This window comes from Aotus nancymaae, unplaced genomic scaffold (assembly GCF_030222135.1).
Source record: "Aotus nancymaae isolate 86718 unplaced genomic scaffold, 86718_ANA_hifiasm-v0.15.2.pri h1tg000044l, whole genome shotgun sequence".
NCBI lineage: Eukaryota > Metazoa > Chordata > Mammalia > Primates > Aotidae > Aotus > Aotus nancymaae.
The window spans coordinates 7,355,274-7,425,543 of NW_026988458.1; the positions used below are offsets into that span (position 1 = coordinate 7,355,274).

Here is a 70,270-nt window from a genome sequence, read left to right on the forward strand (position 1 = left end):
AGATTTTCTAAAAAGAATTTATATCTGCTTTTAAATCAAATATTATTTTTAAAATTCAAACTAATTCCATTTTTCCAAATCAAAACATTAGGCCATTATGATATTCCTTTTAGAAACGATCTATTTTATTAATGTCAAACTTTTCATTCTCTATTTTCAGATGAATATTAGATTAATGTACATAATTACTGTTATGTATTAATAAGCAGCAGCTTTATTGATAACAGCAATTGTTTAATTGATTTATTAAATTAATGAAATTATTTCCTAAATGAAGGATTATGTTAATATTTCTGTGACTCAACTTGCAACTCACTGAAGGTTAACAGAGGATTAGAAGGAATCAAAAATTTAAAAGGTACCTCATGAACAATGTTCGAGCAGTTTCGTTTCCATGCTGAAGTGAATACTCCAACGTACACACGTTCACAGACACATCCAGAGTTCCAAAACTTTCAGTCATCTCTGAAAATTATATGTATTCAAAGTTATGGGTCTTAAAACCATCATAGAAGCAACATGCATAGGAAATAAGTATGAATTTTCTGTTGTTATTAACATTGATTCATGCTGCAAAGCTAAAGGATTTTTTAAATGTAATTTAATCATACATAGCACCTTATTACCTTACCTTGACAAATAATAAATACAAAAATATAAACCCAAGGGGCATGTTTATGAACTGCAGAACCACAAATCACTCACCAGGCCGGTGTGGAGAAACTAGATTTTCAAAATGCGTTCCATTTAAACAATTGTAGAGTAAGTCACAGCATCAAGGGCAACTGGAAAAACAAAAGAAAACCAGCCTGTCTCTCCTGCACACACACGGCCTTACGTTTATTTTCAAATATTTACCTGTTTCCCTTCGCCAAGATATTGCTTTGGAAAAAGAGTGCTTTGAAAAGGGCAGCCACAGAAAGTAAGATGAAATCCTTTATTTGGCCTATCTGTTAATATCCTAATATCCTAAGTTCTTTATCGATTTTGTTTTAATTACATATGCAATACTGATTTCGAATGACAATTCCACTTCAACACAGAAATACTCTTATTTCCAATACTCCAAATAATAACCAAGCTGGTTTCTTCCCTCCATTACTCCACCTGATTCCTTCCTATTTTTCATCATGACACACAAAAGACCGTTAATATCCTTTCTACAAATTGACTCCTAGTTACATTTCTCTTCAGTTAATAGCTTGGAGTAGGCAGGCATGAGACCATAAAAATATAATCTTTAATCTTAAGGACTTCCTGTCCAGGAAGGCTCAGGGCAGACCAAATGGCACCAAGTGAGCAGCGTGACCTGCAGTGCTCCCGGCATGAATAAACAACCCTGATTAAGAGTTACATTCTGCTAGGGATATTCTCAATGTTTCTGCCACAGAAACAGTCATCTTGCCTACACTGAAATTTCAGTTTGTTTCCCCTGGAATAAAATAAAGCTTGTTCACAGGGTGAATGCACCAGCGTGTTGAATTTCCTTTCCTAGGTTAGAGAAACACAGTAATTTTGTTATAGTCCTTCCCACTTGCACCTAGAAACCACCAAAAGAAAAAAAAAGGGGGGGAAGTGCGAAGCAGTTTGACTTAGACTTAGCTGTTAGTTTTTTTTGTTGTTGTTGTTGTTTTTTTTTTGCGGCTCCAGTGTCCTGAACATTCACCTGGTTGCGTCCCCCTTCGCTTTTTAAAGCTCTTACAGTGTCCCTCTGTGTCACAATGGAAACCACTCAGCCTCAGCCACAGCTGATGAGTTCCTGCATCTTATCATATGTTTTGAAACCACGCCAATCCAGGACTTTCCACTTTCTTCAGCTTCTCACTCTGGATTCTCTCCTTTGCCCATGAGAAACACATACTCTTCTGAAAACAATGGGCTGTAAAATGAGAAAAGTTAAGAATCAGCATCAATTTCTCATAAATCTAATTTCCAATTTCCCACCAGTCTGAGTTCTGGGTACAAACTCTCACAAACACATCCTGTGGGAAATGCTTGTTCATGTCCGTAGAACTAACTTCACTTACTCAGTTGGTTTTTCTCCTTGGTGGAAAGAAAAACTATAATCAGCAGAAGAACTGTATAAGGAGGTTGTTAGAAATGGGTAGATTTATTATAATTTCTTTTTTTATCCTGAGTGGGTGCAGGAAGGCAGATACACTTATCTATAGAAAATGCTTATGAATATTTTTTTCGTGCTAACTTCCAGTAGCCTGGGAAGAACATAGCAAACCTACATTTTTACCATTCTGCAGAAAGATATAGTAAAGACATTCAAAAGAAAGCATGGTAATATGAAATAGTTATTCATGAGAGATAACCTGAAAGTGTTTTACTCATTTTGATACAACAGAGAAATATAAAATAAGATTTTATGGATACTGATGAAAGCATCATACAAACATTGAAGTGACGGTATTCTAACCTGTTAACTAAAACCAGCCTAGAAAGAAGTCACTGGAGGGTCAGAGTCAGTATGAACCCCTTATTTTAAACCTCCTATTCTCAAACTCGTTAAAGAGACATATTACTTATCATAGTAGAATATGCTATTTCTATTAGTTTGAACATTTTTGTATAATGCTGAACTCTAAAGAACAAAATTATCTTCTTTTAGAATGTGATTCCTTTAAAATTTCTGCCTTCCCATCTTTTCAAATCATATGGTATGAGTAACATTTCTTAATCAGATGCCATTGTTTAGATCTACGAGCATAAGAAAGCTTTCTGCTATGATATCTCTACTAGGACAGCTCAGGTATACCATGTATAATGTTTCTTGTATCATATAGCGTTCGATAAACACAGATTCTACATCTGATCATAAAAAATTGATAGCAACTTTGATGACACAACATAAACCTGTAGTTTAAAAATAAAAGATACAAAGTGACTTATTTTTTTAAATAAATGCAATCTTGCTAATATATATATTTCCTAAAACAACAAAAAATCCCCATTAAAAATCAGTTTCTGTTCTTTGTATTAATAATAATGTAAGTTTAAAACTTAAAAACAAGTAGCAAGAGTAGAGAGAACGTAGAACAGTAACTGGAAGCCCTGGGTTTCTGTCTTCATGAGGCCAGCATGACTGAAACAAATCATGCCGTTTCTCTGGGTCCTAACTTCCTCCTCTGTGAATCTTTTCTAGGGTGTGCAAGACCCATGCCAGCCCCCAAGGGCAACACTCCTATGGTATACCTGGCGCTGTTTCAACTATTTTTCTTGTACTCCCTCAGTTAATCCTCCCAAAGACCCACAAGACAGGCACAGTTGGATGAGGAAGCTGTGGCAGAGAGGGGCTAAGGCAGCTCTGATGTAGCAGAGCTTTGATTCAGACCCACGCCAGCTGCAGGGTCTGAGCTGCTGACTGCTGCACTGCATTGCCTTTTATTCTATGGCTCCAGCTCGCATTCGAAAGAGATCAAGAGAAGGCATCATTGGCCAGAAGAGACCATGAGGCTCTTTTACAAATCAGGGAGACTCACTCTGCAAGCTATACACACATTTGGCCGTAGTGAGTGTGGTCACATGTCTACTTTGATTCTGTTATTGTGTCTGCAGGCTGCCTGGGTGCAGGTAGAGTCTCTCAGGGGCAACAAGAAGGTTGAGTGGACAGGTTCCACCATCTCATTCTCAGTCTTTTCGGAAACCGATTAACCCTCGAACTCGGGAGGTAGAGGTTGCAGTGAACCAAGATCAAGCCATTGCATTCCAGCCTGGCAACGAGCAAGACTCCGTCTTAAAAAAAAAAAAAAAAAAGAAACTGATTAAACAATAAAAATGTATAGGATTCCCAGAAGTGATTATACTTATAATAGCAGATTCACACTTGGAAGATTGATAGTGAATTGTTCCACAAAACCTAGAAACAGTGATCATCTATAAGCGAGCCATGTCTTCCTAGTACCCACAAGATCCTATCCCCTTATTTAAGACATCGCTGTCCCACTTTTAATGGCACTTAAGAAGTCAAATTATTTCTCAATAGCTTATTTAATACATTTTATCCAAACAGGAGTATATAAATGTTTGGAAGATGGTGTTTGATTTAAGCTTTGGCAGGGCCCAGTGAATGTCACAACTCTCTAGAGATTGGAGGGTCACGAAACTGCCTTTCAAAAATCATGATGGTGAAATAAATCAGACCTGGCTGACTCCGTCTTACTTCTAACCTTCAAACTGCCTTTGTTCTTTCATGGGTGTAGGCCCTGAAAGTTATAGTTTAACTTTGAAACAAAGATGGTAACAGTTCCTTCCCAAAATAAACCTCCTCTTTCCTTGGGAATTAGACTTTTGCAGAACTAAATTAAATTAATTATAATTAGATTATGAAATTAATCATAAAATTAGAAATTATGGCTCAGAAGTCAAGTCATGCAGCCAGAGGCCATAATATTTTTAACCTCCCCAATTGCTCCTGTGGATAAAATTACTACTGTAAAACCTAAGATTAGTGTTCAAGGTATTTTTTAGACCCTGCCTTCTGATGGACCGACTGATGCCACTCAGATGGATAAACTGGCTTATCTGGTTTGTGGCTCCCACCCAAGGACTGACAGTGCAAGAAGACAGCTTTGATTCCTTATGCTTTTATCTCTGTCCCAGCCAATCAGCACTCCCCATTTCCTACCTCCCTGCCCACCAAACTATCCTTAAAAAACTCTAGCTTCTGAATTTTCAGACTTATCTGAGTAATAATAAAACTTTGATCTTCCATTTAAATGGCTCTGTGTTTATTAAATTTTTTTCTGTTGCAATAACACCGTCTCAGTAAATTGGCTTTTCTGGACAGTGAGCAAGATGAACCCACTGGGTGATAATAATAATCTTGTTCCTCCAAGGCTGAGGTTATGCTTTAACCTTGAGCAGGTGGGACATGAATGATCTTTGCTCCCCTGGCCCTCTCCTTCTATGTTGATCATCCTCTTTTTACCCATGGATTCCTTCTGGGTTTGTTTACAGATCTTCAGTGACCATATTAAGCTAGTACAAAGTTGCTAAGTGTGGAGACCACCTTTCCCTGTGAGGTGTTTTTTTTTTGGTGGATTCAGCTCTAGGCCTAGGACCACCCAAGGTCACAGCCCCCAGTAACCTGTAACACAGTGGAGGTACAATAAATACACAGGATATCCCTCTGCTCTTTTTTCTTGCCATTCGAATTTTCTGTTTCTGCGTTTGAATTCACCATTTTCTAGAAGATTTAAACAAAAGATATGTTTTAAAAAACATTAGTCACTTAATGCATCTCATATTTTATCAGAATTAGTAAGCAAACGGTAACACACAGCTGTGAAGCACAGCAGGATCCCCAGGCGAATCTCAAAACACTTGATGTTTCCCAGCACTGACTCCTGCCTGTTCTTCTTAAAGGTACAAAGTCACAGACTTTAAGAGAAGCCTACTTGTGGTCTATCATTTGTTTGTGGGGGGGTGGGGGGGGTGGGGGGTTGTAGAGTCAGTGTCTAGAACCTAAACTTCTTATTTTCATCAATCCATGTTTATTTTCAAACATTTTGAAATAGACAAATGCCCGTTTTGCTTTCAGATACCTTTTATACAAAATATTGTCTATCTTAAGCTTGGATATTTCATTTGTTTGTGCTCCTTTTAGACATTTAGGATAACTGCTTAACGATTTAGGAATTGATATGCCAGTGTAATTGAATTATTTTATATGTTTAGCCATATCACTAAAATAGTCACACTGCTTCTGAGATCTATTGGGAGTGCATGCCCCTTCTTCCTGTATCACATGGTAGCTCTCCAGACTAATAAAACGACCTGCTCTCAGTGACAAAGGACCCAATGACTTTTTCAGAAGAGAGTGGACTCTAGATATGTTGTTCCTGCCCAATGATTCTGACCTGGCAACATCCTGTCATGATGATAAATTGTATGTACAATTTATAGTTGGAGCAGATGGGAGAGTGTAGATTATTAAAATCTAAATCTGTCTCCTGAACAAAAAGAGAATTGTTTATCTTTCAATGAAACATAGATTTCTTACAGAGGAAATTGTGAATATTCCAGTTTTCGTAAATAAAGAAATTATGCAAGTTAGAGACACCTAGGCTATAATAAAATAAAGATTGTTTCTAAATGATGTTGTTTAATAAGTTCATTGAATGCCTGTTAGCATCCAGTAATGCAAAAATTTACCAGAAAATATGCTGTAATAATAATCAATATTTCCCTTTCCAGTAAATACTTAAGCCTTATTTCATGTTACCTGAGTCCAAGCATATAGAGAACCTGCTTTTAAATGTGCTGCACAATGTCAAGAAAGAGATGGAACACATTTTGGCTTGAAAAAAAAAAACTAATTATAATTAGAAATTAACTAATATTCAAGAATAGTCAAAAACTCAGATTTCAGAAGGTAAGCCCATAGGTGGGGAAAAACAATGTAAAAGCTCAAATAAACTCCAATGTCAATCGGCCTTAGGGTTTTATTTCATCTACAGCTTAATCAAAATCAAGCTTTTTCAGATCCAAATTTATTGACTTATTTACTTACTCTTAATTCAGTGACTAGTGATTGAGATCTAGGCATATTATGGAAACTTCTGGAAAACTATCACTAACATGTTATTGACCCCAAAAGTCATCTTGGTTACAGAATTCTTCCAGGGAATTAGGTGTACTTTTGGTGAAGCTAAATGGCACTATTCGCTTCCATTGAGCAGATGGCCTGAAAAAGACATCCATTAAAAATATATATCTATGTATTACCCTACTACGTGTTGGACATTTTTCATTCATTGTTACTTTACCTCCACAATTCTGAGAAGTAGCAGGTGTCATTGCCACACTTCACAATGCATGAACTTGCAGCTTAAGCAAAGAATACTTGCCCAGTGTCACAGTGATATCAAGTGGCAGAACTGGGACTTCAACTCAAGCTTGGCTGGCCCCCAGGTCCCCTTCTCATCTCTTTACACCACTGTCTTTGAGGGAAAGGGAAGCAGCTCTCCACCTAGGCCATAACGCAATCCAAACCTCCGAATTTTTACAGAAGAATGTACACTGTTTCACTTAATGTCAGTGTACAGTTTTCTTTAATGAGTAAGCAGTGGATGTATTTTGTTTTTAGAAAATTTAACCGCAAATTCTTGTGGGCCAGCTCTTGCCAGAACTTAACATCCAATATTTGAAGGGACAATCTAAGGGGAATTTGGCTCACATATTCCTCTAGATTTTCCAAGCCATATTACTTAATAATCATGTCATCAAAAAACCTAGAAATTAGATTACATTATTTTTACTTTTTTTTCATAAAATTTATTACACAGGTTGAAATTTAATGTAAAGTCCTGGGATTTGAGGGGATGGCATGAAAGGTATTTATTAGAAAAATTAACTAATTCAACAAATTTTTACCAAGTCCTTCCCTATGCCAGCCCTGCACCTGAAATATAACATTGAGCAAAAGTAGATTTGGTCTCTACTCTCATAGAACTTACATTTCCTTAGTTCAAAATACAGGTAATAATCACACACAAATTACTATTATGATAACCACTTAGAAGGAGAGAAACATGATGCTCTGATGATGAATAATAATAGCATTTGATTTAAGCCAGAAATTATGCAAAACCATAGTTGAAACGACCCAGCAAAATTTATTTTTGTTAGATATATGAAACGTACTTTGTAGAATTAAGTCAATTAAAAATAGTTTCACTACCTGCTTTGTCCTTTTTTCTTTTCATCTGACACCAAGGACCAAATCTAATCTAATCCAATCTAATCCTTTTTTTAAAACATATTTCCAGAGGCTTAAAGCTAAATTTGTGCCTAAGCATTATTAAGACACAACTCATTCTTTCTTTTTAATGTAACTTTGCTCTCTTTGTATTTTAATTACTCCACTTTAGGTATATTTTAACATTTTTATGCCTCAAACTTGTATTTGGTGAATTAATAAGTAAAAAATAATAATTAGTAAATTATTTGTTTTTAATTGTCACTATATATATATATATATAGATATATTTACTGTAACCCTGGTTACCCTCAATTAAAAGCTGCAAATTCCTTTAGGTTTTTGAAAAGATTTCAAAGAGGCATGAATGAGTGACTTCCCAGTAAACTCCAGGGCTGTAGACATTTTGGAATTTCCAAGACCAAAGGGCTTAAATATTCTTCAGGAGTAGAAAAAAAGCAAAAACTTACAAAACCAATCTTTCACTTTTCAACTCTTACTCTTTATACTACAAGGGATAGAATTTGGAATAAAAAAGCCTATCATTTTCATTACCCTTGTACTTTACACTAGAACAGTGCAATCTCATCAGAGTAAACGGCTTAATTCTACACTGTACATCCAGACTTAGGTAAGCAGGGAGGGAAACCAAGTCCCCAGACATCCATGAACCCCAGGGCGGCCTCTACTGGTGGATGAGGAGGGCACCGAGAAAGGGGCGTCAACATCAACATCTCCCAAACAGAGACAACCAGACGGACAGCCAGCGCCAAGAGGCACAGGCACACACCTTCAGTTGCTCCTACTTAGAAAAGTGTCCTCTTAGGAGGTGCTGAATACATGTTCTTTGAGAGTTACATTAATCACACTTGGGGGAAGTATGAGATTTGTTGTCTGCCTGTTCACTAGCTACCTTTACCAGGGAAATGTTTTATTTACCGTATTAATTACCTTTTTGATTTTTTTCCCTCACCAGTTTATTTTTAATTTTTTTACACCTCAGCCTTAAATAATCTAATGTCCTTATGCAGTGACTTTTTGTTGACTTTATGAGGTATGCTGAATGAAGAAAAATTTGTTTTCCTTACATGATGAAACTACTTAAGAAACATTTTCTGTCCTTGGGAGAGACTCTATTTTAAAATTCAACATTTAAATAGATCTCATTTTTCAATTTTTGCTTTGGTTGCGAATGCTTTTGACAATTTTTGATGCTGGGCTTAATACCTAGGTGATGGGTTGATAGGTGCAGCAAACCACCATGGCACACATTTACCTATGTAACAAGCCTGTACATCCTGCTCATGTACCCCAGAACTAAAAATAAAAAGTAAAAAAAAAATTCAAATACCCAAAACGAAAAAAAGAACTTCTTCAACCTTTCTTAAAATTAAAGATTTGCCTATAGATGTTCAAGGTCCCTTGAATAAGGCAAGGAATATTTTGACAGCTGCAAATTGTCTAATTTCTACATTGTCCTACCTTGTTAAAATTATGTTTTGGTCATTGAGCCGGAGCATTGAGAATGTGCTCCTGTTAATCTGGGGGAGCATGAATGATGCTCTACCAATGAATAATTTAGACACAGGTATGACTTGAATGTTTACATGGAACTGTCATGGAAACATTTTGTATAAGTAAACTACTTCCATTACAACCAGATTTTACTGTGTTGCAAAACAGATGACTATCCCTCTAATTTCATTTCTGTATTGGATGTATGTGGGGGCTATTGTGAAAAATGAATTGGTCATAATGTGAACCTGGTCACAATAATGTGAATTTGGTCACATTGATAACTTTCTCAAGTATTCTTTTTTATATAATTATTTTATATTGTACATATATTACATATATTTTTCTTGATTGTGAAAGTTTGAAAATTGCAAAGTGAAATTCTTATTGTTCATTTACCTGTTAAACACTAGAATAAGGAATTAAAACTAAAGTATATTCAGATTGGGAGCAATTAATAAGTAGAAACGCTTTCATTAGTCCAATTTTAGTACAACTTTTCTAAATAAAATTAAACAAAGAAACCAATTACACCAGCTCTAGCCTGGGAGCTTAGTTTCAGCAGTACTGGGCAGCCCTCCACCTTTCTAATATTAGTTGGCCACAGCTACTTACAGGTAGGTTATCATATCAGTGAATTCACTAGAGAAATGAGACACAGTCCCTTATATATCACCTATCTTTACTTTCTTTCCTCTAGGTTATGTGAGTTTCCCACCACCAAATGTCACTTTTGCTAGCCATAGTTTTTTTTTTTTGAGACGGAGTTTCACTCTTGTTACCCAGGCTGGAGTGCAATGGCGCGATCTCAGCTCACCGCAACCTCCGCCTCCTGGGTTCAAGCAATTCTCCTGCCTCAGCCTCCTGAGTAGCTGGGATTACAGGCACGTGCCACTATGCCCAGCTAATTTTTTGTATTTTTAGTAGAGACAGGGTTTCACCAGCCATATTTTATAATCATTTATATACTTTAATAGATACAAATAAGTAGTCATGTGATTTTCAGGGGTTAAAATTGCCCTTCCACCCCAAAACACCAGGACACCAATAATAAACCAAATTAGTCTTCTGCATCTATGTTCATGGTGACATAAAATCAAGTGAAAGGTTTCAGAGACCTATTGACCAACACCCAGGACCCGTGTTAGCAAAAATGCCCCCAGATAAACATCTCTTCAGGTTTTCATTTCACTGTAAGAAAGGCATATGGTGCCTGAAATTTTTCTACTCATGAGTTTCTGTCTGGTGCGTCTGAGCTGCTTGTTGTGTTCCAGGAAAGTCAAGCTAATTTGATGAACAATTTTCTTTCTCAATTCTTCAGTCTTTCTTAATGAGATTCTAGCATCATACACATTGGTAGGTGACATAAGAGAAATTAAATAAAATTCTAGGCAAAGCTTGCACCAGAAGAGTCATGGAGCTGCTTACCCATGGATCAACTTTTAAAAAATGGATCCCAGGGTGCGATGGCTCACGCCTGTAATCCCAGCATTTTGGGAGGCCGAGGCGGGCAGATCAAGAGGTCAGGAGATTGAGACCAACCTGGCTAACATAGTGAAACCCCGTCTCTACTAAAAGTTGTTTTTTGTAAAAGTACAAAAAAATAGCTGGGTGTGGTGGCACGTGTCTGTAGTCCCAACTACTTGGGAAGCTAAGGCAGGAAAATGGCTTGAATCCGGGAGGCGGAGGTTGCAGTAAGCCAAGATCGTGCCATTGCACTCCAGCCTGGGCAACAAGAGCGAAACACCAACCCCAAAACAAAAACAAACAAGATGGATCCTAGAGAAAATAATTAGACAGAAATAATAATGGTAGGAAAAGCTAGAGAATAGGTGCATTCGAGAATAATGTGAGAAACTCATCTATGATAACACAAAGTTTCCTTGTGTTTATCTTCAGTATGAAGTGTCTTACCAAGCCAATCTAAGAAAATGAAAATCATTTTAGATGAATGAAAGATAATACATTTGGAAAAATAATACCAAAAGGTCAATGAGAAAAATAAAATCAAACAGCTGTAAAGACAAAATAAAAGGAGTTAGGATGAATAATAAATAGTTTAGAAAGCATCATGTGGACAAAATGCTAATAGCAGAGGACCGCACAGGAAACCATTCTGCCACACGCCCCCGCTTTGCCAGGTAAGAGTTCCTCTTTTTCTAAAGGATAGAAACAGAGTTTCAAAGAAGCGTCAGTAGCAGTTCACTGGTGGTCTGTTTTGGAATAGTCTTTCCAATATGTGACTGTTTGTGTCTACTTGTAGGACGGTCTCACTTTTCATAGTTTCTACCCTCTTTTGTTTAAATGCATACTTTGGCATCAACTTTTTTAAATTGTGAGAACATAAATATTTTTTAAACATCAAACCTTTCCAAAATGAGATTTCCAAGGGGAGGCACTGATTTCTCTGGTTTGGCAAATCCTCCTTTTAAAAAATACCTGTTGTCAAAAAAGGTATGACCTGATTGAAAAGTACCATTATCAGAACTGAAATGGTCATATGTCTGTAAAAACCCAAAGAGCAAATGAAGATATATTTGTGGGAAAGAAAGTCTTTTTCTCAAAGAATATTTCCTAGTTTATTGTAAGTGGTTATAAATACTTGCTCAAAATACACTTAGAGCTACCTAAGAACAACTATAAGCTTTGATTAAGCACAGTGAGTATTGTTCACTAACAACAGTAAAATAATTTATATTCTGGCTGTGCCTAGTATTTGCTACTTGTTAAAGTTAAACAAGAAGGCATCAGCCCTTAGGGACCATAGAATGGACGGAGAGAAATGCTCTATTTTTATTAAAACACTGGAGAGGTTGGAAATTCATATAAAGATCAGAGGCTCCTTTTTCTTTCTTTAGTGAGTTAATAAGCATTTATTAAACACAACACTAAGGAAAGCTACAAGTACATTGCATTCCATGTGTTTAGGAAGTGGATGGTGGTCATACCTTAGGAATGGATGTGAAGTTATGTAGAGTTGTTTTCACAAGAAAATTAAAAAGAGAGACTAAAGGATAAGCAATAAAACCAGTGTGAGATGAAACATCACATTTTCTGATGTGAAGGCTCTATTTGAAGAAAGCAAACTGAAGACCGAGGTAATTCTTCATGCGTGACGACTATGCCTTTGTATGACATATTCCAGTCACTGGGTTGGGTGTGTGTGGGTGGTGCAATACCAACACGTCTCTTAAATTTTTACTCCCACAGGCCATCCTATTTCTTTGGCCACTTTTTTGGGGGGCGACAGAGTTTTGCTCTTGCTGTCCGGGCTGGAGTGCAATGGCGCAATCTCGGCTCACTGTAACCTCCGCCTCCCAGGTTCAAGCAATTCTCCTGCCTCAGGCTCCCGAGTAGCTGAGATTACAGGCACTCACCACCACACCTGGCTAATTTTTGTATTTTTAGTAGGAACAGGGTTTCACCATGATGGCCAGGCTGGTCTTGAACTCCTGACCTCAGGTGATCCGCCAGCCTCGGTCTCCCAAAGTGCTGGGATTACAGGCTTGAGCCACTGCACCTGGCCTCTTTGGCCACTTTTACAGTGCTTCTCTGAAATGGCATTTAAAAGAAGGAAAACAAATTGGCACATGCAATTGTTGGTGAAGACATGTAATCATCTTACAAATGTGAAGTTTTAATTCTAGCTGATAAATTGGAAGATCCAGTGCTATAAGAAGTTGAGAATCATTGAGGCTTTTGAGAGTTGGGAGAAACAATATAGATATAAACTTGTGGCTTTATTTAAACAACAAGTACTATTGAGCAGAGCCTTGACCTTTGCAAAAGTCCTAGAGCAAGAGAATTGAGTCTAATAGAAATGGATGGCTTAGTTACATTAAGAAACAGCTGACAGAAATGGCTTTAATTATTCTTCCTAGGTATTATTCTGCAGGCATTTTGCCAAGCATATTTTCAGAAAGAAAATGCAAACACAAAAATAAGATGCAAATGGTTCCCAAGTGTACTAGCATGTCTTTAAAAAATGTTAGGGGGCTTTATTCTTCTGCTTTTAAATTTGCTACTTGTCCTTAAAGCCATCATGTTTTTTAAAGCTGTCTTAAGGTTGAACAGTTAAAACTCCTTCAGCTTTATACCAGGTTGTCTGCATTTGGCTAAGTAATTTTTTCCCCTTGTTTTGTGATTTTACCATCAACTTAAACTCTAAAGTTCAATGTCAAATGGAATAATGGGACTCTCACAGTAGGGTTTGTGAAAATTGAAGTGCAAACATAAACTACATATATGATTTCGAATTGGATTCTAAAGAAAAGATAGGTAATGTAACATACTTCAATGTCAAGAGTACCTATTTTAAAAAGGCAGCACTTTTTATTTTTTCATCTTTTTTAAATGTCACAAATGCTGTGGATTTGTAGAGTGTGATTATTGCCAGCTGTTTTTGTTTTTGATAATGTGTCAGGATTTGGTTCCTGTTTACCTAAATCAAAGAAGATAAGGTTTCTTGTGAAGGCTGCCATGGATGTTTACATAACATACCTCATGATTCTAGAAATAAGTACTGCTTCCTGCTCAAGACTGAAAAGAAGAAACGGGATATGCAGTGTTCATACACACCAAAATAACTACAACAGGTACGACTGACAAGGCCTTAAGTTAAACAGCAAATATCATCTCTGCCTTCCCACCTGCCTTCCAGCAGTTATTTACTGTTTTGTTAACTCGTGTGTTTTTGCTTCTTCCTCTTGTCTAGAATACCATTCTCTTTTTCTCTTTTCTCTCCAAATGATGAGCATCCATTCATCTTCAAAGTCCCCACTTCAATGCCACTTCTGAAAGATTTTCCCTAACTGTGCCAACCTCAAAAACGATGTCCTCCTCTGCATTTCTATAGCATTTTATAAACACTCACTTTTTAACAAGCGTTATGTGTAGCAGAATTAAACGTTTATGTTTGTGATTCCAGTTCTAGCCCCTGCATTCTTCAAGGGTGCAGCCTTTGACTTCTTCCTCGTTACCTCCCTGGAAACCAGTGGTACAGAAACTGACACACAAGAGTCATTCAACACTTCCTCGTTGGATGAATGATGGATGAATGAATGAATGAATGAGTCCATCGGTCTGAACCAATGCCATTTAGTTTACCTTGTATCAGAATTACGTCACAACCCAAGGATCTTATGGGATTCTTATGCAGAAGGCAAGATTTGATAATCCCCCTGAAGAATAACCTGACCTAAAGAATTTCTAAAATCTTTTCCACCTCTTGATATTCTATGAGTTTATGAATTTTAGGGATCTAACTGGTAAACCAACTCCATCATTCTTTTGTCCATGCATGATATAGGATATATGAAGGATAATGGAATTGTGGAATATCTGGGCATATTTCTTTCTTTACCACATTTTCCAAATGTATCCTAGATGTTAGTGAAACAAAATTGAACTCTCTGTGCTGCAAAACTATATTGTACCGCCAGACATGGAGTCCTTTCCTCTCTACTTCATACACCAAGCATCATAATGCAGCCATTCTTCTCTGCTTATCTCTCCCTCTCTACCCCACACAGTGAATGCCAGATGATTCATAACAGCTTTTACCTCCACTCTGGGAGATTCAGCTTTATGTTGACTTTGGTTGTATGATTAACTACGTTCTTCAAGATCATCTGTAGTTTTCAAGTGAAGCACTTCATTGATGTTTCCTTGCTAAGCAGATTTTGACATTTGTACAGGAAAAGAGGATAGCTACCAAAATAGCATCTCCATGGAGAAAGGAAATTCACTTGGAAGTAAACATAGTAACTGTTCAAAGATAAGGAAGATGATCATCAACACATTCTTGAGAATAATAGAAATCTTAGCAGAGCGCTGCCATTCCACCAGTTCCCCCAAGTTGTATTTTCTCTGCAGTGGAGATTAGTATTGCTATTAAAGCATATTTAGCCAGAAATTTCTCTACAAGGGGTAGAAACTGCACTCTCATAGATGCAACTTGACTGGCCAAAGACAGAAAACATTTTTCTCTGTTGTAAGAAAGTATAGTCTCTCCACGTAAGGATTATCTTTGCATTCAATCATTTATTTACTTAATAAACTCTTTTCTGGCTGGGCGCGGTGGCTCACGCCTATAATCCCAGCACTTTGGGAGGCCGAGGCAGGTGGATCACAAGGTCAAGAGATCGAGACCATCCTGATCGACAAGGTGAAACCCCGTCTCTACTAAAAATACAAAAAATTAGCTGGGCACGGTGGTGCGCGCCTGTAATCCCAGCTACTCAGGAGGCTGAGGCAGGAGAATTGCTTGAATCCAGGAGGCGGAGATTGCGGTGAGCCGAGATCCGCCATTGCACTCCAGTCTGGGTAACAACAGCGAAACTCCGCCTCAAAAAAAGAAAAAAGAAAAAAAAAAAAACAAACAAAACTCTTTTCTGTGCTAGTCTCTCCATACAGAGTATTGCACCTTCTCAAGAATTATTCTCAGATCTGGAGTGGAGCTCTTACGAAAACCACACTGGGAATGTTCAGAACAGGACCGAGCATAAAAACATTTCCTACCACACGTGGGCCATATCAATTTTGGTAAGAATAAGTGTTGGTCCCAGCACATAAGACCCCTTTCTACTTCTTAAAAAAATATAGTGAAGTCATCTTTTGTACATTGTGCCAGCTACTGGGAGGTTTTCATTAGAAATATCTTCAGTTTCTGCTTTCACAGAACTGCAACATTAACAAATTGCAAGAGTAATATAAACATCTTTAAATAATGATCAAGACGAAAACAAAGGGTAGATTAATTATCTATAGGGTAGGAGGAAACTGGTTTTTCAGGAGACATGTGCATGAGCTTAGAGCATTCACGAGTTTGAATTCTAACTCTGACATTTACTAGCAATTTATTTTTCTAAGTTTCAGCTTCTTTCATCTTTAAAGTGTTCACAGAGTTGCTGTAAAGATGAGAACTAAAACGCTTAGCTGGAAGTCATAACTACTTTTACAAGCAGAAAAGACTTCATGAAGGAGTTATCATTTGAGTTCATCCTTAAACGATGTCAGAAGCCAGATAAATATAAAGAAGTGGGGGATGTTTCCACGTGAAGCACATCATGAAATAAAGACTCAGAAGCCACTCTGCTTATTTTATTCAAAATGTAGTCTCAAAGCTGTACCTTAATTGGGTTCAAAACACTCAAAATTTATTTTCCCCCAAATGAAGCATCACTTGAAATCTATCAACCAAGTACAATATAAGAAATTTCCTCTCTGCTTTCTTTGATTTAGTGGACTAATTACTCTGACTGCCTTCTAATCCCAGTTTAGTTGCAGCCTCTGTGGGGCTTCTCTCTGTAGTTCCTCACTCCAGATGCCATGAGGATTAACCAATCAATTGGAAACACCTTGTAAAAACACATCAGGCCTACTAATTCCTTTCTGGATTAGTTCCTGTCCAATCCACATGTTTACTGTGACAGGTTTTTGCTGCCTATACGATGGTGGCACACCTGACCCAGAACTCTGAGATGTGTCCGCCTGCTTGTCTTGCCTCATTTTGATACTGCAAAAGCAGCAAAAAGCAACACTTCCAAATTCTACTCAAGCAAGAGACTTCCTGGTGTAAGGTTGCTGTGAGGTTTTGTGTGGACCAATTTAGTATTGCCTTGCTTCCAATTAGTCCCATTTACGGACATGTTGCCAAATTCTCTAAGCCACACCCAAAACACTGTCAAATTGCAGTGAGAATTAGACTTTGTTGCTTTACTAATCACCATGTCCAGAAGAGCCCAGGGTTCCCTTGTAATTTTGTTTTTATGAGAAGAAAGTGTAAGCAATCACATCTATCTATCTTAGAGGACTCCCAGCTATGACACCGGAGAAGGCTGAGCTAATTAGAGCCACTGCCTGGCCAGAGCCATCTTCCTCTGTCAACTTTCTAAGAACCGGATGGACCACACTGTAAGAAACACTATCCCAGTGCTCTGAACTTTTCCCAACTGGGAATCAGCTGCACACACTTTTCAGCAGATCCTTCAACTCAAAATAAGACTAAATCTGACACAAGAGTATATGCACCAGGCCAAGCAGGGGGAGGGTAGTCGCCAAAATGGATCCTTTCATCAAATCCATTTTCCCTGCCTGAATGTGTGTACTTCCAGTTACCAAGTAACAAGATGCAACCACATTTGCATTTCTTTTCTAATGTTAGCTGCTAATAGGAATATAGTTGGCCATTTCTAGAAATACTTTTCTTGCAGAAAAACTTTTCTGTGGTAAGAGCTGAAAAAGAGTCCTGATTATTGTTTTTATTTTAATGAATAGATTCGACCTTGAAGTAGCATTCCATATTTACTAAAGAAACTGCATTTTCAAGATGTAGCAGAGTAGCGATGATTTATTTGTGATATAACCTGCAAATGCTATATATCCCAGATAGCCAATCAGTCTACTTCTTCTCACTGTTCCTTAGCTATGCTGTACAATATAGCTAAATAGGTCAATGCTGAAAATACGTTAGGATTTTATCCTCTAAAATATTCCTTTCCAGATTTACTTCCAATAGACATAAACTTTAACTTTTAGCAAAACATGTGAGAGTTACCATTCCCATGATAACACCCTATTTACTGATACTGACACACAATAATAAAATATTCACAAAACTATGTGCGTGGATGCTATAGATACAGCTTTTGAGATAAAGGATTTTTTTGTTTTGTTTTTTTGGGTTTTTTTTTTGAGATGGAGTTTTGCTCCTCTTGCCCAGGCTGGAGTACAATGGCATGATCTCAGCTCACCAAAACCTCCGCCTCCCGGGTTTAAATGATTCTCCTGCCTCAGCCTCCTGAGTTAGCTAGGATTACAGGCATGTGCCACCACGCCCTGACTAATTTTGTATTTTCAGTAGAAACGGAGTTTCTCCATGTTGGTCAGGCTGGTTTCAAACTCCTGACCTCAGGTGATCTACCCACCTCAGCCTCCCAAGGTACTGGGATTACAGGTGTGAGCCACCAGAGATAGTTTAAAAATCAAAACACAGTCACAAATTTCAAAGAGCCTGCCCTGGTTGAAGAAAAAAAAGTTGCCTCAAAGCTGCTGATGAGGAACTACACCTTAAAAATTCAGGAGAGACTCAAAGTAGTAACACTGACCAGGCTGTCATTTTTCTTAAAGAACAGACTGTGCCCACAAAGTCGCAAAGTCATTAGCTTAAAATCCATCTCACACCACACCACATCGAGCCCGCACTCTCCTCACAACTCAACTCCACACCATGACACAAGACTCATCTGACATCTACAGCACCGGCCTGGTCCAGAGCTCTCCTTTGAAGAGGTTTCAAAGTAAAACAAGATAAGAAGCACGTTTTCAGAGAAAATCCTTCCAACAGAGCGCTGTGATGTAAGAGTGAAGTGAGAGGCTGCTGGGATCTTCCGGAAAGTGCTCTCTTGTCTTCTTAATAGATGAGATGAGTAAACCTGCCTTTCCTTAGGAAAGCACCCCTAGATTAGAAACTGAGGGTGTCTGTTCTGCCCTGGACGAGGATCATTCCATGGTGGGCAGGCGGAAGGGTCCCCTGTTAACTCTTAGACCCCTAGGCATCCAGGAAAGATGCTGAAAAGAAGTGACGCAGTCCCCACATCTATGATTCATAACCAGTTGGTAATTTATAAACCAAAGAGGACCTGGCCCAAATAATTTAAGCTAATAATTATTCTAGTTAATTAGTATTTAATATAATCAGTGTTAGGAAATACATGTATCAATTGGCTTATAGGAAACCTATATTAATTTTCAATACAAAATTTTGTTTCTGGTTCCTGCACCTCCTAAATTAGATATTGGTATTTAATCATTGCTGTTTGAATTTTGCTCTTCTTTGACTGGACACATTTTTAAAGGAAAAAGTCAAGTGGAATGAAAAGGACCTTGCCTGAAAGAGAAACCCCTCTCTTCGACTTGCTACGATTTTTGCAAATCCTTTTTCCCTCTTGGGTCTGGATGGCTAGAAGCACTCTACCTGTTCTAACCATCAAGGTGCAGAGGTCTGGTACCTTGAAATCCTTCAGCCCCCAGATCTCAGAGCCTGGTTCTTCCTGACCATCCTAGGTGTAAGAGAGATATGTTTGCTCCTGAGCCGTAACAACAACTTACATCAGTGCTATTAATTTGGCAACTAATCAAGGACTCCCTATGACATCTCCCTGTGGTCAGCCGTGGGTCACGCATTGGCTGACTTCTGAAAAGTATATTTGTAGAGAAGCCAGGTATATGCTACTTGGAACACATTTTTAAATAAAATTGGTATCAAAACTGTTGTTCGGCTCTTGCAAATATCTATTTAGCACAAATTATGATTTAATTGCAACCTAACACTGTCTACTACTACTGACCTGGCCACCTATTTTTATGTTGTTTCTATATGAACATGTTCTCTGAGTTTCAATTTGAGATACCAGAAACACATTGTCCCCAACAGAAGCCGAAACTTCCTTCCCTAAGTGACTCCAAAAGCTTCTTCCAGAACCCCAGGATTTTATCCAAGGGGTTTGGGGGGCCTCCGTGGAGCACCTTGGGCTCTCCTAGTTTCGGAGGCAGATAATTGTTTCTACAGTAAGATGAAGGGTTTATGCACAAAGGAAATCTGTTAGATGTTCCTAAATCAGGGACTGTCTAAATATACTTTTAAAATGTCACAAAGCATTTAGTGTTATTTTCATTAAGATTTTTATGTATTTAGGTCTTATCTCTGCCACTAAACTGTAAGCTTCTTGAAGGCAGGATCAGTATCTCTGTCATCTTTTCATTACTCCCAGTAACCAAGTATATAACTAACCTCAATAGAGCTGGATTTATTTGATTTTCATTTGAATCTCATTGAAATCTTGGAAAAGGTGATTTGACCTATTACATTTTAACAAGCAATTTAACGACAAACCTGTATATTAAGGAGTCCCCTTCCTCTCTGTTCTTTTGCGCACAAACAAAACAGGATGTCATTGTGATGCAAAACCACCCACAGAATCAGAGCGCAGGTCAGGGCAGCCTCTGTGTGCTCTCTGCCTCAGCACTGGCTGATGTGGCTTGGCTGTGATCCCACCTGAATTTCATCTCGAACTGTACTCCCATAATTCCCACGTGTTGTGGGAGGGACCCAGTAGATCATTCGAATCATGGGGGCGGATTCCCCCATACTATTCTCGTGGTAGTGAATAAGTCTCATGAGATCTGATGGGTTTATTGGGGCTTCCACTTCTGCATCTTCCTCATTTTCTCTTGCCGGTGCCTTGTAAGAATTGCCTTTTGCCTCCTGCCATGATTCTGAGGCCTCCACAGCCATGTGGAACTGTAAATCCAATTAAACCTCTTTTTATTCCCAGTCTCAGGTATGTCTTTATCAGCAGCGTGAAAACAGACCAGGGCTGGCCTAGCTCACCTGCCAAGATTGCGGCATGGGAGTCACGCATGCGCATTTTGCACCTGCAGCTGTGCTGCAGATGGCTCCTCTGATGAAGGCTACTTTGTTTATTCCCAGTGCATGTCGGCTGCCCTTTGTCACGCTGTCCTGTCTTGGCTCCAGTTCTGGCTGCCAGCCCCTGTCACACTCTTCCCTCCAGCCAAGCATGCACTTCTCTTTTTAAAAGTACATTCATCAAAGTCTTGGTGTATGATGGGTGTTCTGGAGAGGAGCTGGGGCAGCGTATAGGTGGAGCTGACCTTCAGCAGGGAGCAAACTGGAACTGATGACGTAACGCATCTTCTATTTTCATGGGGAGGTTAACGAATCTTGTCTTCACATTGCAAAACCTAAGAATTCAACAAAGTCAACTCTGCCTTACAAAATCCGTTAAATTACTGAGAGTAGTTTTTAAAAATATTTTTAGATCTTGAATCCTAAATGTATTTTTAATTATTATTTTTCTTCAATAATACATGTTTTAAATTTTGACATAAAGAAGACAATCTGACACAATTTTAAAATTCTGTGAAGATTATCATAAGGATAGTGTGCAATGAAGAGAGATAAAGCCCTTCGGTAGAATTAATACAGTCATGACACAAAGATTTTCGATGCTTAGTATTGCTCAGTACATTATAAACACTAGCAGGTGGAATGCTATTTACGTGAAGTTGAATAACCAGCCTTGATTCTTGGGCATAACTGTGCACAGAAAACAATGAAGGAGTTACATTCATTGTGGGTAAAGTTCCTAGTTTCATCAGAGTCACTCCAGGCTTTTGTTCCCTGTACTTTTTGGTTGGCTTGCTCCAATTCCGTACTTCAGTACTATTCATTTATTTTAAACCCCTGTCCCCTTTTTACAAATGTAAAAATCTCATGTGTTTTTAAATGTTGTTTAATAGATCAAAATAAATTAGATATCATGACTAAAAACTAATTGAAACAATGGGCTATGCACAGCCTTGACATCAATATATAACCCCCCACTCCAGACAGCACCCCCTTCCCCCGACAGCTCTTCCTAAGGAGGTGGAGAGGCTATGGCCCATTCCTACATCTGGGAGTTACTACCCTACAGGATCAGGGCAGGAGCACACTACAGGAAAACAAAAAGCAAAACATCATTGCTGAGTGATTGGTTGATTAGTTAATTGATTTTTTTAAAAAAATAGGCCAGTTGACCGGAAGGTAAGCCAAGTTAAAAAAAAAAAAAAAAAAAAGGCAGGTATAGGAGATTGTTTTCTGCAGCTGGAAAGGCATTTGCTGGGAGTGGCATGGCCCGGGAGGCCACTGAGGGGAGTGAGAAAGAAGCAGAGTGGAGATACCCATTTTTATCAGATTTTCAAAAGCAGCCCACCCTGACACGTCCACCCTCAGATAAATAGCAGGTTTTTCTCTCCTCTCGCCTTTCTTTTATTCTTCTTTCCCTCCTGTTTTCTTTCTTATTTGTAAAAACAGCTTTGTTGGGACATAATCCACATATCAAACAGTTCCCGCATGTCAAATGCACAGTTAAACGGTTTTTCGTGTATTCGGAGTTGGGCAACCATCATCACAATTGCTTTCTTTTCCTTTGTTTTTTATTGATATATAATAATTAAACACCTTTGGGGTACCAGTGGCATTTTGATACATGTGTTCAATGTGTAATCATCAGTTCAGGGTACCTGGTATATCCCTTACCTCAAACACTTACCATTTCTTTGTGTTGGAGACATTCCAGTTCTTCTCTTCTAGAAATTTTGAAACTCTACCCTAAGTTATCGTCACCCATAATCTTCCTACTGTCGTACTGAATACCAGAACTGACTCCTCCTGTGTTCTGCCTGCCCCGAAAGCTCTCCCTTCAGGGCCCCTTTCTCCTGCCTCCTGCCCCAGTTAACTCTGACTGAGGGTGCTGCTCACAAATAACCCTTCCCCGCCATCTTCATCTATCCAGTACAGGCGAGGAAGACGGTGGCACAGCCACATACCTACGACACGAAGGGGTGGGACAAGAATAGCTGAAGTCACAAGAGTTGCTACAAATGCCACAGGTCCTGAGTGAAATGTCACAACCCCGACGCGTGCCAAACCTGTGCCATGCTGTGTGAGCCCCAGCAATGAAGAGTGAGGACAATATCGCCTTGTCCAGTACACACATTTGGGGTTCGTACACAGCTCTGCTGGGGGAAGAACATTTTTAAATTTTCAAGCTAACAGTTATTGTTATTTTGAGTTTTTTTACACCCCCTTTCCCACCAAAAATTTCTTCCTTAGAGCAGTGGCAGCTGGTGATGACAGGCCTGGTATCAGAGGGAGGGCCAGGTGGGAAAGGAAAAATGGGCCTGCCCTTGGCTGAATCGACCTAATGAAACATGATGGAACCTTCACAAGATATTTTCTTCTGAGATTGACAAGGTAAGGCCTGCTGTTCCGCCTTCTCTGGGTCTCTAATTGACTGTGAGTAATGAATATACATGGGGAGCAGCCCTGTCACCGCGCAAGGGTTTTGCATTTTGCATTTGGAGGCTGCAACGCCATTCTCTGCCTCTGTAGTTTGGGAGAAGAAAGGGCGGCCGACCAGATGCTCCCAGCTACTCACAGAATCCTGTAAAAGCCGTAAATTGGTGAGGACTTGACAAAGATTTGACAAAGAATTGGATGTAGCTAACAGAAGAGGTTTGAATAAAGGAGGTATGATTTCAGAAGATGGACAGCCACGTGCTACCTTGAGGAAATTAACCAGGTGCTCAGGGCTCGTGGTTACTTATTTGGACCCCAGGTTTATTGACTTAGGACAGTGAGTACCAGAAGTTGACTTACTAAAATCTCTGCATTTTTCATTATATTGCATGTAGTTTGTAAGATCAAGAATTAATTCACTTCATATAAAGTTGTTTTATTTGCTTTTTTTTTCTGTCTCTAATTTAAATATTTTTTAAATAGCCAGGCACAGTAGCTCCCATCCATAGTCTCCACTACTTGGGAGGCTGAGGTGGGAGAATTGCTTCAGCCTAGGAGTTCAAGACTGCAGTGAGCCATGATCATACCATTGCACTCCAGCCTAGGCAAAAGAGCAAAAAGTTTCCACCAACAGATAAATAAAATAAAATAAAATAAAATAAAATAAAATAACCTTGATCTTATCTCACATTAAAAAGAGTTTTCTTTATTTTGCAATCTTACTTTTTTTAAGTAGAAGAACCAGTCATATAAGGTTTTCAAATACGTTGGTAAAATTGGAATCAGTGAGAATTTCATTAGATTCTTTGGAATTTGATTAGTCAGCTTCTTCTCTAAATAAAATAATCATTTTCTGAATAAAAAATGCATTTTTAACTACAAAACTAACTGTAGGATTCATGGTGTATTATTTTGATTCTCTGAAAGTCAGTCTAAACCAAACACTGTTCTAATTATTCCACTGCAACTATATTTCTTCTATACGTATTTCAAAATAATTCTGTAAGATGCTGTATAAAATATTAAATCATATGTATATATATATACACACACATATATATATATATATATATATATATATATATATATATAGAAACAGGGTCTCACTTTGTTGCCCAGACTAGAGTGCAGTGGCGCATTCTCAGCTCACGGCAACCTCTGCCTGCCAGACTCAAGTAAGACTCAAGTAACTCTCCTGCCTCAGCCTCCCGAGGAGCCGGGATTACAGGCACACATCACTACCACCCAGCTAATTTTTGTACTTTTAGTAAAGACAGGGTTTTACCATGTTGGCCAGACTGGTCTTGAACTCCTGACCTCAAATGATCCACCCACCTCGGCCTCCCAAAGCGCTGGCATTACAGGCGAGAGCCACCGCGTCTGCACAATCGTACTATTAAAACATATTTCTGTTGTCAGAAAAATGTGAAGTCATGAAATATGTAATACTATTTGGAGAATAAGAAAATTGATGTAATTAAAAAAAAAAAAAAGTAAAAACATTGTAGATGGATGCTTGAAGATACCCTGGCCATACCTCTCTGAGCTTGATGTTCCATATCAAAAATTAGGATTCTGTTTTTGGCACTTAATAGACAGACACTGAAATACACAATTGAAATAAAAAGAAGTTAAAAACCCAATTTATCTTATATCCTTGAAATAGTTGCTTTCTTAAATAAGCAACTGTTTTAACAAAGCATCAATCCGACCTGCATTAATTATTTAAACAAAAAGACGTAGCACGCATTTATGGAAGCCACGTTTTTACTAGCATCAACTGTTCCTAGCAAAATCAAGAACCCAGAAGTAAGTCAGAATACTTCTGAACACCTGGAAATGCTATCATAAAGTCAATAGCCTGTAGCTGATTCTCGCAATCCTAGAAAAAAATCCCTTAGAATGTTTATAAAAAACATGGTTAAAACTTACAAATAAAAAGCTATTATAGATTTTAAAAAGATAAGAACGAACAAGTATAGACAAGTCACGCAAAAAGAAAAACTAATTGTTAAATAATATAAAGGAAAAAAATCAACTACAGAATTAATCAAAGAACTACAAAAGACATATTATTTAAATAAGCAAATACTTAATTTTATGAGAATATTCAGTGTGAATAAGACAGCTCTCTCATATACTGGTGATAGACATAGAGGTTGTATAGCAGTTCTGAAATGTAGTGTAAGAAATAATTATTTACTTCCTTAAGGGAAGGTGTCCTCTTTAACAAAGTAGCTTCCTTTCCAGAGCTCTATTTTAAAATATAATTCAAACTGTGGACATAAATTTATACACAAAGATATTTCTCCCAGCACTATTTAACAATTTATAATAGCTAAAGAAAAAGAAGACAAGTTAAATTCAAAAGTAGGTTCCAATTTATGCAAATTTAAAATATGGCCATAATTAAAAATTGTGCCAGCAATTTTAATGAAAAACATTTTCAAAAATTTTTCATATCCTAGGAAAATGTCCACAGAATAATACTAAGTGAAGAATGAATAATACAGTGTTATACACAGTATGACCCCAATTGTGTAAAACAATGTAATACAGATTATACCATTAAATGTGTAAATAATGCTCACATATTTATGTATAAACACACAAATCTGTGTTTGCATGTTTATGTTTATATATATAGAAACTATTTTAAAGAGATTTCGATGTCAAGTATTCTCTCTGACTGGTTTGCATGTTACATTTTCTATGAGACTTTCCAGTTTTTCCAGATTTTCCACAATGAGCCCCTATTAATATCATGCTTAGAAAAATGACTCATTAAATGGAATAATTTTTAAATGCCACTGAAAGCCTAGTTGCTTATGTTACGGAGCCACTTCTTTCGCAGAGGGTGATTGGGTTTCCTGATGCATAATTGATTAGGATCAATAGCTGAGGAAGTGAAAGGAGGGTGAGTGAGTTTCCTAGCAGCAGGATTTCTTTCCTACCCCTCAACCTCAAGTGAATCCATCATGCCTGACTGATAGCACACACTCCCGTTAGACAATGTGACCCTTAACGGACACTCAGAGAATCTCACACAGAGAATAGAAGCAGCAAATTTATAAAACGTTGAGAAATGTTTATCTCTGCACATCTAAGTTGTGCAGTGTCACAGTATGATTAAACATGGAGTCAGGCAAGCTGCATTTGAACTCAGTCCAATTCACTACATAGTGAACGGGTGACCCAGATGATACACTGAAATCATTCTGGCTCCAAGTTCCAAATCAGAAAGCTGGGGGTGAGAAGAGTACCTACTGCTGTGAAGCGTTGAATAAACTAATTTATGGAAGGATGGAGAGCAGTGCCTAACAATGAGAGATCGGGTTGTTACGATTATGGTCATTCTTGAAATGACGTTTGCAAAGTCAAGGTTTCTTAAAGTGTGCCTCTGATGACCATTTGGAAGATAATCAGGTAGAAAGCTTGTTATGCATGAGGGTTTTGAAACTCACCCAGCTCTACTGAATAAGAGTTTCTGATGGGTCCCAAGAATATGTATTTTTGACAAACTCCACATTTGTTCTCATGTGCATCCAACTTTAAGATACACAGTACTAAAAGCATTATAATTTTCTATAAGTATTCCTAACTCATCAAGGTAAAGTTTTAAAATGTTGAGCATTTCTGCTTAAGTACCTGAGAAGTGCATTTACCTTTGTAAATTGGTATCTAACAAAAATAAAGAAATGAATTGAAACATTTTTTTCTTAGATTATTTTGTTTCAAAGAGAAAACTTTTCATTATTAAGAAAATACATTTATGTGGAACACTTTGTTCATTGAAGAGTTTAGTTAAAGGATGTGTTATTGTATTCATGTCTATTATGTGTATAAAGCATAATTTTACCCATTGTCTCATAAAACACAAGATTATATTTGCTTCAATAAGGATTCCAAAGTGTCCTGATTTTCTAAGCTATGAAGTGCTTATGTCAATCCATCGTCAAGTGAAATTTTGTGCTTCTAAATAAAAAGAAATACATTGAGAATTTGTGTGCTCAAAATGACATAGAAGATAGTGTCTTGTTTCAGATTTCTTTTTCATGAAGCCTTACTTACTCTCTGTCCCTCATAAATGCAACATTTTTTAAAATAGCATTAAGAACACACAGTGTAATAACAGAGATAGCATCATTTTATCTCTGTATGTTTATAAGGTGCACTCTGGCTCACAAAACCTGGCATCTTCTGCCCAACCCCTGGGGATGGCTCTCTGAAACATATCCACATGGGCTGAAGGGGAATCCAGCAGCTGGCCTGCTATTCTGGCTCCTGGCCTCATCTGAGGAGTCAGGCTGGGGCAGAATGGAAAATTCATCAAACCCATACCACACACAGTTCAGACAGAAGAGAAGCAAATCCTACGTGGCAAAAATGCACATTTATCTCAATACATATAGGCCATAATTACAGTTAGGCATATTTCTACTAAAAATTCATGCATTCATAATTGTAAAAGTTCCTCTGTAACACAGTTTTACTTTGGTAAGCATTATCAAGGATGATTTTCCTGTCAATTTTAAATTTAGAATTTTTATCATTCTAAAACCATATTAGCAAATTAATTCAATTTATAGGCTCTACCTTACTTAAGTAGATGATTTTGTCTAGGTTTCCTTGAAATAAATGAGGATTTTGGATGACACTGATCTCTTTAATTATACTAAAGAGACAACCATTTATTTTAAGTGCATGCCACTCAGTTATTTTTAGCTCATGGAAGAAATCAAAATACTCATTTAAAAGGTTGAAGAAATGTGTGCTTGTTTAATGGGGGAGGATAAAGGAGAATGCTGAGGAGGCTGTGAAAGTTGTCAGAATCAAAATAGAGTTACTTATGTTAAATTAAAAAAGAAAAAAAAAAAGACAAATAGAGCCAGAGAAGACTATGAAAGAGAGGGTTCTCACGTTTGCATGCCTGATAACAAAATTATCATCAAAGACACTGCAAAACAATGACAATCTTGCACGTAAGCCACCACAACCTTACACAAAAAGTTCTTCTTTGAGGACATCAGCCCAGCCACTGCCTATGCCATCTTGGACTGGCATCACCCTTATTATTGATACGTGTAACCCAGGATAATAATTGCAAAACAATTATGTAACACGCTTCTCTTTTCCTTTACAATCTTTTGTCTTCCTTTACCTCCCTGAACATGCAGTATATTATGAAACATGTATTCCCACTGCAGTGACCTATTGCCAAATAAGTCTCATTTTTTCTTTTAGAGAGCCTCTATTTGTTATTTAGGTTGACAACACTTATGAAGATTATGGTTAATAGCAAAAATTACTCATGTCAGCCTCCCAAAGTGTGTCAAATTTTCATTAAAATACCTTGTATTCTCATAGACAGTCATTGAGGGATGAATTGAGTAGACTGGAACACATCAGTGGTCAAGATGACTTAGACATTTTGCAGGTATGCAACCCTGCTCCCAAATGAAACACTCAACTTCAACGAGCCAAGGGCTTCATAATGCTGAAAATCATACTACTTTTCTTTAGTCTATATTAGAGTCTCTTCAAAACTCATTGCCATCTGCCTTATCAAAATACTATCTTAGGAAGCTGAACTTAAGAGTGTCAGTGAAGTCTGGAAAATGGTAGTTTGAAAAAAATGTGATTCAATAGCAGCTTGGTCCCTCTGAAGGGGATCATCACATGGCTTCCTATGGGAGTTCATATGGGTACTACCCCGGAGGGGACAGCGACTACATCACCCCAGTGGTAACTGTCCTTTGTCTTGGATTTGTTTGTAGGAAATGTATCTATCGGTGAATCGGTGATGTTTTCTTTCTCATTGCAAAATTCCCAAAGCGAAACAAATAAATAAATAAGACCCTGTAAACCTACAGTCCTTTTTTAAAAAATTGATTGGCTTTATGTAAGGTAGTTCATTTCGAACAGGTCAAACTTGTTTAAAATGGAGTGTCTTGCCACTAATTGTTTTGATTTCAATTATGATGAAAACTTAATGTTTTAATCAAACTGAAAAAAAGTTAAACCAAAAAGATTTATTTTTATCCAATAATATTGTACTTACTCAGTTGTTCTTTTCCTCTTCCTCCAGAAAAAGTATAAAGTGAGCAACACGTAATAAGTTGAATAGAATCAACTTCAGCTTTTTCACTGTAGGAAAGACAAGCCTTCTAATTACATTATTTCATTAGTCTAATCATATCCTTCCCCAGAAAAGACTCCCAACCCAAACGTGGCTTCCTCCAGCTCTTAAAGCTCTGTAACCAAGCATGGGTGAAATATTGGGTCCTCCTTGCTCCCCAGTAGGCCAACAAGCTGGATTCCAACCGCCCTTCCTGAAGGCAGCTGCAGAAACCCCAACACCCTGCCCAGGGTCGTTTGCCTCTGCTCTATCCCTGAGCCTGAACAACTGTCACACACTCTTGCGTACTTCTGCAGACTTTTATTTTTGAAAAAGAAAATTCATCCAGACTCTTGAGTTAGATACTTTCCAGGGCCATCATAATGCTCTGTGGGTAAATGAGGCCAAGTAAAGCACATCATTCCTTTACTCTATGATTACTGCATTTGCAAGCTTTTCATAATAAATGGAGGCACCCCTTGCTATCTGAACTCTTCCTCTTTCTCTCTCTCTCTCTCTCCGCCCCCCCACAAACTCAATAATTAAGTAGATTTGGAAACATTTTCAGAAAATCTCGTGATCCAAATTTTTGAACTGTATTTTCTGAAAGTCAAGCACTAAACACAATTCTAAGATTTGATTAGTTGGCAAGAGGCCTAGGCTTATCCTCATCACTATTTATGATCTGGGGGACAGAAAGCCTATCACTTAACCTCTGTAGGTCTCAGCTGCTTCATTTACTCTAACTCAGAAAACACTATTGTCTGCCCAGTGTCAAACAGGCACCTCGCCAAAGCATGGCAGCAGCCTATGCAGGTTGCCCTCCAGACCTGAGCTGTCCAGTTAGAGTGCTCAAGAGTGTCGCTGGTGAGAATGTGTGAACTGATGTGAACGAAAAACTGAATTTCAAGTCTTATTTGGTTTTCCTTAACTTAAATTTAAATTTAAAAACTGATACTTCATCCAGTTATTGGAAAACTTGAAATATTCGAAACCACGTGAGCAAGTGAATATAACTTGCAACGGCTAGTTTTACAAAGTCTAAACATAGACCAACTATTTCCAGTGAGAATTAAGTGTAAGTATTGAGATGTGTTGTAAGAATACCTATTTTGAGAACATACATAAAAAAGTGTAAAATACCCATTAATAATCTTTCACATTAATTGTATGTTGAAATAATTACAGTCTGGATGTACTGGGCTAAATAGAACATATTTTTACGATCATCTCACTAGTTTCATTTCTACTTTTGAAAAATACAACAACTGTGGCTCACATGTGGCTCACATTATATTTCTGTTGGGCAGCGCAGCTTCAGAACTCCAAAATAAATTATTCCGTGTAACATGCCTGCTCCGTCTCTGCCTAATTTCCCACGTCCCATGGAACTGTCTAGGTTTTTAGGTGTTTTCCTGTAGAAAATCCTGCTGCATTTTCTTCCTAACCCTTTGTACTCTGCTTACTTCTGGGTCTTTCCAAAACAACAGCCCTCAGATAGCACAGCTTGTTGCAATATATATATATATATATATATTTTTTTTTTTTTGACCTGCTGCTTCTTCCTATATGTTAAAATTCCATGAGGAAAGGAACAGTTTGGCTTGCTGTCGCACTCTCAGTGCCTGGAATAGCAAGGTGCCACCACACAGAGCAGGTGCTCCCAGTAGGTGGTGTAGAAAACAGTGCATATTCATGTTCTTGAAAAGTATCTAAATTTAAAGCTGGAAGGTACTGGCAAGGTGTTTTCTTCGTTGTTGCTGTTTTTAATATGACAATTCATCTTATATTAGAAAGACACGTAAATTACTTTAGAAAAATGTTTTCCAGGATTTAAAGAACCACAGGGCAAAAGTCATTTTATCAAAAGCATGCATGATGGTACGTACAACTTAGTTTTTAATATTTTTACTTCAGCATTTTTAATTAAAATTGGCATATCTCTGGTAACATGCAACTATTTTCTCCACACATACAGATAATAATAGTAAATAAATTAATTTCTCCCATTGTAAGTACTTCTGAAGATATAAAAGGCTAATACTCAACTCCTCAATAAATCATATATTAGTAAAGCGATTTGGAAACAGATACGTCAGTTCAATCTTTTGGATTTTTTTCTGATTATATGCTTTAACGTGTGCAAAAGGGACATGAATGGCTTTCCTGGCACCTCTGATTGTCATTTGCGGCTTACATAATGCACAACATGAGGACTGCTCTTTACATTTTAATTAGCTTGAATACCCATACATAACACTATATGAGTTTGCGTATTATTGCTAAAGTGTAGAAATAATAGAGCAGTATTCTTTGAAAATTTCTTTTGCCATCTCAACTCCCATTACAAAATAGCTTTTGCCTTCATTTGTCTTTTAATTTGATTATTATAATAGCAACATCATCACTTACCTCGAATGAGCTCCAATCTCCATGTACACACAATATGTAAGAACCCTCTGGATTCTGATGGAGGGGTGCTGAAACGGCAAACAGAGCGTACAGCTGTGTGAGGAAGAACTTGGTCTCTCTGTCACGTTATCCACAAAGGCTTCTGCCTAAAGTTAATAACTGATCAGGTACCAAAACTGCGGGTTCCAGAGCTGAAGCCAAGGACAAAACCTGCCTGTACTCCAGTGGCCTTCAGCTTTCCTTCCTTAATTCTTTGCCAAAGAAGCTCTACCAAAGAGATTTATACCCCAAGTCCCGACGGTATAGACGTAAAACACGGAAGATCCACTATTGCTGCTTTGGCATTTAAAAAAGATAAAAAGTACTGGACTAATGTACAGGATGAGTTAGTAGAAACAAGGTAATATAACCACATTGGATTATGACAAAGGAGAGTCCCTTCAGGATACTGAGTAAGGACCCCTGAAAATCCACTCCTCTATAAAAGCCAAGAGAACACTGAGAAAACGATCCACGTCAGCTTTTTAGAACTGTAGAAGTTGTCCGAAGACTTGCAACTATCTGAGAAATGTTTATTTAATGACAACAGCTGAATCTTGAACAGTGAGCTCAACAGTGTGCTTTGTGACATTTTTACTTGCTCTCTTTCTATCCTTTACTCTTCAGCTCTGCAGTAGCCTTGAAAACTAACAGCCTTACAGTAATAGCAGACACAAAAATCAGCAGCATACAAGCCGCTAGATAATGCAGAAAGGGTTTGCAGTTAATCCCAAAAGCCCCATTTCTAGAGCATTGTCCATGTTTAATCTGTTTAGAAGTTGCATGGGAACACTGGCTTGGAAGGCTCATCTTTATTTGACAATAAGAACAAGCTCCCTGCAAGCAGTCTCTTCCCAGCATTTTCTGAAAATAATTACTGGAAATTGCTTAACATTATGGCTGCCTAATGCAGCGATATGGTTGGGGCAAATGAGGAAGAATCCTAAAGGAAAATCTGGTGAGTGAGACGTACATAGAGCCTTTGAGACACCCTGGCATATTCCTGGGAATTAAGAAGGCCATGTGCATGTGCGGGACAGTGGGTAGGCTTGGGAAAGACTGGGAAGGCCCTAATATCTCACCTCTGGAGGACCTTGAGAGCCTGCACAAACAGGATGTAAAAGCTTTCGAAGAGTGGTGACCTTTCTCCTGAAGTGAGGAAGCCATACCCTGACATGCACACAGAGTTTCATGGCAAAGGCTGGGACAGTCACTGGCTCAAAGCAATTTAGGAATTCTCAATCCAACCATTGGCTGACACTAACCTAACTAAGCAAAGACTTCAGTGGCCATAAATGACAAAGGATATAGACTTTAAAGAATTAGTCCAGGAAAGTTACTAAACAAACAGCAACAGGAACAAACCCTGGGGTGGGGATTGTAATTCCCAGATTTGCAACATTATATGATTTTAAATATCAAGTTTTCAACACAAATTTATAAGGCACACAAAAAAACAGGAAAGTATGGCCCATATAATTTTTAAAAAGCAGTCATTAGAAACCTTCCCTGGTGAAGCCCAGATGTTGGACTTACTGGAGAAAAATTTTAAATCAGCTATTATAAATATGACCAAAGAACTGAATAAAAACATGTTTTAAAAGAAAAACAAAACTAAAGAAGACTGGTAGTGGTGGCTCATGCCTGTAATCCCAGCACTTTGGACACCAAGGCAAGAGGATCATGTGAGTCCAAGAGTTCAAGACCAGCCTAGACAGCATGGCAAAACCCCATCCCTATCAAAAAGTACAAAAATTAGCTGGACATGGTGATGCATGCCTATACTCTCAGCTACTCTGGAGGCTAAGGTGGGAGGATCACTTGAGCCCAGGAGTCTGGGCTGAAGTGAGCTGTCATCACCATTACACTCCAGCCTGGGTGGCAGAGTGAGACCCTGTCTCAAAACAAATCACCACCACCAACAACAATATTTCATTTCAGCCCCCCTCCAGACATGCATTCATTTCAGCCCCCCTCCAGACATGCATTCATTTCAGCCCCCCTCCAGACATGCATTCATTTCAGCCCCCCTCCAGACATGCATTCATTTCAGCCCCCCTCCAGACATGCATTCATTTCAGCCCCCCTCCACACATGCATTCATTTCAGCCCCCCTCCAGACATGCATTCATTTCAGCCCCCCTCCACACATGCATTCATTTCAGCCCCCCTCCAGACATGCATTCATTTCAGCCCCCCTCCAGACATCCATGAGGAAAACAGCAGCAGCAGCAGCTCAGATAACCCCTCGTTTTAGAGATGAAGACACTGAGAGTCTGAAGACTAACTTGCCTTCACAAGAAAATGGAATTAATGTTTGGCAAACTGTGTTCCAGGTGTAGGGGAAAGAACAAAGGCAGAGATGAGGGAGTGTGGGGAGTATGTTCAGGAATGTTCAGGAAAAGAATGTGCTGTGTAGTAGGAACCAAGACAATCGCCTTTCTGTGATGAAGTCATTTAGGGCTGGCATGAGTTTAAATTAGGCAGTGATGTCACCCCACACATGCAGAAGCATGCCTTGAACACACCAGCATCTTCCACAATGGTCTGCACGTGAGTCAATGTTCTCCTTGGCTCTGTCCGAGGGCCGCCCCATGGCAGCATCTTGTATCTACCCATCAGGATGGGTGAGGAGGGTCCCACTGAAGGAAGCTGGATCACTCTTCACTTCCACTGTGCACAGAGTACACAGGGAAACCCTGGGGAGGGATTCCTGAAAACTCTCCTCCGAGCTCAGGAAGGAGGGCAGGAAGTTTTCCCTGCAGGCGAAGCAGAAAACAGATCTCATTTGAAGCTCTTATTTCTTAGTTGCCCGATAACAATGCACAAAGTCCAGATCTTGGCCCTCGACTTTCATCCGTTTGGTCAACCACAGATGCCAATATGAATCGATCCATTCTATAAAAATAGCAAACGGACATTTATGAGGGCTCCCCACCAGTCCGGAACTCCAGTCACTACCCCAACAATTGCTGCACACTTAGGTGGTGAGACCCTCTGAACTTAGTCATGGTCTTAGTTGAAAGGGGGGGAAATATATGAACTTATCTGAGAGACAAAGAATCATGAGAAAGAGACTTCTACTCTGGAAGCTAGAGAAACCCTTTGTCAAACGTTTCCCCATTTTCAATCCCCGTGAAGACACACACAATGGGGAGTATTCAAGTCACCCACGAGGAGGAAATCTATTTATTTCCCTCATATTGTTTTTTGCATTAGATCATGATTCAACGGAAGTGCTGTTGCAACTGTTTGAATTCTAGTCATTATAAGACACAGGTTATGGCTCCAGGTGCTGATTGTGAACGCAAACAATAGTGATACTACGCTGTATTTTTAAATATATAATAATGACATTATCCAGTAAAACCACTATCCTGCTACTGCCTGTATAATGGGAAACAACCACCAGCTTAAATGTGGGGACATTTTGCAGGATTACAGGTCTAATCCTTGTTTAATAAACTCGAAGAAAAAAGTCCTACCAAATATCTGCTTGTCATAGTAGCGTTTCCCAGCTCTTTCTTTGTGAGACATTAAAGCTATTAAAGAACTTTTATAAACAGTGAGGTTTTTTTTTCCAAGTATGTTCTTCTATTATTAAAGTTTATCTGAATAAAGATTTTCTTTGGGGAAATCTATGCCAGAGTGTCTTTCCTGAGGATGCAACACATGGAAAGATGTAAAAAAATTGTTTTGCCGAGGGGGAAAACACTCCTGACATTCGCAGTAATGCGCTGTGTTGTCATTATCATAAAATGCAATCTTTGTCCATAAACTTTGAGAGAAGACATGGAGAGGATGTTTCTGTCACTAGGGAAAAATTACTCATCTGCTTCTCCAAGGGGCTGCCAGGCCTGCCAGAGGGGCATGCGCTCAGAGGATGTTGTCGTTTGATCAAAGGCCAGCGGCCGTGGTCCAGGGCCTCCTCGGACAGGAGGGGTCAGAGGTGTCCCTCAGAAGGAAGCTAAGTGGTTCCGGTTCTACCTACGCACACCTTGGACCATAGCACTCTGGGCTCTTTCACGTTTGACCTCTGCTTCCTTAGTTGCCTCGTTTGTGGCACTGTTTTGATTCCATTTGACAACAGCTGCAGAGAATTCCTGTTTAAATTCCATGCCCTCCTTTGCATGTCCTTCCCACCTCCTTCTGCCAAAAAAGTGCATCCCCTTGTTTTTGTGGAGGGTGGAATTAACCAACATAAAAGATTCCTCTAGGATGGAGAGTCAAACACATCTCCTCGGTAGCACCCTCAGCAAGGGATGGAGTGAATCAAAGCGTGCTTCACATTGTCAAGGAAAATGCCTACTCAAATCAGAGTTTTTTGATGACTTTAATTTTCCCCTTTGAGTCTCCAGTGGAATCGTGATTCCCTTTACGTGGAGGAAAGTGCATTGGCTCTATTAACCAAAATACTCCAAAGCTGCCGGGTGAAGGGCAGAGGACAGCTTGGCAGTCAGACGCTTATGTAAAGGACTGAGTTTTATGGCAGCCTGCGTCTGACACTCATGACTCCGTGCCAACCAGCAAAGTGGCTCCATATAGAAACGATGTTAAACCAAAACATCCTGGCCCATTAGTCCTCCAGCCATTTTCTGTTGTCATTTCTTAGCTTAGCGAATTGTGTGTCCAAGTGTGGTACAGTGCTAAATGAAATTTAGTTAAATTAAAAGAAATAAATGAAACTGGATCTGATAAGCCCAAGCTTGGAGCTTGCCCAGTGACTTCAATATAATCTAATATTGGATTAATTAACTTTTTAAATCACTTTGATGAATATTACAATAACTTAAAAGATTTAGAGGCCAACTGGTTATCATTTTAAAAAGATGAAAGAAAACAATCATCTCCATCATTCTCCATTTTGACAAGAATGGATGCTTTCTTCATACAAAAATAAATACTTCAAAAATTAGGTATCCCTGGCTTCATCACTAAAACCTGGAAAATGCCTTCTCCTCTATGTATAGCAGGTGAGAAGAAATTCTTGTTACTCTCTGTGTTTTACATTCTCTGTTCTTACCAGGTACAGGAACTCAGTTACCAGACCAGGAAGATGGTCTCTAAATTCGCATATCCAAAGCCTTATCTATTCAAGACAAATTGCTTGACTCTCTGTTATTTGATTGAAAGTGTTGCTGTCACTATTATTGCTTATGGCCATGTCTAGAAGGCAAAGGAAAATGGGGCAGCATCTTGTAGATAACTGAGGCCAACCTGATGCCTTATGCCCCCCAAAAGACAGGACTGAGAAAGATTATTTGGAGGCAGTGGATAAACTGCCTCAGTTCTCTGCTTTATTTTATAAGGGCACAAGTGGCCTTTTTGGACATGACAGCTCTCAAGGAACGCTCAGTGGTGGATATAAACAATTTTCACTCTATGTTTTTCCTTCCCTGACCTTTACATCAAGCATAGCCCAGGGAACATAGCAGAAAGAGTATAGCTTTGGGCTCAAGGGAACCTGGACCTGCATCTTGTCTCTGTAACCTACTAGCTGTGAGACTTTGGGTAAATTATTTAACCATATAAACCTTAATTCTGGGTTCCTGAAATGCAGCAAGTGGAACTTCAGAACCTTGGTGTGTGAATTAAACGAGATTTACTTGTAATTTATATTAAATCATTACGGCAATCCAAGGAAATCTTGTATCTACAAACAGAAGTGTGTGCCCTCAAACCCACCACCTTCAAAACAAAAATAAAAGCAAACCAGACAAACAAAAACAACAACCCACAGTGGTGTCTCTGAGATCGTTCAACATGGTGCTATTAATAGTAAGGCTTCATAATTTACTTAGAGGCCTTCTCTCTTTGTTGAGTTCTTTCAACAAAACCTAAATTCCTTTATCTGTGCTGCCCAGTATATAATTGTGATTCATGGGGGCTGCCATGGATTTTGATGCTGACTGTTCTATCAGTGGTTCACTTCGGCATTATTTAAAACAAATTTCCAGTGTAATGAAGCCTCTCCCTTTTGTAAACATAAATTATATTTCATAAGCCTGGGAACATGTAAGTTTGCCAAATCTGAAGCAAGACAGCCTTGATGACTTCAGTCCGTTCTCAGCCCTTGATTACAATTTGATTTCCTTTGGCATCAAAAGACAAACTATTTTAGTGAACAATGTTCTTCCTTTAGCAAGAGTGAGCTCCAGTTACTTGGCAAAGGACCTGTTCATTTGCCAGACAATATGTCCAGCGTCTTAGCAATAGCTGAAACACTGAATTTGATTTAAGAGCAACCCAAAGTGAAGAAAACAAAAGATAGTATACGGCTCCCTGCAGCGCAGACGTTAGAAGATCGCTTGGTTAATGTCATTTCCCCATTTCCCTCTCAGGTGTGATTTTGTTATGAGGTTGCATTTGGGAGTGGGAGCTGTGACTCTCATCTGCCCCTTGACTGGATATTTACGTCTGTAAGTGTTTAAGTATTCTGTTTTACTCAAAATGCTTTTTCTTTGCTCTGATGCTTTCTCGGAGTCACTTGATGTTTAAAACCACGTCTGCGCTTCCATCTCCTCAACTAGCATTGTTCTTTTTAAGAAGCACCTTCACCTCTTCTGTGTACATTTCAGACTCTGCCAAGCTGCTCTCACAAGGACTTGCAGCTTCTCTCCGACACGTGAACATCTTTCCTTGGGAGTTTATTTGAGATTTCAGTTTGGTCGTATCATCTTACTTCATTACTTGGAGTGTATTGTTAACATTACTTGTAGCTTTATATTAGCAAATAGGCGCACCTCCCGTTCTTCCAGGAGGAATTTTCCTTGTGTGTAAGGAGGAGTGAGGAGTATTACTGTTCTCTTGCTAGGTGCAGAAAGAAGCTCTGGGACTCAGAAACTCTGCCTACTCCTGTTAACACTTTGCATTTTCTTGGGCTTGAGAGAGAACATTGACCACATGGCCTTGTGCCCGGAACTTTCCACATTGGACCAGTACTATTCCAAAAAAGAGAACATCTGTAACAATATGGAATTGTGAAACATGCTGCTCTGTAGCAAGACAGAATTGTGTGTGCATCTAACTGCCTACGCGAAGTCCATGATGCTTCTTACCGAGAAAACTATCTTCAGTTTTTGGAGCCTGAGCATTTTGAGATCTCTAACCAGCCATAGGTCTGTGCTGACCCTTGGTTACCCAGAGATCTCCAACCACATCTGAGCTATAGCAATCTCCCTGCATCCCAGATTTCTTCTATGGTGTCATTAAAATGTGTCTTTTCTTTCTCGTATGCTCACAGTGTTGCTCTTGGCTTGTCCATGAACTAATCTGATATGTGTATCAAGCTTAAGATATTAGTAGAGGCTAATGTATTAATGGTTCCTGTCTCATGAATCATCTTTGCATTTTAATAGCAGCCTATTAGCCTACTACAGATGATAAGTTTAATGCCACAAATATTGCTTTAATTTGGTAAGAATTCTAGGCACCAAGACAGAACCTCAGGAGAGAAAAACATTTCGAGTTTAAATGGGGCTGTTGGCATTCAATTAGTTATGTTGTACAGGCATATGTCGAAGTTAGTTTAATTATTTGTTAACTAGCTATAGCATACAAATGAAAATTCTGTGAATTAAATGTGTGAAATGCCAGAATTGTATATATTTTAGTATCTTGATGAAAATAATGAGACCATCACTTCTTTTCATGCTTAAAACTTTTACCACATCAATATCACCACTATCAATATAATAAGGCTTGGTCAAAGTGGATTTTATAATATTTTTGTTTTTTCATATTACAGTGGAAGATTGATTTCAACAGATACTATAAATTGGATGGGCAGAGGGAAGAGCTATTTGTTAACACTTGATCACCTTTGTTCTCATTCTGACACAAGCTGAGTGGGTCACCTGACATTTCTGAGCATCTCTTAAGTAGGGGCAATTTAACAAGGGTAGAAGATTTCATTTCTGACCTCTAGTTGTTTCTAATCTACCAAAGACCTTAAGAAGATATGAGAAAAGGAACCTGGTTTTATGAAAAGCATGGTTCCATGAATAAAATAGACATGATTTCTAAGAAATGTAGCTGTGATTTAATTACTGGGGGAATTAGAGAAGATCTCTGTAAAAATTATATTCTTTTCCAACAATTCTGCACATTCACTATAGAAAATTTGAAAAATACTGAATGGTCTACGAAACAGCATGTGAGTCAGTAAAAATCCCACCCTATAGTGATATGATTAATTCATTCTGTCCAAAAAGCCAATTTACTGAGTGCTTGTATCTGTGCATATGAGAGAGCACTAAATATTACAGAATTGAGATGGCGTCATAGGATGCTATCATGCTTTTTTCATATAGCCTTCATGTATGAACTTTTCTTCTATACCATACAACTTCTTCCAGAAACATATGTCTCATATTTTTGTCCAAAGTGTCTGTTGGCATTACCAAAGAGGATAAAGGGAGAAAAGCAAGAGCCAGTCACATAAATGTTGGAATAGGTATAGTTAAAGCCACCCTTCTTTAAAAAAAGAAATATACTCAAAAACACACATAAATGATATTAAAATAGAAAGCAGGAGTGAACTAATGGGATCTATAAAAAAATACCAGGCAGACAGCATATTGGAACATCATCTAAGGACTCAGAAGAGGACAATATCCCTGAACATTATTAAACAGTTCACATAAGAAATGCTTTCAAGTTTTTGAAATTCTTTATAACAATAATATTGTTTACAGCTGTTATTTCTGAACTTTTTTTTTTAGCAGAAGAATCTTATTTATTTAAATGAGAGATGCAGGCTGGGGTGAAGTGGTGAGAATGAGAGATGCGGGCTGGGGTGAAGTGGTGATACAATTTGGCTCTGTGTCCCCACGCAAATCTCATCTAGAATTGTAATCTCCAAAATCCCCACATGTTAAGGGCAGGACCAGGTGGAGGTAACTGGATCGTGGGGGTGATTCCCCCATGCATTTCTCATGATAGTGAGCGAGTTCTCACAAGATCTGATGATTTTATAAGCATCTGGCATTTTCCCTGCTTGCGCTCACTCTTTCCTGCCATCCTATGAAGAAGGGGCCTGCTTCTCCTTTGCCTTCCTCCATGATTGTAAGTTTCCCGAGGCCTCCCCAGCAATGTGGAACTGTGAGTCAATTAAACCTCTTTTCTTCATAGACTACCCAGTTTCAGGCAATTCTTTATAGCAGTGTGAGAATGGGCTAATACAAGTGGCACGTGCTTGTAGTCCCAGCTACTCAGGAGGCCAAGGTGGGAGGATCACTTGAGCCCAGGAGTTTGAGATCACCCTGGGCAACAGAGTGAGACCCTCATCTCCAAAATAATAATGATAATTAAAATAAAAAGAACAGATCTTAAAAAAATAAATGAGAGGCTCCAATATAGAAAAGTCAATAAAGGGCAGGGTTGGAGCTGTTGACTCTGGGACATCAGCAAAACCTCAGCTCTGGTTTCCAGGCAGTAGCTGTAATAAACAGTGGGCTCAGCCTTGCATTTCCATTTTCCAGCAGCTTAGAAATTGCCAACCCCCCTACTCCTTCCCACCCTGTGTTATAGATCACCAATTTAGTGTTCTCAGCTCTTATGCAGGTAATATCCGTATCTGGGGACGCCCAAATTCAGAATTTCACCATGACATTTGGAAGCACCCCTCCAAGACTCCCTTGGAAAGCAGGAGGGTGGAGCAGTAGACAGTCTGCTCATGAGGCACAAGCCCATTGGAGTTTGCTGCCAGGCTGGGGTCCCTGGATGGAATAGGAAGAGAAACAACCAATACAAGCAAGGTCATATTGTGCACCAGGCTTATGCAGGGTACTTGACCTGGTTTGGATATGTAATCTATGTAATTGATCCATTATTGTCCCCATTTCACCAATAGGAAACCTGAGGTTTGGTGAGGTTAAATACCATTAGTCTACATTGGAGGGAGTATTAGAAACCAGTACTGTCTCATTACAAACTGGAGTTCATCTCACTTGTACCCCACATATGAGTTCTTTCAAAAGTCACTTAGGGCAGTTCTCTGCACTTTACCCATTTCCATTGGTTAATTTCTTTTGCAAATAAAAAAATTCACAATATAAAAATTAGATTTCAAAACAAATCTAAAACTTAAATGCAGGAAAAATCCTGAAAAGGAAAAATAACACAATAGCTAACTATGTGCCCTCAGGATGGTAGGACAGGAGTGATTTATTTTGTATTTTTGTGTGTGTGTGTGTGCACATGCATGTGTTTACAAAATAGCTACTAATAATGTAAAAAAGAAACAAATAAATGAGGTTTTGTTAAGGATATATAGGTTTGTTAACTTTGTTTCTCCATTATAAATGCATCTCTCTCTCTCACACACACACACACACACACACACACACACAAAGACATCACATAAATTCATTATTTATGTGAATTATGTGAAATCACAAAAATTCAAGACATAAATGTTGACAATTTATAGTTCATTTTTTCTCTTCTTTCTCAAATTTTCTATAATGAACAAATATTACTTATATAAATGAAGAGTAAGATAAATATTATTTTTAAATAGAAAAATAAGAACTTGCTGTTTTCTCCCATTTCCTACATAGAATAGGCCAGAATTGAGCATAGTTGAACCAGAACATATTCCCAGATAGTATTGACAGGATCTCTTTCACTCAGAACTGGAATTAAACTGCATTAAAACAACAACAAAAATTGCCAGTTTCAAAACACTTTCTATATTCCAGGCACTCTTCCTGGGCTTCATGAGGATGATCTCCTTTAATAATCCAACAATCCTGCAAGGTAGATACAACTATCTATTTTCATGTCATGGATAAGGAAACTGAGGCCTAGAAATTCAGTGTCATTACCAACGTAACACAGCTGGTGGATGGTGGAGGCTGTATCTGAACCCAGCATGTCTGACCTAAAGACCCTCTCTGTGACCATAAAGCCATACTTCCTTCAAGGGACAGTAAGGGCGGCACCTAGATGATAAATGCTCCAAGAGGACCCGAAGCCATTACATATTCCTCTCTAGCAATGTGACATTTCAACACTTTCAACTCCTGTGCCCCAGGGTCCACACAAATGTCGAAGTTATCTGCAAAACCGTAGTTCCTCTACGAGAAGGACACTCGATGCAAGTAAACACTCAGTTCCAGCACATTTTGCTTCGACAGTTCATTTACTTCCAGGGTAGAAACTGGTTCAACAAGAGAAAGCAAAGCAAAGAAAAAATTGTGTACATGCATTTTTTCATTTTAAATATTATATGTATGTAATGTGTTAAAATTCTATGATATGTATAATTTCTTAAAATTGAAGATCTGAAATTTGACTCAGGGAAGGAATCATTGGTTGAATGACTAGCATCACTTCCTTCAACATCTTGATAATGACTTAGAAAAGGAAAAGGCAACAACAATGGTCTCACAATGTTCTTTTCCACGGGAAAGATTAAATACCAAACACTTATTCCACATGAATCTCAGAACCTATTTTTTTTAAATAAATTTTCCATGGTGGGAAAAATTCATAGTATTAACCAATTATAGATAAATAGAAATGGAAAGATTTGTGGACACTTGAGCCTTGGACCTGAGCAAATTCCCTCACGTGCATCTCTCCAACCGGCAGGCCCAGATTCTGGACTTGTCTGCAGCAGGATTGATGGTTCAGTCATTCAGGCAGTCATTCATTTATTCAACAAATATGCAGACCATATTCTGCATGCCAGGTATTGCATAGAATGCATTTGTGAAGAAGTCAAAGTTTCAGCTCTCAAGAAGTTTAAGTTCTAGTAAGTGAAGCCAACACAAACAAAGAAGAATATAAGATAAGAGCTGAGTGCGGTGGCTCACGCCTGTAATCCCAGCACTTTGGTAGGGCAGATTACGAGGTCAGGAGTTCGACACCAGCCTAACCAACATAGTGAAACCCCATCTCTACTAAAAATACAAAAATTAGTCAGATGTGGTGGTGCACACCTGTAATCCCAGCTACTCAGGAGGCTGAGGCAGGAAAATCACTTGAACCCAGGAGGCAGAGGTTGCAGCGAGCCAAGATGGTGCCACTGCACTCCAGCCTAGGCGACAGAGTGAGACTCCGTCTCAAAAAAACAAAACAAAACAAAAGAATATAAGATAAATTCAGGTAGGAATAAATGCAGTAGGCTAAGGAGAGAAAGAAGATGGAACTGGGGAGGGGAGAAGACATTATTTAAGAGGGGATGGTTAGGGAAGATCTCTCCACCATCTTTTGAGATGACTTTTGAGCAGCACAATTTCAGGAAGTGAGGTGTGTAAAGCTCTGTGGAAGCTAAGTCAGGATGAGGAAGTGGTGGTTCAAACGCGCTGAAGCAGAAAAAGTGTGACGTGGTCAAGAAGTAGGAGGAAGGTCATGATTGCTATAACATCCTAACCTAGTGCTTCTCAAATGGGGTCTGATTTTCCTGCCTTGGGTACCCTTGGCAATGTAGAGAGCACTTTTGATTCACATGGTGGGCATGGGTGGTGAATTCTACAGCATCTAGTGGGTAGATTCAGGGTTGCTGCTGAATATCAGCCAGTGCACAAGACACTCCACAATCGAGAATGATCAGCCCCATGTCACTAGCGCCTTCAGTGAAGAAACCCTGTTTGAAACTCTCCTTTCCGGTCTTTCACAGGTGGTTCTGTCTGCTCCTGTGATGACGAAGCCCCATGATTAAGGAGACAATTTAGACCGGGGACCAAACACAGGCTCTTGCCCCAGATTGTACACGTCCTATAATGAGGAAGAAGGGTCGCTGAACTCACCATATGCTCACTAAGTAAATAGGAAGACATGATATAGGAAAATAACAGACAATAAAAAGTTTAATATGTAATTGTTATTACCTTTTTTTTTTTTTTGAGACAGAGTCTCCCTCTGTCACCCAGGCTGCAGTGCAGTGGCACGATCTCGGCTCACTGCACTTCCGCCTCCCCGGTTTAAGCAATTCTCCCGCCTCAGCCTCCTGAGCAGCTGGGATTACAGGCACACGCCACCACGCCCAGCTAACTTTTGTATTTTTAGTAGAAATGGGGTTTCACCATGTTGGCCAGGATGGTCTCGATCTCTTGGCCTGGTGATCTGCCCACCTCAGCCTCCCAGAGTGCTGGGATTACAGGCGTGAGCCACCGTGCCCGGTCTTGTTCTCACCTTTATAAAGTCTTTAGTTAGTCCCTTAGCGAATATAAAGAAAATCTAGTATAAATTCCTTGCCTATTTGGAACCCTCTCTCTGTGGCCTCTCCTAATGTCGCCACATGGCATCATTCTGCTTCCTATACCATGACACAAGCTCCTCACTTTCAATTCACATCCCAAAATTTCAGCACCAAATAGTGCCATTGCCACTTACAGGACTGAATACAACTCAAGGAGCGAAACCTAGCAAGGGAAAGGTAAGGAAGAAAAGAGATATGAAATGAGATGGGCTGGGGAGGAGGGTGCAGGGGAAGACATACAGGAGAGTGGGGCGGACCTGGATGACAGCATTGCCGAGCGAGTGAGCGCAGAGAGCTCAGAGCCGCCCTGGTGAGATTCTGTTAGGGGAGAACCAGATAAACACTGCACAAGGAATTGAAGACAGAGAAGTGGAGTCAAATGTTAAAAATTCTAGTTTTCATCCTACAGTGTTTTCAATACCTATCAAATGAAATGTGTGAAGTTCTGTGGCAAAAGATGTCTAGGTCTTTGGTGGGCTAGTGTATTTTGGGAAACTAGAGAGTTGTATTTTAGGAAAATTATGAAGGAGGCATGTACCTTGGTATAACTGCCTTTATTTTCACTATATTTAAACCATTTCAGACATGGCCACTCCATGTTCATTTACAGTAAACCAACTATATCTTTCTTTAAGATTAAAAAGAAGCAAGTAAACATTGGATTTCTTTTTCTCAGCCCCGGTCTCACAATTCCCTCCTTCAGTCATGTACCTCTGAGTTTTACCTACTTTTCTCCTCTCTGCTGCCCATCACATTCTCTTTCTTTTAAGTTTAAAAAGGGGAGGCTTTAGGGGAGAAATAATGGAGGGAAATGCTGCCATCAAGAACTGAAACTAGGAGAAAAGCTTGCAGGTTGAAAGGTTGTGCTCCGTAAGTTCCATCCACTTAAATTCAGTAAAATATAGGGTATTAGTACATAGAGATGGTCAAATAACTGTGTCTATATACCTGTATAGAACCTGGGTGTGAGATTTTAAAACTGCTTGAAAATGGAACGCATATGATGTTTGTGGTAATGCTGATGATATGCACCCCTAAGGCATTTCCCATTAAATATGTAAATAATTATTAAATACTTCACGTTGACACTCAGTGACCAGCTAAAAAAGAGACCTTCTGGAGATGTGATAGATGATTTCAAACCAGACATCCTTCCCATGTGAAATAGTATTATGTATTTACAACCGCAACCGTCTAGTTTCACAGCTCATTAAGACAGTGCAAGAGGAGATCGCACTCTTAGTGCTTGTTACATTTACTCTCTAGGCCACTGCAGTAGATACATACATCCCAGCATAAATAGCACGCGGTGAGGATACCTTCAAAACCCGTCATCCATCTTACATGCTGATAAATGTCTCCTCCCATCACCAAGTCAATTTACATTGTCTAGAGTTAGGGGGAGCAGAGAGCTCACGAACACATGAGATGAAGCTGTCCCTTCTGAATGGGACAGAGAAGAGAAAAATGTGCTCAGCAGCGGCCTCTCACCCCCAGTCAGAGGATACATGCTGGTGAATGTGGAAAGCGCTAAGACACATTTGGCGCAAAGTTTAACGCTGGCCAGGCGTGGATGGGAAAATAAAGCTGATAATGATCCTATCTAGATTTTAATGGAGAGATTAATCTTGCTTCTGTTTGCAATATGTGGAGTGTGTGTGTGGTTTTTTTTTCAGAAGGATCTCCTGGGACATGAACTTAACATGGTAGGGGTCAGCCACATGTGACTCATCTGCCCTCTGCTTTGGCACACACAAGCGCTTCTGCGTCGCTGGGAATCCCTGAGAAGGTGAGAGGAAATGGCCTGGTGGGCGTAGTTTCAAAGGACTGGGGTGGACAGTGAACTGCTTTTCTTTTCCCATCAGTGTCTAAATTTGTCTCCATTGTTTCTTTTTTTTTTTTTCTTCTCCCTCGTACTAAAATGGGACTTTGGCCCAGGGAGGGACAACAATGTCTTGACAGAGAACTCTGTCCGTGGAAGACAGGGTCATCTACATTGTCTGAACTCCATGTGCAACAGAGATTACACCCAGAGAAAACAAAAGAACTACGCAACAGAAATGTCCACGGCCAGTAAACAAGAGAAACGTGACCTCTGTAGCTGGCGTCTTCCTGCAGTGGTTGGAGTTGGTGAAAAATAATTGCTCTACTCCCACCCCACCCCCATCATTAGCCCATCCCATGAGAAAGAGGATCCAGAGAGCCAGGGTTTCCTAAGGCTCAAACTACGCCTTGAGAGTGGGATAAAGACACAGAAGCTAAGTGAGCAGAAATGTAATAAGCAGAGTCTTTTTGCACTAAAGGGTACCCAAGTGGCTTCCAATTATTACTGTAGCTTAGAGTAGTTCTTCTATTATGACTGGGAGAAATCTGACTCAACATATAATAGAGTACAGTATAGTTCAATATTTTAATTTAAATGGGCTATTAGACCTAACTAAAGCAATGGTAGTATATAATTCAGTGACCCAGATGGTGTATTTATTGCTGTTTAATACAGTAAATAACTTTTCATTCATTCAACAAACATTTTTTTATGCCAGGCTTTTAACTCAGCAGTGGACTTAAATCCTAGTATTAGATCTCTGAGCTCCTTTGCAAATATGAACATTATGGTTTTAAAAATATTACATCTCCACCAGGCATGGTGGCTCACACCACACCTATAATCTCAGCACTTTGGGAAACCAAGGAGGGAGGATTACTTAAGGCCAGGAGATTGAGACCAGCCTGGGCAACAAAGCAAGACTCCTACCTCTACGAAAAAAAATTGTTTTAAATAACCAGGCCTGATGGCATGATCCGGGAGTCCTAGCTACTCAGGAGGCTGAGGCTGAGGAATCACTTGAGCCTGGGAGTTCGAGGTTGCAGTGAGCTAGAATTGTTCCACTGTACTCCAGCCTAGGTGACAGAACTAGAGACTGTCTCAAAAAAAAAAAAAAAAAAAAAAAAAACCTATCTAAAAATGTGTCATTCATAAAAGTTAAAAAGTATGCACTATTCACTTATTTCAGAGATTCATAGCAAAACAAAATTCTCTATAGAATCATTTGGTGATTGTAATTTACAAGATATAAAGAATGCAAATATTCCAGCCTTGCAAAACTGGATCAAGTCTCCTGGTACTTTTTTAGGATAGCCATACGTTTCAATAAACTCTGTCACTATTAAAGCATTTGGGAAATAGAAACAGGGACCACAAAACTGAGTGTGACTCAGACATACCAACTGAAACTCCCAATATCCTGGCGTCTTACAGCTGCTGGCCCATACAGCCTCTTTCTCTTGTGTTTGCTGATGCTATCATTCCTAAAAGCAAGCTGGAAAGGCTGCTCCTAAGAAGCTGATTGAAAATTGATAAGTTAAAAACAAAGAAGATGTTTATACTCTTCCTAAAGTGAAATTCATAAAAATTGTACTGTTGCTTGTGCTGCAATTCAACTCCTTTCATTTAACTTATTGCACAATATAATTCATAAATCGAAACAATGAGGTTTACTTCCAACATCTGGGAGAACTGAAGGAAGAAATGACTGTGTGAGCAGAGGTGCTAATCAGGGAAAGAAGAAAACCTAGCAAGATATTCTTTCTCATATTGTTGAGGCTCATTTCAAAATCCCATGATCAAACTTCTTATTTTCATACCATTAATCACCTTTTCCAGATGCCACAGGAGTAAAATACTTTGCAATGATGGTCGTAGGTCATTTTGCTTTCACTCGTGCTCATGTTCCTGCCATAATGTCCTCTCCTTTTGATTTTTGCAGAGGTATGTTCAATCTGTCATCATCAGGTATTTGGAAAGCAATTTGTAGCCTCTTGATAGCTGGTCTGTCTTTGAGATCCAGAGAGGTGTGAGAACAAATAGGAGTCAACGAGACCCAAGTCAAGCAGAGGACCAAGTTTAAAACATACAACAAAGTACATAGCAGAGTCACTTTACAGTGGTGTTGAAAGTTAAGAGATAACACCCTAAACTGAATTTCACTGGTCTCCTGAAATCAGAAGTAAGTGGTTGAGGTGGAATGCAGGGTTAGAGAAACTGAACATCAGTCCTTCGGGGCCCCAGTGGCTTGTTCTGTCTACATCAACCTCATTCCAGGACTGAGAGAAATACAGACTTCAGAGGCAATGAAATAGACATCGAAAAAAATGAAACACAAAACTTGGGAGAGAATACACATCAGTATTTACCTGATCTTAGGGAAGGAAAATACTTTCTTAGAATAAAACCAACAAAAGAAATGATAAAGGAAAAACCTGTCTACACTCATCTAATGCTTACAAGGTACCAGACATTGTTATGTAAGCTTTATAAACACCAACCAATTTAATCTTTCCAGCAAAGACATGAGGTGCACACTATAAATTAATCTCAGTTGTTTACAGAAGAGAAACCCGAGGCAGTGAGAGATAATGTGACTTACTCAAGGTGAGAAAGCTTACAAAGGACAAAGGCAGAATTTAAACCCAAGCAGTCTAACATCTGAGTACATATCTTAAACTCTGTGCAACCCAGGCTTAGATTTTATTGTCAAAAATGTAAACATCTATAAATTTGTTAAATAGGTTAATATCTGGAGAGTCTAGATTGGTGGTGTTCAACTCTGGCTACAGAGAAAGTCACCTAAAGAACTGAAAAAATACCCACGCTAGTACCTTCAATCCAGGCCAATTAAACCAGAATCACTGGAGAAGGGGTCTGGCATTAGTATACGTATTAAAAGCACCTCAGGTGATTCTCAAGAGCAGCCAGGGTTGAGAATGACTGAGATAGGACCAGGGAAATATATACCATTATTTTAATTTAAAAAATATGAACAAGGGGCATCAATAAACCAATCAAGAAAAATTTCAAATGAATAATGACAATACTGTCACTTATATATAAAGAGACATATGGTTTCAATATGGAATATTATTCGGTTTCTATCAAAGTAACAAAAAGGCTTTTAAAAATGTTTTGATAGTAATGAGACAGCCTGTATTAGCAAAAGAAGCATGTTAGGTCTAAAATTTGATGCATACTTCCTAGAAGTTGTTAATAAATTATGCCTTAAAACACTAAAATTGATTCCACGTCTCAAGATCTATCTTAAGGAAATAGAGATGGGCATAGACATTCAGGCACAAGCATGTTTGTAACAACATTATTTATAGTGGTAAAATATTGTTAAGGTCAAACATCAGGAGAGCAGGTAAATAAATGATTCGTTCATTCACACAGCAGCGTGCAGCGCAAGGCAGTCATTACACAGCTCATGCTGGTCAGGAACGATGCCTGTGATCTAACATTGCGAGAAGAAAATGATAACAAAACTACACACTGTATATTCCCAAGTTTATAAATCCATAATTAAAAGATTAGAAGGAAATAAGCAAAACATTAACAATAGTTATCCTTATGTTAACACTTTTCTTATTATCCCTGTAAATTTCAGTGCGCTTGGAAGGGCATCTTCCAACAGGCTGGGTGACCAGTACTCTGAAAAGGCGAAGAAGTTTTCCTGACACTGGTTAGATCATTCTGCTAAGTTCCTCAGATATCCTTCCTGATTCTGAGATCCATGAATTACATCATAACCCAAGGTCTAAGGACATTTGCCCACAGAGTAGGTAGGCAGAGGTGATATTCACCATGCCAAGATGCTTGGTGAAGTATTTGCCTGCCATGCTTATAAAGTAGCTTACAGGCCCCTTTTAGCTATTTTCATCTGTTTATTCATGTCACGGTAGCGCTAAAAGATAGGAACCAAATGCAGATATTTTCAAAAGTCTAGAAGTAGGATCCATGTCATTGGGTCATATTTCCAAACAACTTTTAATATATTTTTGCAAGTTATGAATATATGCATATATGAATTAGCACTGCATTCTCAAACTGCTTCGAATTCACTTTTATATGAAAATGCTGACTTCCAAGTTCTGATATTTTACGATGCTTCAGACATTTGTAGGCACATCGTCTCCTACAAAAGACCTTTGTGCTTGTAAGATCAGCTGAAGCTCAGGACCTCTGGACATCAAGTGTTTAAGTGTTCTCCCTATTCCAACTTGAGGTCTGTGTCTTCCAGAAAAGTCTATCTTTAAACAAGTAAAGAAAAGGAAAGAATATTTCTGAGTTTAAGAGACATGAGGAAATAGGATACATACACACATAAAACACACTATCTACTATTTCGATGCATTATAAAGGACTATATGTTAATACATATACATATATTTTTGCTGAAACATATCATTTAAACAATTGTTCCTCCTGAAGCTGAGTTTTTCCTGAGCCATGCTGCCAGTAGTAATATCCAATCAAGATTAAATGGCCATCACTAAACGCAATTCAGTAGATTGAATCCAGATAAAATGATTTGTACAGTGGGAACAAAGTTCTCTCTTCAACAGAAAGCTGGAGCACAGGGAGCACAGAGGGAGTTAGACTGAGCCTGTATATAGTTTGGATTTCTTTCCATGTTAACAAATGTCCCAGTGAGAGACAGCTCAGAGCCATCGGCGTTAAGAGCCTGAAGGCAGCATGCTGCCACTGGTGATCTCTTCCATTTTGATGGACACATCTGTGGGCTGGTTACTTTTTTAGATCCTGGACTCATTTGCATAGTGGACCATGAAGACAGAGAGGTTCTTTAAATCTCCAGGCTGTGTCTGGCTCTGCTCTGCTCCCATGAACATGATCCTACACCCAAGAAGCTGAAAAGGACCAACGAGGCGATGTAGAAAGGTCTTGGTAGGCAGCAGACATGAGGCCACCATCACACGTCATAGTCACTGGAGTGAGAAGAGCAAAGCCACCATTCCCTCTATAGGTTGTTGCTCTTCATACATCAATAAATTAAGAAAAAGAGGGCAAGCCCATCTCTCCTGTATGGGTGATGGGCCTGAGACAGGTTTGGCTGCAGTGAAGCCCACAGTGCTGCCAGCTGTGGGATGCCGAGTGCTGCAGCAGTGGTGGCCTGATGACAGCAGGCTGAGAGGCTGGCACTTTGGTTAAAGATGTTACGTGTGTGGCGTGTAAGTGGTTTCTAGAGTAACAAGAAGCCAATCGCACAAGTCAGTAGGTGAACAAATTAGTGTGAATGTGCCTCACGGGGTTAAATCCCCACCTCACGTAGTCACCTACCTTGGACTGACTTCTCGTCTGTGCTTAGAAATTAGGTCTGTATTTGGGAAGATGCCAAAGAAACCTAAAATTATGCTGTATCTTCAAGGAGCTTATCCGAAAACTAAAAGCCTAAGAACCTTGCTAGTGGTGACACTGACAACCTAGCTACTTCTGCATCCACCATCACCATTACTTCAGTCTCAAAGAGAAACAAGTGTCTCTCACTCTCCCCTTCAAGACTGGCACTCCACGCTCCACACGGCATGCAAAGAACTCGGCTTGCTCACCTCTTGGCCTTATTCCCTCCTCCGTATCCACCTTCTCCCTCTATTCCATCTGTGCCCCCTACAAAACCTTTAACATTAAAATCCCACCCTCAATCCCACACTGCCCTCTCCTTACCACCCTCCCTGTCCTTCTCACAGCCTTGCTCCTCAAGGAATCCACACCTGCTGGAGGCAGGCTTCTCTTCCTGCCTGCAACCTTAAGCAATATGTCAGCCGTCCCTATCGATCGATCCCCTAAATCTACTTTTACAAAGCAAGCTTGTTGGTCGCCAAACTGAATGGATTCTTGAGTTTGCACCCAGCATTGTACTTAGTATGCTGGACGTCTTATCTCCTTAGTGTAGACTTTCCTCATCTCTAGCCTCAAGATTCCAAAAGGCACCTGACCGGTTCCCTCTCATTCCAGTTATGCCACCTATAATCCAATTCTCTAGGCTTCTGCGAAATGACCCACCGTCATCCTTCTTGCCAAATACCAGTCCCACAGTTGAGATCTTATAGTGCCTTCCTACTGTCCAAAAGATAAAGTAGAATGCTGTTGGTGGACATTCATTCAGTAACTCTGCATTGAGTGTTGCATTATACCAGGTATTTTGTTAGTGCTGGGGTGCAGTGGTATAAATGGACGTGATCCCTGGCCCTGTGGAGCTCACAGCTCAGAGCAGGAGACAAACATTCACTTATTTATCAACAAATAAAGCGCTGAAAAGTACGATTTCAAATTGTATTGAGGGTTATCAAGGAAACAAATGTTATTACAGAAATGAAAAGTCTGGGGAAATGTTTTCAGTAAGAAAGTGGACATTGATCTTTAAGAAGGTGGCATTAAAGCAAGAGCTGACAGATGAAACACAGAGATTCAGGCGAGGCATCAAGGAACGCATGACGCAGGCTCATCTCAGGCTCCGACGCAGGATGGTCCTTGGCATGTCTGAGAAGGGGCAGAAGATGGACGTGGCCGGACAGTTGAGAGGAAAGGATGGCAAGAGCGCAGTTAACGGAAGTAGCTGGGGGAAATCATACCTGGTCTTACAGGCCCGATTGAGGAATACGGGTCTTATTTCGAGTGCTATGGGAAGCTTTTGAAGAATTATAAGCAAGGGAGAGACACAATCTAATTTTGTTTTCAAAATAACCTGCTGGCTACATAATGACAAAAGAAATGTGGAGCAGAGAGGAAGTCAGCTAAAATTGGTGATAGTTCACATACACGTCAATGGCCTAAACTATGGATGTGGCCGTGAAGAAGGAAGAAAACAGGCAGGTTCGGAGGCAGGGTTGCAGCGGAGGAAACTGTGCGGGCAGAAGGAGAAAGGGAGGGACCAGAAATGTCTCATCGGAGCAGCAGTGAGTGGGAACGCCGCTCCTCAGGTGCAGAAAATAGAGAGGAATAAATCTGGGGTGAAATTAAGAAGTTGGCCTTCACGATATTATTTTAGTGGTGTTTTATTTGAGGCCTACTGTAGATAATTAGAAATACGAGTCAGAGGACAGATCTGGCTGAACATCTGTAAGTCATCTACATATGAATTGTATTTAAAGCCACGGGGAAGGATGGAATCATCTAGCAAGGGGGTGGCAAGTGAGAAGAGACTAGTGTACCAGACAGAGACATCCCAAATCTTTGAATACACTCGAGGAAGGGAAGCCCAAAAAGACACTGAGAAGAAGGTGCCAAAGAGAAGAGAAAACAGGAGAGGGTGACCTGAGGGACGACAAAGGAAGATGATGTTTCAAGAAAGAGGGATACTCCAGGATGTTAGTAAGATGAGGGTTAGGAGTTAATCACTCAAGATGGCAAGAGAAAGGACAAATAAAGGACATCAGAAACAACAGGGAGGCAGAGTGACAGCGGGTGAGTCTATACTGGAAACATACACGTCCTCACGGAAAACCAAACACATAAAGATTATAGAAAAGTATTTTCACCAATAAATGAGTAAACCTGTTTCTAAAGTTAGAATAAAATGTCTGCCAACTTGTATAAGATTGATATTTTATATGTTGCTCTTGACATTATAAACTGATAGAAAATAATTTGGCTGTAAATACATCAAAAAACTTTGACCCAATAATTGCACTTATGGGAATCTAGGCTAAGAAATGAACCTAAAATGCTTGTATGCCCCAAGGGGTTTATGCCGGCATTACTTTAATACTAAAGAACAAAGAAAAATGTTAAATAACTGTGAATCATGAAACAGTTAAGTAAATTAAAGTGTATTCACTTGAAACATTATGCGGTCTAGGAGCAATATAAAAAGTGCTTATAATGTAATAAAACGTAAATAATGAACAAAAACATATTTAAACTCTGATTACAATGTAAAAGTTAATCTATGCTTAAGAAATAGAGACTGGAAAGAAATGTATCCAAGAAACCAAGAGTAGATGTATCAGGGAGGTGGAATTATAGATTATAGTTCCCTCTATTCTCTTCCCTCCCTCCCTCCCTCCCTCCCTCCCTCCCTCCCTCTTTCATTCCTTCCTTCCTTCCTCCTCCTCCTTTTCTTTCTTTCTCTTTCTTTCTCTCTCTCTCTTTCTTTCTTTCTTTCTTTTTATGAATTTTTACTGCTGGAGTGCAGTGGCATGATCTTGGCTCACTGCAACCTCTGCCTCCCGGGTTCAAGTGATTCTCCGGCCTCAACCTCCCAAGTAGCTGGGATTGCAGGCGCATGCCACAGTACCTGGCTAATTTTTGTATTTTTAGTACAGACGGGGTTTCACCATGTTGGCCAGGCTGGTCTTGAACTCCTTACCTCAGATGATCCACCCACCTCGGCCTCCCAAAGTGCTGGGATTACAGGTGTGAGCCACAAAGCCTGGTCCTCTCTATTTTCTATATTAGCTGTAATGTGATTTGTATGACTTTCATAATATTAATACAAATATTTCATTAAGATTTGTCAGCAATATTATTCTCTTTTGGCCTCATGGATAACAATTCTGTCATGGCTATCATTTTCAATAAGAAGGGAAATATTAATATCTATAATGTTTATATCACAGTTAAGGGTTTTTTATTTTAGAAATGAATGCAAGGCTACCTTTGCTGACTTGTATTTATTTGTGACTCACCTTCCTTGGTTTATTTCATTTGGAAATATGCACCCTTGTGAGTTGTAAACATGCATGGAGTCTGCTTGGGCAGCTGGTGACGATCTCTTGCAAGGTCGTCACTTTTGGTTTGTTTGTTTCTTTCCTACTTTGCGTTTTCGGTCTTCAATGTAGTTGCCCCACTCCATGAACCACCCCCACCTCTTTAAAAACCAAAACCTCAGACTCCTTGGGACACGAGCACAGCCCTCACTAAGTCAATATTTTAAGAGCACGAAAACCACAAAGCTGTCAGCTCTACCTGAAATCACATCCGAAAAGTGAGGACTCCAGTGGCATCGGGTTTTGGACAGATTTTTTTCTGCTTTCAATGAAGAATCTGAGTTAGCAGAGCATGGAGGAGGCTTTTCTTGTCTCCTATTCAAAAGGACACACCACAAATTGTGTTGTATTTTTCTTAAGAGAACTTCCATCTACTGTCTAATTTTGGAGAGAAAAAAATTTAATAATTTCAAATAAATTCAGCTTTATTTGTTTAAACAAGAAATTGCAGATGGTGGAAAATAGAGAAAAAAGCCTAAAAGCAATGTTTTATATATTTATCCTTTTCTTTTAAGGCTTTATATTTCGTACGTAAGTGACGCAGGTAGGGGAGAGAAATGTAGGCACACAGGAAAAGCGGGAAGCACAGCCAATGAACTTGCAGATAGTAGGAAGGAAATCCTTTTTTTTCAAGTCTGATCTCCAACTAGTGTAACAGGTTTCTCCTACATTCTCGTTAAGCTGCAACATATGATTGAAAACTCTTACGTCTCACTCTTTTTGAAGCACAAAACAGTGTAATGCAATTTTAAACCATGCTTTCTCCAAGGTGAAAGCTGACTGGCTCGGTGAATTGAGCAACCCAAAAAAAAAGAAAAAAAAAAGAATCTGATTGAAGCTAAAAATGACGTAAATCACACAGAACTATAATTTGCAAATTCATTGTATGAAGTAATTAATCAAAGCATGGCTGAGTTTTAGGAGCTGAGACTTTGATCTGACAAGTAGAAGAAATACAGTGAAACTGGTGGGATCAGGCTGCCACGTTAAGACCTAAAATGTTTTTCCATGCTAGTCACAAGTTTAATTACTTCTTTTTTTCTTTTCTTTTCTGTTGACAGTCCCAAATTAAAATAAATGGACCACATCGAGACAAATCTAGGATGCATGTAGTGCTTACGAAGATATTGTTCCTGGTACAGGAATAGTTCGAAACTCGTGTTTAGGTTTTCTCCTTTCATTTCTTTTAAATGGTGAAAGGGTGGAGGGAGGGATCACCTGGGCAATGAAAGAAAGGGACCAGGTGACTGAAACCGCTACTCCCCGAATTGCTGGGGTGAGGTGGGCGTTTCTCGTTGTGTACTGTCTTTATGCACAGCAGCGTGAAGGCCTGAAAGGGAAAGACAGCCGGGGGAAATGGAATAGACAATGCCCTGTGGTCACGCAGTGAATTAAGCCAATTCCTTTCTAAGTGCAGGTAAATGTTTTCTATGTAGTGACAACAATCGACCATATTACAAATTAATGAGGGCTCGGAAGCTTGATTGGAGATTGTCTGCCCACACGTTCACCATCATCGTAAAAAGAAATAGACTACTCAAAGCTTGAGGCAAGGAACTATCTGTACACGGCAAGCTGGAAAGTCCTGGTACACAGCCAGTTCACAGTACACAGCCAGACCCATTTCAAGGAGGCCGTTTCAGGATTTCCTCTCAGCCTCCCCAGCCCTTTCTTGAACTCCAAGTCAGCATTTCACTTTCTCAGAATCCATCATTTAGAGGGTTCTCATGTCACTCGACCTTCTTGTTTGCAAATTTCCAGTTTCCTAGTATTTTCCCAAGACTCATTGTATCTCATTAGACTGACTTGGAAGACAGCAGCAGTCCACCACGATGGTAAACAGGAAGAGAGCTGCCCCGTCAGAGCCATGGGCCGCTGCCCTGCGGTGTTTAGGCTTGGGGAGCGCAGATAAGACGGTGAATCAGTGCAGTCCCGTGCTGGTGAGAATTTGACCATATGAGGGCTCAACAAACATTTCTTTCTTTTTTTTTTTTTTCACTTCCAGCTTCTAAGTTCTGGGGTACATGTGCAGTGTGTGTAGGTTTGTAACATAGGTAAAACATGTGCCATAGTGGTTTTCTAGGCAGATCATCCCATTACCCAGGTATTAAGCCCAGTATTCATTAATTCTTCTTCCTGATCCTTGCCCTCCTCCCACCTCCACCCTGCCACCCTCTGATAGACCCCTGTGTCTGTTGTTCCCCACCATGTGCCCATGTGTTCTCATTATTTAACGCCCACTTACGAGTGGTAACATGCTGTATTTGGTTTTCTGTTCCTGCCTTAATTTGCTAAAGATAATGGCCTCCAGCTCCACCCATGTCCCTGCAAAGGACATGCTCTTGTTCTTTTTTATGGCTGCACAATATTCCACAGTGTATTAAGTACCACATTGCCTTTATCCATTCTATCATTGATGGGCATTTAGATTGATTCTATGTCTTTGCTATTGTGAATAGTGCTGCAGTGAATATACATGTACATGTCTTTATAATAGAATAATTATATTCCTTTTGGTATATACTCAGTAATGGGATTGCGTGACTGAATGGTATTTCTGCCTCTAGGTATTTAAGGAATCACCACACTCTCTTCCACACGGTTGAACTAATTTACACTCCTGCCATCAGTGTAAAAGCATTCCTTTTTCTCTACAGCCTCACCAGCATCTGTCATTTTTAAACTTTCTAATCATAACCATTCTGACTGGTGTAAGATGGTTGGTCATTGTGGTTTTAATTTGCATTTCTCTAATGATCAGTGATTCAACAAACATTTCAAACATGTTTAATTTAAGAAAAAAATAGCTCTTCCCCCTATAGATGCCACATTTTCTTGACTAAACCATGTAAGGAACTGAAATGTTGTAGAATATTAAGATAGTAAAATTGAATGTCACAGTAAGAGCTTGACAATTCTTATAATTAGCCTCCTCTCCAACTCACTGTAGAAGCTGTTTCAAACCTTTTCAACTCTCCTCAAACATCCTCTGACCATTATCTCAATAGACGATCTCTCTCTTCCTTCTTCACAGAGAAAACAGATATGAGAAGAGAGGAACTTTCCCAGCTTCTCATGCTAAGCCAGCCTACTTGTGTACAATGGCACGCAGGCTTTCCTTTCTTTTCAGATTTCTTGGGAAGACAGGTCCCCCTTCCTAGGGTCCCGTTCTCCTGTCCTCCAGACTTTACCTTTGTGCATGTCTTCAAGGCCTCATTCAATCAGTTACTAAACGCCATGTTCCTCCGCCACAGTCCTGCAAACACTTAGGGCAGCTTTGTGCAGCTTTGTAAAAACGTAAATTATGAAAAGGCATCCCTTCTTCTGCACTCATTCGTGCTGCACCAAGGCTGAATCTTACTCTGGGTGTGTCCCTCACCAGGCACCTTATCTGTGTGATGCACACCTGGCCTGCCCTCTCCAAACCGTCATGAGCAGCCACCCGCTACTCCTCGCCTTCAAATGCCAATGTCCTATCAGGTTCCTGTCAACAACTTTTAAAACATAAACCATTCACGCTGAAAGACAGAGGGAAAGGGAAAAGGGGCTAACCTCAAAATCATCTCCTTCCCTGGCAAATAAATATCTGTGTCATCAGAAAGTATTGCCTACATTTGCCAGTCGCCTTCATCTTCCATTTTGCCGTCCGTCTACCGCAGCCTGCCTTTGACCTTGGTTTCTTCTCTGAAATCATTTCCACAAAAGTCACTGTTGTGTCCTTTGGCATCACTTGCGTCATTGGCCACTCCCTCTTCTCAAGGTTCTCCCGACCCCCGGCCCCTCCACACTGCTAGCTTCCCAGCTGCCCTGCCAGCTCCTCCTCCTCAGCCTCCTTCGCACAGTCCTACTGCTACGAACCTCTTGAACAACTGGAATATTACGTTTCTTTCCTTGTCTCTTTTCTCTTCTTATTCTACCCACTGTCACGGATTGTTCTCATTTGTTCTGAGAGTTTTGAGAGCTCTGTCTCTGCTAATGACTAATCTAAATCTCCCACCAACGAGCTTCCACACTCCAAACCTTTATATACAACTATACGATGGACATCTCTACTTGGATGTTCTACTAACACTTTCAATTCAAAAAGCCCAATATGAGACTTGTTCTATTTCAGTGAATAATATAACTACCGACTCACCTGCCTTTGCCAGGAACCGGGGCAGCACCTTGATTTTTGGCTATTCCTTTCCATCTCCCCCGACCCACCCAGCCAGTCCACAAGTCCCATTCACTGTGTCCTAAGTGCCTCGAGACTCCACCCTGCGTTCAGCATACGCTCACTACTGTCTCTCTCGAGAATTTTGTATCCTGCTTTCTCCACCTCTCCTCTTGCTTCTTCCACTCCGTTTTCTAGAATTATCTTTCTAAAACACAAACATGACTTTGCCCTCTGCTCCTTAAAATCCCTCATGTTCCTTGTTATTCAAATATCCCATCCAAAACTCCTCAAAGCGGCTTACACGCTTGCATCATCTGAACCCTGTTCTCTCTGTTTTCCTGCGTTCTCACCATTACCTCCTCATGCCAGTTTCCTCACTCTCGTAGATGGGTTTCTCAAGCTCATCTTACTGCATACTATCCCACATCATGCATCATCTGCCTAACATATCGGATCTTTGATCCCCCCAACACGGCAGATCCAAGCCCTGCTCTTCTTTCCTCATTCAACCTGGCCATCCTTTCCTCTAGAAAGCTTTTCCTGATACCCCTGGCATCCTGCCACCCGTAAGTTCAGGATAGCTGCCCTTATCAATTAGGGACATTTATTGTGTTCCATTAATTGTAAATTTAAGGCAGATGCTAGCATTAGTCATGTGAATTGCAGGGCCCTCTTTTCCCCATGTTTCATGGACATTTCACTCTGGTGTGGATTTCATTCTTGTGTGGATTTCCTTCCTGTGTGAGCTTTCATAGGGACACAGGAATGACGCCCAGCTGGCATCTTCATGGCCCACTGTCACAGGAGCTAATCACAATAAAGGGAGAAGACAATAAAATAAAACCAAATAAAAACATTACTGTAGTAGTCCAATCGGTATCTTTTAAGCTTTTATCTTTTAATGATGATAAATGTATGATGCGCAAGATCCCAGATCATCCTTGAAACCATCTCCCTCATCACATAGCTGAGTGCGACCATTCTTTTCATACCAATCGTCTGGTGGTTTCTGCAGGTGTACTGTGGGCCAGATGACTAGCCTTGCTCTGAGAACATATCAGCCAATAAAACACTGTTGGTCTTCACAGAGTTGAGTGAAGGCTGCAGGACCACACAAAGTGTTGGCTGTTACAGTGGAGAAAATGCCGGACGCTACAGAGGCCCCTGGGCGAGGCACCGACACCAGCTTTTGGGGTGGAGATGAGGTTGATGAGGGAACTAAGCATGCAGGCTCATTTGTGTCTGTTATAGGGTTTGGAATTTACCCTTAGAACAAAGGGGTGCCAATGAAGAGCTCTAGGATTGGAAGATACAGTCAGAGGAGTTAATTTAGATTAAGAAAAACATACGGGTTTATGAATATAGGCAAAGGCAATGATGAAAAGGCAGTGAAGGCTGGAGTGAAGTGATCAGATTAGAAAGGTACCCAGAAAGGTGAGTAGAGAGAGAGAGAAAGAGTCAACAATGCCAAGCGCTGGGGCTCATGCCTGTAATCCCAGCATTTTGGGAGGCTAAGGTGACAGAATCACTGGAAGTCAGGAGTTTGAGACCAGACTGGCCAACATGGCAAAATCCCATCTCTACCTAAAATAGGAAGATTAGCTAGGCATGGTGGTGGGCACCTGTAATCCCAGCTACTTGGGAGGCTGAGGCAGGACAATCACTTGAACTCGCAAGGCGGAGATTGCAGTGAGTCGAGATTCTGCTATCGCACTCCAGCCTGGGCGACAGAGCGAGACTCCAAAATGAAAGAGAGAGAGAGAGAGAGGAGGAAGAGATGGAGGGAGAGAGGGAGGGAGGGAAAGCAAGCGCCAACAATGATTTCCCAAAGACTCCATGGAGTAATCACTGAGATTAGGAAGAGGATGTAGTTGTAAGTTTCCTGTAATCCTTACACTGATACCAAAAGTTCTGGCCTCAACTATGCAGGAGCCATAAAGAAATAAGGAATCAGGTTTTTGTTTGTTTTTTTTTTTAGTCTAGAAGAGTTCCAAATCCTGATAGTAGCAGTGATATCTTTCTTATATTTCTATGAAAGAGGACACAAGCTACTGAGCAAGGTAACAAGAACAAAGACTATCAAAGAAGCTGCAGAAATTCTACCTCTGGGATTTTAAAGTTGGAATGGAAAATCATGTGGTTCAAATGGTGAGGCCGACTTCCGTCTAACACCAGAGGGCTGGTTTTTGTTTTTGCTTTACTTCCTTTCTGAACTGTGTGATTCAACAATTTTGCAATTTTGTTATATGGCAGAAATCCTTGATCTTCCTTTCAGATCTTTGAAGTGTTTTGTTTTATTTTAATTGTTGTTCACTCCCAAGAAGTTTTCTCCATATCCAGCATCATCATTTTAGGAATAGAAACAAGGAATTTTGTAAGTTTGCATTGCAGGGTAGCATGTTAATGAAAAAAGGTCAAAGCTATAAACAGCCTTGATAATGATAAGTAATCAAGTAGAATACTACAATGAGTGCATTTTACTTGAAGTCTTTTGAATTATTTCTTCAAAACAAAAGAGTTTTAGGATGTCTGAAAATCAAGTTAAAACTTTTCTTCATAAAGTGCCCAAAGAACTGCCTACATTAAGAAACCAAGAGATAGCAGTGAAGTCAACAGGAAGCTAACAAAAGATACTTGTCTGCAAACTAAAAATAACATTGAAGAGATTCCTAAGAAGGAATAAATAAAAAGTATCATGTAAAGGTAAGTAAATTCTGTATCTTCCTAACCTAGTTGAGTCAATATTTCCTCTTGTCGTCAAATGAAGAGCTACTTAAGAAAAAGTTTTTAGTGGTAGCTCTGCTATTTGCAGTCAGACTGCCAGTTAGTTATAAATGAAAAATGTATTTTTTTCAAGTACTATAAATTAGGAGAAAAATTGGGGGATGGGATTGCTAACCTGAGAAGAGAGAATGAATGTGAATCAGAGATAAAGCACTGAAACCTAACAACAGGCCATTTGTCATGTCGATTTATTGTCTCCATATGGAGCTATTAAAATAGAACGGCACAGAGACAATACATTAAGCTATAGCTCAAGCTCAGTCTTCAAAATATGCTTTTTGATTATGTATTCAAATTGCCCCTCAACCCACTTCTTATTGTCGGAGTTGAGGATTTCTGGACAGAATCAGGAAACTTTACTGGAGCGACCACTTACTCTATAAGTCTTTGCTGTGCACAATTAACTTTGCATAGCTGCTCCCCGAAGCTCAGCACTCCCATCTGGCTTCACCCTGTGCAAACGTATAAAGGAAAAGCTTTCAAGCGGGAGGGACACAATGTGAAGGATGTCTTATTTTCGAAAGTCTATAGTCTGAAACAAAGCTTGGTGACACATTTGCTTAAAAACACAGTTTATCTGAGTGTGTGTGTACACATGTGTGTTTAGGATTAAATAAAAGCTAGGAAGAATAACATATAATGTCATCTAAAAATTGAAATGACTGGTATTTTTTTAAAACATACATAGGCCGGGCATGGTGGATCATGACCGTAATCCCAGAACTTTGGGAGGCTGAGGAAGGTGAATCACCTGAGGTCAGGAGTTCGAGACCAGCCTGGCAAACATGTCGAAACCCTGTCTCTACTAAAAGTACAAAAATTGTGGGGGCATAGTGGTGTGTGCCTGTAATCCCAGCTACTTGGGAGGCTGAGGCATGAGAATAGCCTGAATGCAGGAGGCAGAGGTTGCAGTGAGCTGAGATCACGCCATTGCTCTCCAGCCTGGGTGATGAGAGAAACTCCGTCTCAAAAAAAAAAAAAAAAAAGCAGACATAGAGCTTGGCTGGCAATGACAATAAATCCACCTTTCCCCATGCTGTAGATGTAAATAATGAACAGTGACATAATTTAAGAATTTCTAGAATATAAAAATATTTCATTAAAAGGAAACATGTCCTGCACAGTCAGATGGGCAGGTTGACCTAACAATCCCAAATCACCGATCAGACTCTTCTCTCTCAATTAACTAGATTCTTAGCTGAATTGATCCACTGTCCACTGTCTCGTACTTACAGGAAGACAGCCAAAGTCAGCTTTGCGGTTACGATCACCTCATATAGATGATCCTTTTACGTCCCGTATAAGAACTGCAGAACACTCCCAGAACAAATCAATGTCAATATCAATAGCTAACATACATTTCAGAACGTTTTCCTTTCCAATATATTTTATGCAATTCTTCTTTTTTCTTTTCCCAAAAAATCCTCTTCTTTTTCTCCATTTCTATTTTGAAAAGGTAAAAATATCTTTCAGAAACCTAGAAACTCATCAAGCTTCAATGCATAGTTAGAACTACCACATTAAAGATAAAAGATGACAGGAACAAAATCAATTAATTTTGAGAAAGTCAGTAGTTAAGAAGAGATCATCAGTTTTAAGTACTAAGAGAAACTAAATTCTTCTAGAAAAGAAGCTACATCCAGATCTGGAAGGAAGGAAGAAGCTATCGAGGGTGACAAGTTAGATATTGGGAATGAGGGTTCCTGTTAGTCAGATGTAACACAGGGCAGGCGTCTGCAGTGGCGGATCTCAAACCGCAATGTGCCTGAGAATCGCCTGGAGGTTAGTAAGGGCATTCTAACAGAGTCCTGGGCCACCTCCCCCGAGATTCCCACCTTGTTGGTCTGCGGTGAAGACTTAGATTCCATATTTCTAAACCTGCAGATAATGTTGGTGTCACTAGTCTGAGGATAGAGATCTGATCAACCACAAGACCAGCTCCAGAACAGACAAGAAGCCTGGGATGAAGCAATACAGACTCTTCCACACCAAGAGCCTTTCAGGGTGTCCTGCCCTGTAGGCATCTCCCCACATAAGTGGTGTTAATAGGAAGAAACTTGATCTCCTTCTCCCCGATCGCCTAGCGAACCCCTAAGGACTAACTCAGGGTTCACTTCGGCTGCAGTCTTACCGTAGACCTGGTGTCATTTTTCACCACATGTCTTCCCCCAGAAGTACCTTTCCAACTGCTTTCTTAGAAATACTGTGATCTAAGGGGATGAGCAAATGATTTCTACAAAGTTGACCTGCTCTTGAACCCTCACACCATCTGTACTAGTTTTATGAGCTCAAGCAAGTCAGGTAAATCTCTCCAAAGCTCCATTTCCTTAGATATAAAAATGGTGGTGTTAATAAAAAATAACACATACCTAGACAAGTTCCTTGTGAAGATCGAGATAAAGAGAAAGTCCCTTTGAGGCTGTAAAGCACTCCAGAAACTTCAGGGACTGTTACTGCAGATTCCTGAAAACTTTTTAATAAGGGGAACAAGGGTTTTTGGGAACCACCATGAAAGAGACTTAAAATGCATAGTTACATGGAAGGCGAGTGAAAGAAAACTAACGTAAAATAATTCTATAAATAAACAAGCGTCATATCTGGTTGTCTGAATGTTTCCTGTTTGGATGGTAAAGAGAGGTCAAAGTCTGAAAAGGCAAGAGGAGAAAGAGTGAATAAAAGAGAGAAAGAGGACTCTCGGATGACAAATTTTGCTGACCTCACAACTGTGCCTAAAGTCAGCTTTGTTAACCGTCAGTGGGACAGAACAAAGAACGGCAGTGTGGGGGGCCACCGGCGGGCCACCTCACGCTCACTACGCGCCGATGAGCATCGGAGATTTCTGTGCCTTCTCTGAGTACTTCACACACAGAAGTCTGGTTCTAGAGAGTTCATTTTTGAAGGCTTTTTAACTTATGTAAATGTTCTTCTTTTCAAACCATATACTCATTTTAATAGGGTGCATGCCTCCAGGAGACAAATATTGTTTTTGGTGGCTCACGCCTATAATCCCAGCACTTTGGGAGGCCGAGGCGGGTGGATCACGAGGTCAAGAGATCGAGACCATCCTGGTCAACAAGGTGAAAACCCGTCTCTACTAAAAATACAAAAAATTAGCTGGGCATGGTGGTGAGCACCTGTAATCCCAGAGACTCGGGAGGCTGAGGCAGGAGAATTGCCTGAACCCAGGAGGCGGAGGTTGCGGTGAGCCGAGATCGCGCCACTGCACTCCAGCCTGGGTAACAAGAGCGAAACTCCGTCTCAAAAAAAAAAAAAAAAAAAAAATTTAATGATGATATTCTACTGAAAAACAGAGCCTTGTAGAACTAGAAATTACAAGAAACTATTTCTGTTTCTCTCTCTTCTCATTCTATGAATTTTGTTTTACAGATTATTTATTTATAATCTGTTTATTATAATGTTTATCTCAGAGCGAGATTAGGAACCTTAGCCAATGTTTTCTGATTATGCAGAAAGTCCCTGTTGTAAGATTTAGAAGGAATGAAAGTGACATTAATATATTACAAATAATCAAAACGTAGGAGTGAAAGAGATGACTGAGTTCCAGATGTTTCCATTACTCTTTAATTTTTTTTAAATAAACTCCTGCTAGACATTTTCTTTCTTGAGATAGAATCTTTCCATTAGGATGGTAATTTGCAAATCAAAATCTTTGGATTTCTTCAGGTTAGCTTGTTTTTCTTCTTTTTAAAGTTGAGTGAACAGGTTGTTTGAGGGGCCGTTTTTCATTTGCAGAGCATGCAGTCAACACAGGAAAGGGATCGCGCACATCACATGTGTTTGGTCTTGCCAGCAGAAGAGACCCCCTGAGACTTCTATCACAAGTCTGGCTCTGAGATCACTTTAACAACTTGCTTTGAATTCATATGAGTCCTGACTACTAATTTTGCAAATGCTTCCACATAAAGGTTACGCACCCACTGTAAATGCAGCATCTATTCAAAAAGATAGCCATATTGGTTGCTAGGAGATGGAGGGATCCTCTCAGAGAAAAATCAGTCCTGACAAAAAAATTTTTTTTTACATAAAGACCTTTTAAATATAAATACCTTTGACAGCAGCTATTATTATTCACTGAGTTCCTTCACATCTGAATAAATCGCAGAAAAATGATGATATTATTCATATGCCATTATACACTAAAGTGTTAAAATAGAAGAGTCTTATTTCCTTCTCTCACTCTTGCTCTCTCTCCTTCCTTTGTTATTGCTAAAGAGAAAGGAGAAAGCTGGGTTTTTTGTTTCTTTCCATTGAATTTCTCTGCTTTCCTGTTTAGATTCCTAGTATAACAGACACCTCTCAAAACCTGAGGCCAAAGATTTGGATTATTGCATTTTCCAGACCCAAATCCCTTTTTAAAAAGCATGGTGGAAACGGAGAGGAAGGAAGCACCAGCAAAACCGAGGAGTGCAACCAACATCCCCCCAGTGGTTGGTTCAGGAGAGCAGGTGGGAGGCTGCGCTCCTTGAAAGCAAACATGCTTCCAATTTTATTTCAATCATGTTTGCAGTTTTCTTCTTACTGGGTTGACTGGAGGCACAGCTGCCCTATATGTGGGTGCATGTGCCCTGCTTTTGCTAGAAATAATCCTAACAAACAAAACGTGAAACAAGTAATATACTTGCTGTTTATAAATTGTGTCGTGGATAAATGAAGCAGCCATGGGTCCTAATTCAATGTGCCCTGCCTGCCCATTGAGGACTTGAGAAGCTCACAGCTGAGACTCACAAAGGCATGCTGTGGTCACAATGCGGGGGGCGGTGTCCGTGCCTCCCTAGAGCCTGGAGACATGTAGCCCAAAGCTCACAATGGAAGATCACTGCTGAAACACATTTCATTACCATGAGAATGGACACCCCAAAGTCCGAGTGTATTATTTTGGTTGATATTGTGAATTCAGTACAAAGTTTCTCGAGTTTTTTTTTTTTTTTCGTAGCGTGCCTTAAATCCAGAGTGAGACATGTTTCCTTATCCAAATATTGACAAGCATCTCTCGGTTTATTTAGCATTTTCCTGTGAAAGGCTCAGTATGGTAATGTCCCTTCACTCCCTTTCACACATTTGTTCTGACTCTTGGCACCAGGAAGTTCTTATTGTTCTGCTCAATGCTTACTGGCCCAGTGACATTTTCTTCCCCCAGTTAGTGACAGACATGGTACGTTTCCTTTCTCAAAGTTCCCATGAGAGTTTCTCATACTATGTCCCACGTACACCAAAAAAGGCAACATATCTGTAGGTTCTCCTGCTTCTGGTTATTTCCTACTTGCCTTTTTTGTCTGAACCACCCCAGCCCAAGCCATGGCTAGTTGGATAAATGTCAAATGAAAAAGCCCCTCGAAATTCCACACACTCCCTATAAACTCATGGTGCGTGAATCTACTACTAAATTGTGGCAGTATCCCTTCAAGAATAAGCCAAGGAGGTTACATTCTGCCTCCTGATAAATATCAGCAAAGCTCTAGGGGCTTACTTGAATAGCCAGCTTTTTAGGTGTTCCAGATAAATCTAATTTTTTAATGCAATTCCTCAATTGTATGATTTGGTAGTCACATAGCATTCTCTCTATGTGACTAATTATTTCAGGTAGCAGGCACTTTTTGCTAGAGCGGAACTCATTCATTCATTTCTACATTGAAATAAGAAATAAACACCAATGGCACTAACAGTAAACTTCCAAAACTCAAAGCTCCACCCTCAGTGAACATGGACGCCTCCTGCCCAAGCCCAGAACGTGAGTTAGGGGACCGTCTCTGTTTTGCCACTTCTGTCAGTTCTCCTACTTTCCCTAGTGGACTCATGTGTTCCTAAACCTGTCAGGTAGAGTAAACTGTGGCAGGGAATCCTGCTTTAAGTTCTGAGTGGGAGGAAGTCACTGGGGAGACTTACTTACACATTCCAGAAGATACACGGGAGGATCCTTCACATCATGGTTTCTTTTTAGTTTTTTGGGTTTTTTCTCAAAAACATCAACTGTGTTTTTGGAAGCAGGGTTTTCTATTTTTTTTTCTTTATTTTTTTGAGACAGGGTCTTGCTCTGTCACCCAGTCTAGGATGCAGTGGTGTGATCATGGCTCACTACAGCCTCAACCTCCCCAGCTCAGGTCATTCTCCCACCTTACCTCCTGAGTAGCTAGGACTATAAGCACACACCACCACACTCAGCTAGTTTTTGTATTCTTAGTAGAGATGGAGTTTTCCCATTTTTCCCAGGCTGGTCTTGAACTCCTGGGCTGAAGCTATCTGCCCACCTTGGCCTCCCAAGGTGCTGGGATTAAGGGCATGAGCCACTGTGCCCACCCTGGAAGCAGGTTTCATGAGAGAAAATTCCTGGGGGTGAGAGCTTGGACCACTAACGATTCTGAGCATGTTGATAGAACCAGAGATTTGCCAGGTCCAAAGGGCCATGAGCAATTCAACCTCGGTTCAAGACCACACTGGTTCACGTGGACTTCTGAGTCAACCCTGAAAAATAGCTATGCCTGGGCTCAGCACCCAGCAGGGCTGCAGGCCTAGGAAAATGGGGCTTGGGGCTGCATGGATAGGCCATACTGAGGGTATAAGTGTATCATAGAAGCATAAGGGAATCCAGCATCAGCAGCAACCCTAAACCTGCCTTCACTGCCCCCCACCTTTGCCCATCCAGATCTAAACCATCGAGAGCCTTCTCTAAATGGTAAACCAGCTGCATTGTATTCCAGGGTGCAAGTGTCTAAGGCACTATGAAATCATCCTACTTTTTTCCTACATTCTTTTGCAAACTATGCTCCAGGTATGATTTATTTCTGGTTCATTTCCTGTGACTCAGTTACAGAGGATGTAAAATTATGATAATAATAATGCTTGTCTCCAGATAATGAATAAGAGGTTCACATTTCTCATTGCAGGGATGTTATACAAATGTGCAGTATCATTACAGCTAAAATCCATGACTAAAGAAATTAAATTTCCTGGAATGCTTTATATCTAACAAGAATGTTTGTAATCCCCCATATTTACTGCTAAACGAGGTAGACTAGAAAAAAAGAAGATATTTAAAAAGGAAGGAATGTGCTCAATGGGAAAAATTAACAAATGGGTAAATTGCAGCCCTGCATTTTATACTTTATGGCGAAAAGGGGGCTCAGTAAACATGCAACAGGAAACCCTGTTTGATTTCTGCAAGGAAAATTTAACCAGCAACAGACTCATGCAGAATCTTCAAAGAGGCAGTTTCTCTACTTGTTTACCTTTTGATATGCAGCTTAAAAAGAACACTATGCTTCACTTTAAAAAGAAGTGATATCATGAATACTTTACTCAGCTCTGCAAACAACTAAATACATAACTGGATATATAGCAAATAAAATGTTTTGTCATTTTTAAAAAACTGAAAAGAAAAGTCATACAAGATTTTGGAGTTGTAAGTGGGAGGGTGACATTTTCCAAATTTAGTTCCCTTCATTGTTTCATAAACACATGTGACTAAAATTCAGGAATTCTTTTGTATGTCAAATGTAATTTGTGAATAGAACCTATTGCTTCCATCTTCCTTTTTGTTATGTAGTACCAGCTTCTGACATTATGAAATCAGAACAAACAGAAAATCAGTATCTCTGAAAATCCCATACACTTATGGAATCATGACATCAATTTAGAGCTATTTCCTCCACACAGCTAGTCACCGGGGTTGCTCAGGCTATCAGCCCAACCATCCTGCCTCGTCTTCATCGAAGCCAAATACAAATTCCTCCCTGAGCCTCTACCTGTAGAACTGAAAGAACCACAACATCCCAGCCCACTGCTGTACTTGCTGACAAACGAAGAGGTGATGGTGAGGTAGAGTGCAGCAGACAGCGTTTGCTCAAAACTACACCTCACACCATCGGCTCTCCTACTTGCCACAA

The 70,270-nt window shown here is 39.7% G+C and overlaps 1 long non-coding RNA gene across 1 annotated transcript; it reads right to left on the minus strand.

The window, feature by feature from the left end:
- Nucleotides 1–368: 368 nt before the first annotated feature.
- On the minus strand, nucleotides 369–31,773 carry LOC105709147 (uncharacterized). Its single transcript, XR_001105460.3, has 5 exons — nucleotides 31,618–31,773; nucleotides 29,149–29,234; nucleotides 1,667–1,879; nucleotides 706–785; nucleotides 369–465 (listed from the first exon to the last, which is right to left on the minus strand). It is a non-coding gene; the product is annotated as an uncharacterized LOC105709147 (long non-coding RNA).
- Between the last annotated feature and the right edge of the window lie 38,497 nt (nucleotides 31,774–70,270).